The following is a 72089-nucleotide window of genomic DNA, read 5'->3' as shown; positions in this document are numbered from 1 at the left end:
CCAAATATTTCACATAACAAATTCAGGGAAAAAAGAAGAAAAATGTTTTCTATCTCATTGTTTTGTATATTGGTCTATACAAAATTTTGTTAATCTTGGGCACTTTTTTTTTGTTGACCGAAATTTCAAATTGAAAATGCTTTGCAAAATATTTGATTTTTCATTCCAAAGTTTGGTAGAGAAACATCTATCTACCATCTTACCTCCCATCAATTCAGTTCCCAAGTTCCAATGACCCTTTAAAGAATATATTTCGTTCATAAATATAATAAATCAAGACATAACATGATTTCAATAATCCTAGGGCAAATGAACCACTTGAGAAGAAGCAATGTAATTTATCCAGGTTGAGTTTACAAATAGTTTTTATAAAATTTAACTTAATTTAGAAAAATAAATCCCCAATAATCAAAGACCAGAGAATACAATACAAGCATAATACCAAGCAAAAGAAAAGAAAAATAAAACTAACATCCAAACATGATCGAATGCCTTACTTTGATAAAGAGTGACAGTGTAGTTGACAGGAGATATTGAAAAATATTAGAAATGGTAGAGAATAGAGATTATTGGAGGAGAACGAATATAGGAGCATATTTTTAATCTTGATACGTTGATTTAGGGATGATAAATAAACCCTTATATTTTCCAAATTTAAAAGAATAAGAGAAATTATTTACCTTAGCAGAGTGAGTGATTGCAAGAGAGAAGTGTGGCGTTGAACTAGAGAGACCTCTTAGATGAATGCTAGGTCAAGAAAAGTGACCATGAGACTATTGAAAAGTCAGACAAAAAAATTTCATGTTTAGCGAGCATTTTCCAAAAAAGTGCGCCTCTTTTTTTAATTTCCAATCAGTTATAATACTTTTCAATTTTTTTCACTTTGGCACTTTTTTTCACTTGATTTATTAAAATATTTATTTATTAAGCTTATAATTATGTGTGTGTGGAAAGAGTTATTTTTTGTAGTCCCATATACTAATGATATCTGTACTTAAAGCTAGAGATCCATTTCAAGGGGGATGCATAGGATTCTTAGCTAGTGTGGTGGATACTACTCAGGTCGTGCCAGTGGAACCAGGATAAACCAGATTGGTGTGTGAGTTTCTGGATATGTTTCCAAAGGATCTGCTAGGGTTACCTCCAAACAGGGAGATTGATTTTATGATTGAGTTTGCACTAGGGATGGAACTAGTGTCTAGGGCGCCATACAGAATGGCTCCAGCTGAGTTGAAGGAACTAAAGGATCAGTTACATGAATTACTAGACTTTGGTTTTATTAGGCCCAATTTCTCGCCATGCGGCACACCAGTTCTCTTCGTGAAGAAGAAAGATGGTTCTCTGAGGATGTGTATCGATTATAGGGAACTTAACAAGTTAACTATCAAGAACATGTATCATCTGCCAATGATTGATAATCGGTTTGATTAGTTACAGGGTAAGATGGTATTATCCGAGATAGATCCTCAATCTGGTTATCACCAGCTGAGGATCAAGAAGAAAGATATACCGAAGACAGCTTTTCGCACCAGGTATGGGAATTAGTGCAAGGTTTCTCAGAGTCTTCTGTTTAAGTCTTAGGTGACTTAGGCTCATGCCCGAGTACGGATGACTCAGGCTTCCGTTCACATCTCGAGGATTAGGACTTTTCTAGTACTCCTCGAGAGCACGCTCTCCTTGGGAGAATATGATAAATCCAATCTCACGTTACTTGGATATTTTTGGCACTGAGTATTTCAGCGGCCAGTTAGCTATGGGGTCTCTTGACACTAGAGACGCTTCACTCGTTGACTAGCTTAGCTTCCTAGGTCATCGACTTCCCGATGCTATATTTTCTTAAGGCTTACCGGGGACTTGGTCAGTGCTCCTCAGACACAATGTCCATGGGAGGTAACCCAAGTCCATGCCTAAGAACCAAGTACTAGGGACTTGGTCTTCTGTTCGCATTTCAAGATCAAGGGACTTGGTCAGTGCTCCTCGGGCATAATGTCTGCGAGATGTGACCTAAGTCTATTCTCGCACTACTAGGATTCTTAGTCCTCAGTCTTTAGACGCAAATCCTACTCCACTTTGAACAAGCCTACTTTCTTAGGACACAGACTCAAGACTTAGTTTCCTAGGTTTTTCTACTCTCGGGATATTGTCATAAGGCTTACTCTGCTTTTGACAAGCTTAGTTTCCTAGGTCAGCCCTCCATGAGGCGTGGTACTCTGCGAGGCTGCCCTAACTCCATGCCCCCCAAGTGATCGAAGAATAGTCTACATTCACTTATCCAGGCCAACGAGTGGGCACTCTACGAGTAGCACATACAGAAAAAAGGTAACCAACAATTATAAGCAGAATCTAAAAAAAAAATTACCGTGTTTTGTCTACACAGTTTTCATTAACTATGCTCGGAGGCTACAAGGGGAATACAAAAATTAATAAATTCACTGCTCATATCACTGGTAATACTGGTGAAGATGCTCGACATTCTAGGCGTGGGGTATCAATTCCCCACTCAGCCAGGCTAATTTGTATGTCCTCGGACATACAACACTCTCAACTTTCTATGAGCCCTCCCAGTTAAGTCCCAGCACTTCCCCACCTGGGTCTCGTATGGCTAAGAAGACTATTCGCAATACCAGATCTCTAATCCCAAACTTTCTATCCTTCACTTTAGAGTTGAAATATCTGGCTACTTTCTGCTGGTAGGATGCTACTCGAAGCTGAGAAGATTCACGGAGCTCCTCTACAACGTTCAGGGATTCTCAGAGCAAAGCGTTATTTGTGGTCGGATCATACGTATCACGTTGGTGCGTGGAGATTGCTACCTCAACCGATAGCATGGACTCATACCTATAGGCCATGGAGAATGGCGAGTGGCCAGTGGAGGTCCTGGTAGTGGTGAAGTAACTCCACAATGCCTTGGGCAGCTTCTCGGGCCAAGTGCCTTTCACATGTTCAAGCCTTTTCTTCAAGGTGATTTTGAGCATTTTGTTGACTGCTTCCACTTGAACGTTTTCCTGCATATGGGCCACAGAGGAAAATCTCTTCACAATCCCATGCCCCTGACAGAAGTTTGTGAACACCTCGGTGTCAAACTGCAAGTCATTTTCGAAGACTATTTTCCTCGGGAGCCTGTAGCTGCAAACAATGTTCTTGATGGCGAAGTTTAGTGACTTCTTAGAAGTGATTGTAGTGAGTGGCTCGGGCTCAACCCACTTTGTGAAGTATTCAACCGCCGCTATAGCATACTTAATTCCTCATTTTCTCGTGGGCAATGACCCGATAAGGTCAATCCCCCAAACAACAAAGGGCCAAGGACTAGTCATCTGGGTGAGCTCATTTGGAGGAGCTTGAGGTATATTGGCGAAGTGTTGGCACTTGTCACACTTATTGACATAGTCCATCATATCTCTGCTCATGGTGGGCCAAAAGTATCCCTATCTCAAGATCTTCTTGGCGAGGCTCTACCCCCCGGCGTGGTCCCCGCAAAATCCCTCATGCACTTCTCGGACTATCAGACTGGCTTCTTTCCTGGACACACATTAGAGCAAGGGCAAAAAATATCCTCACTTGTACAGTTTTTTGTCAATGACAACATACCATGGCGCCTGGTAAAGAAACTTTTGAGCTGCTTTCTTATCATATGTTAATTCCCCGGACACAAGATATTTCACTATGGGCTCCATCCAACCGTCCTTGGGTTAGACAGATCCTACTTCATTGGGAGATGAGATGCTCAAAGTAGCTAAGTGGTCAATGGGGACTACATTGATTAGTTCAGCATCCTTGGTTGTTGCAAGCTTGGCTAGAGCATCAACATTGTAGTTTTGTTCCCTTGGCACTTGTAGAATGGTGCATTTTTTGAAGCTGTGTAGCATTTATTGGGTCTTTTCCAAGTTAGCGGCCATTCTTGTCCCCTAGGCTTGGTACTCCTCGAGTACCTGATTAACTACAAGCTGGGAGTCATTAAAAATCTTGAGGCTCACGGCCTTGAGCTCAAGTGCTGCTCGGAGCCCAGCAATGAGTGCCTCATACTTTGCTTTGTTGTTTAAAGCATTAAACCCAAATCTCATAGCACTATGAACTCTGTGCCCCTCGGGGGATACAAAAATGGGGCCTCATCTGACACCATTTTCATTCGACGATCCATCTATATATAGCTTCCACGTGGGCCCAATCACCAGGGCATCCCCAAGTCTCTCGTAGTTTCCCATGCACCCAGCGATGAAATTTTCCAGTACTTGACCCTTTACGGCAGTCCTCTGGTGATAAGTGATGTCAAACTGACTAAGCTCAACCGACCACTTCAGGAGTCTCCCAGATGACTTTGACTTTTGGATGACCTTCCATAAGGGACTTGATGGGATGTGCCTTGAAATAGGGCCTTAGCTTCCGAGAAGCTACCATTAGGCAAAAGGTTAACTTCTCCATGAGCGAGTATCTGGACTCCGCTCCGAGGAGTCTCTTGCTCACATAGTACATGGGGTGTTGGATGCGGTCTTTGTCGCATACTAAGGTGGCACTAATGGCATTCTCTGAGACAACCATGTAAAGTAGGAGGGACTCTCTGTCAACAGGATTCGACAAGAAATGTGGGTTTTCCATGTGTGCCTTTAGCTATTGGAACACCTATTCTCACTCCTCCGTCCATTCAAACCTCTGACCTCCTTGGAGTTACAGGTCAGATTCTTAGTGCTGGAACCCCTTATAATGTTTTGATTGATTCTGGTGCTACACATTCTTTTGTTGCTAGTAGTATTATTAATAGACTGTGTAGACCATGTGATTATTATGCTGTGGGGTTTGGAACTTTATTACCCACTGGGGAATTAGTGGTATCCAGGAGATGGGTCAAATCTTTGCCAGTGACAGTGGAGGGAAGAGAGTTGTAAGCGGATTTGATAGAGTTAGTCATGACTGACTTCACCATGATTCAGGGTATGGACTGGTCACTGAAGTATGGGGCAACCATTGATTGTAGAAGGAAGATGGTCACCTTTGAGCCTAAAGGTGAGGATCCTTTTGTGTTTGTTGGTACTGTGCATGGACCTCGCATACCTATGATTTCTGTATTAAGGGCTAGAGATCTATTGCAAGGAGGTTGCATTGGATTCTTAGCCAGTGTGGTTGACACCACTCATGTCATGCCAGTGAGACCAAAAGAGACTAGACTGGTTTGTGAATTCCTAGATGTGTTTCCAAAAGATTTACCAGGGTTGCCACCACACAAAGAAATTGAGTTCGTGATAGAACTGGCACCATGGACGGAGCCAGTGTCTAGAGCACCTTATAGAATGGCCTCAACTGAGTTAAAAGAATTGAAAGTACAATTGCAAGAGCTGTTGGATGTGGGTTTTATCACACCTAGTTTCTCACCTTGGGGAACGCCAGTTCTGTTTGTGAAAAAGAAGGATGGTTCTCTGAGGATGTGCATTGATTACAGAGAACTGAATAAGTAATCAATCAAGAATAAGTATCCTTTGCCAAGGATAGATGACTTTTTTGATTAGTTGCAAGGTAAAAAGGTATTCTCAAAGATAGACCTTCGTTCTAGTTATCACCAGTTGAGGGTCAAGGAGGGAGACGTACCAAAGGTTGCTTTTCGCACTGGGTATGGGCATTATGAGTTCTTAGTCATGTCTTTTGGATTGACTAATGCCCCAGCTACTTTTATGGATCTAATGAACAGAGTGTTCAAGGATTATTTGGACAAGTTTGTGATCGTCTTCATCGATGATATCCTGGTTTATTCTCAGACAGAATCCGAGCATGAACAACATCTTAGGTTGGTTCTATAGAGACTGAGGGAGCATAGATTGTTTGAAAAGTTCAAGAAATGTGATTCTGGTTATCTCAGGTATCTTTTCGTGGGCATATTATCAATAAGGAAGGGATTAAGGTAGATCTAGTGAAGATTGAGGCAGTCAGAGAATGGCCAAGGCCAAAGAATGCTTCTGAGGTTAGAAGTTTCCTTGGATTGGCATGTTATTATAGGCGTTTCGTGGACGGGTTCTCAAAGATTTCTACTTCATTGACTGAGCTAACACGTAAGAATAAAAAATTTGTGTGGTCAGATAAGTGTGAGAACAGCTTCTAGGAACTGAAGCAAAAATTGATTACAGCTCCAGTTCTGAGCCTTCCAACAGATCAGGAGAAGTTTTTGATTTATTACGATGCTTCTCATCAAGGTTTAGGCTGTGTTTTGGTGCAGTCAGGGAAAGTAATTGCTTATGCCTCACGTCAGCTGAAGGAGTATGAAAAGAGATATCCCACTCATGATTTAGAGTTGGCGGCTGTGGTCTTTGCTTTAAAGGTATGGAGGCATTACCTTTATGGGGAGAAGTGTGAGATTTATACAGACCACAAGAGCCTGAAATACTTCTTCACACAGAAGGATTTGAATATGAGGCAAAGGCGTTGGTTGGAGTTAGTAAAAGATGATGATTGTGAGATTTTGTATCATCCAAGAAAAGCCAACGTGGTAGCTGATGCTTTAAGCCAGAAGGGTCCGGGGCAGATTTATGGTGCGAGGTTGATAGCCAGAGAATTAGCAGATAATATGACCAGAGATGGTATAGAGTTGTTGGTGGGTCAATTGGCCAATATTACGCTACAATCTACACCGTTGGAGATAATCAAGGAGGGTCAGTTGGGTGATCCACAGCTGATCAAGATCAGAGAGGATGTTTTGGATGGAGCATCCAGAGATTATTCAGTGTCTGAGATGGGCTTGTTGAGATACAAGGGGTAGATATGTGTTCTGTTAGACACTGCTTTGAGGCGAGAGATTCTGGATGAATCTCATACTACACCTTACTCTTTCCATCCAAGCACCACAAAGATGTATCAGGATGTGAGATTGTTGTATTGGTGGCCGGGGATGAAGAGGGATGTAGTGGAACATGTCGCTAAGTGCTTGACATGTCAACATGGTAAGGTTAAACATCAGAGGCCGGCAGGGTTATTGCAGCCTCTGGATATCCCAGAGTGGAAATGGGAGGACATCACGATGGATTTCGTGGTGGGGTTACCCAGGACTGTTGGTCAGCATGATTCTATTTGGGTGATATTGGGTCCCTATACCAAGTCAGCTCACTTCTTGCCAGTGAGGACTACATATACAGTTGATCAGTATGCAGATATCTATGTAAGAGAGATCGTGCGCCTCCATGGAGCACTGAGGTCAATCGTGTCAGATCGGGACCCCACTTTTACTGCCAAGTTCTGGTGGAGTTTACAGAAGGCCATGGGAACACAGTTGAAGTTCAGTACTGCTTATCATCCTCAGATAGATGGGCAATTTGAGAGGACGATCCGGATATTAGAAGATATGCTGGGAGCATGTGTGCTGGACTTTGGTGGATCTTGAAGTAAGTATCTACCATTGATAGAGTTTTCCTACAACAACAATTATCAATCTACCATTGGAGTTACACCTTATGAGATGTTGTATGGTAGGAAGTGCAGATCTCCCATTCATTGGGATGAGACAAGTGAAAGGAGATACTTGGGTCGTGAGGCAGTTTAGAGGACCAGTGAGGCCATTGAGAATATTAGAGCTCAGATGCTCGCTTCTCATAGTAGACAAAAAAGTTATACAGATCCCAAGCGAAGAAACGTAGAGTTCCAAGTGGGAGACTACGTCTTTCTGAGAGTCTCGCTATGGAAAGGGGTGAGAAGGTTTGGGAAGAAGGGCAAGCTGAGCCCTAGATTTGTAGGTCCATTTGAGATCCTGGAGAGGATTGGTCAAGTGGCTTACAGGTTGGCCTTGCCTTCGGCATTGTCAGCAGTGCATAACATGTTTCACGTTTCAGCTCTTCGGAAGTATGTATCTGATGTGACTCATGTTTTGAGTTATGAAGATTTGGAGCTTGAGGCGAATCTTTCCTTTGAGGAACAGCCAGTCCAGATACTTGACAGAAAGGACAAGGTCCTCAAAAATAAGACGATACCTTTGGTTAAGGTATTGTGGAGGAATAGCAAGGTCAAGGATGTGACCTGGGAGCTGGAGTCACATATGTGGAGTCAGTGAGCAGTTCAGGTAAATTTTGAGGATGAAATTTCTGTAAGGAGGGGATAGTTGTAATGCCCCAAAATCCCTAATGCAGTTTAATGGTTGGTTTAGTAGGCCGGGAGGGCCATAATTGTTTTATTAGGCCATTAAATTATTATATGCATGTTTATGTGAATTATATTATAATATGATGTTAAATGCATGCATGTGGGTCCACATATTATTATAAAGGCATTTTGGTAATTTGGCCCGTTGAGGGCATATTTGTATATTTTGGTGCATGTTTGTAATTTATGGATAAGATCCCATTATTATGTGGATATGTTTGAGCTATTTGGCATGAGACGATCTTAGGATGCAAGTTAACGGTTTTGTCATAACGGGGTCAATTATTGGGATATTGGATAATGAGAATGCTTATTTGAGGACATATTGTGAGTTAGTGAGATCAGGAGGAAATGCTGGGAGTTTTGACTATTTTGTCCCCAGGGGCATTTTTGGGACCCCGAGCATTAGGATTTACTTGAGACTACTAAAGCTTGAAGTAACCTGTCAAAAGGAAATCTACGTCTAAACACCTTTTCTCTGGCATCCATTATCCTTTTGACCATTCGTTGCAATTTCGAAGGAAACATGGGTTTTAGGAGTCGGAATCAAGCAAGGATCGAGGCATAGTGATCCTAGGAAGGATTAGAATCTTCTTAACCGAAGGATTTAGCGAGAAATAACTTGATCAAAGGTAATCTAAGCTTTAAGTTGTGAATTTTAGATTTTCTAAGCCCTGGTTTGGATTTTGTGTATTAATGAATTTTTGGTTTGTTTGAGCCTCGGGATTTGATGATTTTGGATCATTAGGATGTTTGGGAACTTTGATTTTTGGATTTGGAGATGTTTGGGTAGGTTTTTGGAAGGATTTAGAAGTGGAAAATCGGAGTTATGGCTGAGTTTCCAGGTGGGGCCGCGACCCTGTTCTTGGGCACCGCAGCTCGAGCTTGCTGTAGGTGGGTGGTGGAGCTAAAGGGCCTACGGGCCACGGCTCTGGGGAAGGAGGGCTGCAGTGCTTGGTTCAGTTGCCTGAGGCTGGCGCCTCTGTCTTGACTGGGGGCCGCGACTCAAAGAGGTGGGGCCGCATCGCTTAAGGGTATTTGTGGCCAAAGTGGTGTTTTGATCATGGGAACTCAAACCTTAGGCCTCGGGATCGTTCCTACTACACGGTTTAGTAGGATTCAATGTCCCGAAGGCTAGGTCTTTGTTTGGGAACCTTTTATTACTCATTTTATTGATGGAATTCCATATTTGGTTGTGACTAGGTGACCGCTAAGGAACTAAAAGACATATCGTTCTCAAGGGTCATTCTTTTGCTAATTCTCGATCGAACCAGAGGTAAGAAAACTGCATCCCATATGTGACATGCATGGTTATTCTTGAGGCATGTTGAATGTTTAAATGTGGACATTGATTACATATTGAATGCTTAGCAAATCTTGCTTACTTGTGCATGGCACTGACTAAATAGTCAGAATTGGCAATGGTGTTAGTATTAACTGTGAAGCTATGACTCATTAGTCAAGTTCGGCAGTAGTACAGAGCATTAGTCACATGGTATTGACTCATAAGTCAAGAATGGTCTTTGTGTGTTTAACGCAAGCCAATAAAGATTAGATCTAATAGACATCTACATTGAATGACTCAAATAAGTATTACTGCCGGACCGACCTCAAGTTCGATGAAAACTAAAAGCGCTTGTCTAGCCAAAGGCTAGTCATTTAGAGCTAGGGCCAGCGAGCCCCAGTGACTATTTAGTCACATGGCTATGGGTGCCGAGCCCCGTAGTGACCACCCATCAGTCACTCATCTGATTAGAGCCAGGGCCAGAAGGCCCAGGTGACTGCATCATCACATGGCTATGGGTGCTGAGCCCTGTAGTGACTCACTCATCAGTCACTCATTTGTTTAAGCTAGTGACTTACTCATCACTCACTCTTCTGGTTTACGTAGTGACTTGCTCATCAGTCACTCATTATGGTTTACCAGAACCTCAAGTGTTAAATCACTCATCTAATTAGAGCTTTAAGCTTCTTCATGGTTAACGTAACCACAAAGTAATATTCACTCATCTGTTCAGGGCTATAAGCTCTGTATGATTATAACGATAATTATTTGATAATATTTATATGCAGTATTGAGTTTTCTTGTTGGGCTTTGGCTCATGGGTGCTATTTGGTGCAGGTAAAGGGAAAGAAAAGCTCACCCAACCTTGAGTGGAGAGCTTAGGTGGTGATGTGTAGATATACGGCCGCTTGACCACCACGGCGAAGGAGTTCTCAGGGGAACTAGGGGGTTTACCCTATTTTTGCCGCTTAGATCGGCGGGTTGTAAATTTTATACTATAATGACCATTTTGTATCGTAAATAACTTGTAAATGTATTTATGGGCCCATGAACAGTTTAAGTTTTAAATAAAATATATCCTTTCCTTTTGATTGGTTTTACACCTTAACCTATTAATAACACCTAGACAAACGTTTTTAACCCAGGAACTCGATTACCGAGTTAATCACGGTTCAAAGTTCACAGTAACGGACTTGGAGTATCCAAGGCGTTACAAAGGCGGACGCGGAGAAGATGAAAAATGAGCAGGTCTGTCAAGCGGAGAGGGTCGAATCTGATGAACTGGACACCCTTCTCGAGGGGAGGCAGCCTAACACTATAGCTCCCAGGGCTAGTATTTTGGGGCAAGGTAAAACGCCTCCAATTTTAACTTATGCCCCTCATTTTGAGGCCTTAGTTAGGAATAGGAAAAAGTACCGGGATTATTTGACCAGAACTGTTAGCAATGTGGAGCTTCCTTGCCCCATTGCCATAGACACGCTGACACTCATGTACTAATCCTGGTTCCTTCAATTTGGTAGCTTTTTGGATTTGGATGATTGGGGAATCGAATTCATTCTTTTGCATTAGGGGAGTTGAGTCGTGCCCATTCCATGGATGACGGTTCATCCCAGATGGCTTTAGACTTAAGTGTTTCTTTTATTGTTGTCTGTTGTCCCCATTCCTTTACTTTACTGATCAATTTTCTTTTTCTTTCTATCTCGAGTCATCCGAATATGTCCAATCCAGTGGCCAAAATGAAGGAAATGATCGAGGCCAAGGCAGCTGCGGCCAAGGCTTCAGCAAAGAGAGCCGCCAAGGGTCCAACCCAAAATAAGATAATAGAGCTGATACTCAGAGACTCAGAGCCAGTCCTGGAGGCTTTTGAGAGAGATCCAAATGCGAGCTCTGTTTTGATGGTGCTCATCGAACCAATCTCGCCCTAATCTACTCCTCCCCGTGTTATAAACTTGGAGCAGGAGCTTTCTGAAGGAGGAGGGGTGGACAAGAGGAAAGTGAACTCGGTCACCACAAAGTCTCCGAAGCAGGCCAAAAAGGCCAGGACCAAGGATCCTGCCCTGGTTGAGAAGCATTCCTCTAGGGAATGCCTCATCGTCTCGCAGGAGGTTTCGAAGGCTCCCATCAACCCAGCCCTTCCCGAGGAAGGGGACTTGATCCTCCGGGAAGAGAGGATGAAGATGGTGTCCTAGGCTTGGGACGAAGTTCAGGACCAACGGAACGAGGTTGCCCGGGCTCTGCTCATCCGGCAGAAGGTGGAGTTTGTCGATCGTCTGGAGGCCTTCAATGCTCCCCAACAGATCATGGATCGACTGTTAGACGAGATCGAGTTTTGGCCTAAGTTGGGGCAGGACACGACCCTGCTTGCTGCGGACTTGCTAGCCCATGTGTAGACTACCATGCCCACCCTTCTGCTCAAGTGGTACGCCACCTTGGCTAGCCAGGATGCCCTATTCGTCTCCTAGGTCATTCGTCATCTGGCCACTACGGTAAGCCATATGTCTTTTTTGTCTTTTCTTTCGTCATCATTATTTCTTGTGAATTTTCTAACTTTGATTTGTTCTAGGATGCCCTGTTGGCTCATAGGAACGCGAAGCTGGTGGTCGAGATGGCAGAGAAGCTGGAGACGGCCCAGATGGAAATGGAGGGGGTCGTTCATCAGTAGGAAGCTGTCAGGGAGGCCCTTGCCAATGAGGCTGCCTGTGTAAAGGTTGAGCATGAGTAAGGTGCCCAGGTTTGGGCTCAGCACGAGGAAGCCTTTTCCAGGAAAGACACTGAACATAAGAAGTTTGTGGAAGACTTGGAGGTGGAGCTATCTCGTGTTCGTGGTTCGGATGCTTTGACCAAAGCCCTTCTGAGGCTATTGAGGCCCAACTTCGCCAGGAGCGGGAATAGGTGGAAAACCTTGGGTCTCGAAACCAGGCTTTGGAGGCCATGGTCAAACTAGAGATGAAGAGGAGTGCGGAGGCTCGCCAGGAGAAGGAGCAACCTGACGAAATGTTGGAGATCACTTTCAACGAGGCCATTTACATTGCCTGGATCCAAGACAAAAACATGAATCTCCTCCTCTATCCAGATCCAGCTGCAAAGAGGGCTGAGTTCGAAGCCAGGGAGAAAAGTTATGCGACGCTCCTAGTTGGGGACCAACAGGATGAGAATGCTCTAGACGTCCTGGATCAAAATGAAGCCCAGGCCTGAGCCTTTGTATTTTAGTTAGGGCTTCCTTTCTCCTTTCTATTTTTGTAACCGTAACATTTTTATGGAGGCAGATGCGTCGAAGAGAATTTTTTATTTGTCCGCACTGTTATATTGGTTTCATTTTCTCCACAATGATTCCCATTTTACATTCATTTATTTTTCCTCAAAATTCATTAAGTGTTTTATCACTCTGCATGAATCTAGGTTGAATACTGAGTCCTAGTTCCAATGGTCAGGACAATTAGGGGAACTATTATAGAAGGTACTTAACCTGCTCGGAGACCCACGTTCGGGTCTTAACGGCCTGGACCATCTTGGACTTAACCAAAATAACCTAACTGATTTATCCTGACTCTATGGTTCAGGTTCCAGCGGCCTGGGCCGTTATGGATTTTTTAGATATGACTTAATTAATTAACTCATTCCGAACCCGAGGATCAGGTTCCAACGGCCTGGACCGTTAAGGAGTTATCAACTGTCTTATGATTTATTTGTCTTAATTTTGGTGCTCAAGTTCCAATGGTCTGGATCATCAAAGATTAGTTGATTAGCCTATTTCAAACCCGAGGTTTAGGTTCCAACAACATGGGTTGTTTATAAGACTTACTTTAACCAATGTAAACCTAAGATTCACATTCCAATGGTTCTAGGCCATTATAAGGAAAACATGAATAGGGATTTGGTTATCCGGGACCACGTTAGGTCTGGACCAATTTTTAGGAGTTGGGTTTTGAACCCCTAGACCATATAGGTCCGGGTTAGGATTGGGCTTTGAGCCCTACATCCTATTTGTTGGGAGATAGATTTTGAACCCCCCCAGACCATGTGGGTCGGGTTAGGAGTAGGCTTTGTGCCTTGCATCCTATTGAGTTTTGAAACCCCAGTCTATATGAATCCAGATCTCCACTAAGCTCCGAGCTTTGTATCCTTTTTTGTTTTTAATCTTGGACCTGTATAGATGGCCTTACCCCCCCCCCCCCCAAGTGACCAAAGAGTGTAGTCTTAGGTGACTTGTAAAAATTAAAGAAGGACGCGAACTTTTTCTTTCCTTACAACATTTCTTATGGTGTTTTGTGCACACCATTTCCATTAAAAAAGAAATTTCCTTGGGGCGTACATTGCTAGAAATAAAAAACGTTAGAAAAAAAGCAAAATTAGATCCTCCCTACTACTGATGGTACTAGCGGAGGTGTTCTACGTTCTAGGCCCTTGGGACCTCCGTTTCGTCTAGTCGCCTTAAGTGATACGTTCCCGGACATACTTCATTTTGGATTTCATAAGGTCCTTTCCAATTTGGTCCCACAACCCCCACTCCTAGATCTTGAGATGCAAGGAAGACTCTTCTAAGGACTAGATCGCCGGTTTAGAACCTTCGACTCTTAACTTTAGAGTTAAAGTATCTGGAAATCTTACCTTGATTCCTCCTGGATCTCTTCGATGAGATCTAAGGATTCCTCGAGTAAGGTGTGGTTCTAGACGGGATCATATGTGTCTTGTCTGTGAGACGAGACCGCAATTTCTACTGGGATGAAAGTTTCACATACGTACACCATTGAATAAGGAGTATGTCTGGTTGACGTTATTTCTGTGGTCCGGTAGGCCCATAGAACGCGCGGCAACTCTTCCGGCCACTTGCTCTTGCAAGCTTGTAGCTTTTTCTTTAATGTTCCCTAAAAAATCTTGTTCACAGCCTCTGTTTTCCCATTTTCTTGAGGCCTTGCGATCGCAGAGAAGCTGTTAATGATGCCATGTCTTTCACAGAAGTCAGTGAAGTGGACGCTATCAAATTGCTTCTTGTTATCGGACATGATTTTGTGAGGGAGGCCATATCGGCAAACAATGTTGTTGATGACAAAGTCCAGGGCCTTTTTGGAGGTGATGGTGCTCATAAGTTCCACCTCAACCCACTTGGTATAGTAGTTGATGGCCACGATAGCGTATTTTACTCTACTCTTCCTGGTTGAGAGGGACCCTACCAAATCGATTCCCCAAATTGCAAAAGGTCAGGGACTGGTCATCAAGGTTATCTCTGTTGGAAGGGCTCGCAGGATCTTCGTATACCTTAGGCATTGTTCACACTTGTGGACATAATCTATACAATCCTTCTTCATTGTTGGCCAGAAATATCCTTGCCTGAGGATCTTCTTGGACAAGCTGAGTCTGGTCGTGTGATCTCCACAAAAGCCTTCATGACTTCATGCATGATTGCGCTCATTTTGGTCCTGTATACGCATCTGAGATAGGGAATGGACAACCCCCTGCGATAGAGTTGGCCATCCATCATGACGTATCTGAGAGCCTAGTACAGAAGTTTTATGGCGGCAGCCCTATCCGCGGGCAATTCCCTAGTGGTTAGATGTTGGATGAGAGGGCCCATCCAGGGTGTAGAATAATCGATGAAGTTGATGATTGTGGGCACTTGAATACTGGGTGTGGGTAGATGGTCGATCAGGACTACTCCAGATATTTTCACTTCGACATCCGTGGCCAATTTTGCCAATGTGTTTGCAAACACATTCTGTTCCTTGAGGATTTGGCAGATGCAGTATTTCTTGAAATATTGGAGTAACTCTTGGCTTCGCGTCATGTGGGAGGCCATCTTCTCGCCCTTTGTTTGGTACTTCCTCAAAATCTTCTTGAACACTAAGTTGGGAGTCGCTATGGACTTCAATATTTGTTGCCCCTACTTCACGGGCCAAGCGTAGTTTGGCCAGCATGGCCTCGTGCTTAGCCTTGTTGTTTGACGCTTCAAACTGGAAGTGTAGGGAACTTTGCAACTGGTGACCTTGAGAGGATATCAAGATGATCCCGGCCCCAGCCCCATTTTCATTGGAGGCTCCATCTACAAAGATCTTCCACAAGGGCATTATTGGGTCGATGGGTTCTTCATCTTCGGTTATCCCAGTGCATTCTAAGATGAACTCGCCCAGGGCCTATCCCTTGATAGAAATCCTGGGGACATACACAATATCCAACTAGCTAAGCTCCATGGCCCACTTCAAAAGTACATTGATTTATTCTATTTATTTTATTTTTATATGATTTAGGTTTCTGTAGTACTTGTCGTAGGGGATGGTTTGTCAGCACCTTGATGGTGTGGGCCTGAAGTAAGGTCTTAGATTCCTGGAGGCGGTCAGTAACCAAAATATCAACTTCTCGATCAAGGGGTATCTGGACTCCGTGCCCAGCTACCTTTTTCTTACGTAATAGACCGGGAGCTAGACATTTCCCTCTTCTCACACTAAAGTGGCGCTGATGGTGTGTTCTGACACTGCCAAATACAGGTACAATGGCTCCCCATCCACTGGTTTCAACATGATTGGTGCTTGGGCTGGATATTCCTTCAAATTTTGGAAGGCCTCTTTGCATTCGGTCATCCATTCGAACCTCTAGTTTCCGCGAAGTACGTTGAAGAATGGGATGCACTTGTCAAGACGAAGCAGCTTAAAGCTGCTATTCTTCCCATCAAGCTTTGAATGTCTTTGTGCTTCTGTGGCGATGTCATCTCGATCAATACCTTGATCTTGTCCGGGTTGGCTTTTATTCCTCTTGAGCTTACTATGAAGCCTAGAAACTTCCCTGATGCCACGCCAAAAGTGCACTTTTTGGGGTTCAGCTACATCCCATACTTCTGGGTGATGGCAAATGCTTCTACCAAGTCATCCATGTGTTGAGCCGAGTTCTTGGATTTGACCAACGTGTCATCTATATAGACCCCCATGTTCCTCCCCAGTTGGTTCCGGAACATCCTGTTGACCAGTCTCTGATAGGTGGCCCTAACATTTTTAGGCCTGAAGGGCATGACGATGTAGCAGTATACACCCTTGTCCATCTGGAAGCTAGTGTGTTCCTAGTCATCTACATGCATTGAGATCTGGTTGTAGCCGGAGTAGGCGTCCATGAAGCTCGGCAACTTGTACCCCGATGTAGCATCTACCATCTCGTCTATTCAAGGCAGAGGGAAGCACTATTTCGGCCAGGCCTTGTTAAGATTCATGAAGTCGATGCAAGTCCTCCACGTTCCATTTGGCTTTGGTACCAACACCGAATTGGCCATCCAAATGGGATATAGGGCCTCCCGGATGAAGTTGATCAGGACAACTTTTTGATTTCTAACTTGAGGGCCTCCCCTCTTTCCGCGCCTAGGGGCCTTCGCTTCTGCCGGATGGGAGTTTTGTTTTCGTCAATGTTCAGGGCATGACATATGATGTTGCGGTCGATCCTGGTCATATCTTAATGAGACCAAGCAAGGACATCCTGGTTCTTTTTCACCCAGGGTATTATGGTTGCCCTGACCTCTGGGTTTAAATTTATCTCGACTCGGATCACTTTTGTCGGGTCGATGTCATCGACGCATACCTCCTCAACCTCCTCTATGGGTTCTAATACCTTATCCGCTTCCATTCATGGATCCAGTTCATCGTCTTCCCGGACCACTCTCCATGCTGGCGGCGGAAATGGAATTGGATCCACGTCTTCCTCTTCAATAGGTTCTTCGCAGACCATGAAGATTGGTCAGGCAGAAACGTGATAGCACTTTCGGGCGGTGTTCTGGTCTCCCTTTACAGTTCCTACACCTCCCTTATCACATGGGAACTTCATGCAAAGGTGGCGAATAGAGGTGATGGCACCGAAGTAAACTAAAGCGGGACATTCGAAGATCATATTGTACGCAGTGGGGCAGTTTACCACTATGAAAGTGCAATAATTGAAAGAGCCCTGAACCTCGTTCCCCAATGTCACGAGTAGCTGAATCGTGCCCATCGAGAGCAATGAATCCCCACTGAATCTGTAGATCTGTGTTGGGCAGGAAGCTAGATCTACCTCTGTTAGGCCAATCGCTGTGAATGTCGGCTTAAATAGGACATTGACAGAGCTCCTATCATCTACCAACACTCGGTATACCCTTTTTTTGGTGATTTGGGTATCAATGACCAAGGGATCGTGATGCGGGAAATGAACTTTCCAAACATCCTCTTCCATGAACGTGATGGGCAGGTTCATCAGCTTCGGGCGCTGGGCCAGAGTTTGGACCAAGGCGCACACCTCATGGTCGTGATCGAGCTCGCTAAGGTACCTTTTCTGATCATTCTGGGACAGTCCTCCTAGGTGTAGGCCTTCTGAAATGGTGGCCACATGGCCATCCACCCGAGGAGGTGCGGTTTCGAGAGGATATGGCATCCCGGGCTCAGGAGCCATAAGGCCTCCGAGTGATTGCACTAGGAGTTTGATACGGCCCCTGAGCACCCAGGGCCAAAGGTTGTCCAGGAGCTATTGGCAGTTTCAAAACTCCCATTGGCATCCTGGCCCATTGGTGGAGATGTCCCAGTTTAATCAGGTTCTTAATCTCATCCTTCAGCTAACAACATTCCCCGGTCGTGTGCCCTACGTCCTTGTGGTAGGCACACCATTTGCTGGTGTCCCTCGAATTTTTCCCCCTTTGAACATAGGGCTTGGTTTCCGATAATGGACTACATTGCCCATTGCAAGGTAGATGTTTTCCTAGGTTTCCACCAAGTTGGTCTACTCCGTGTATTGGGGCTCATACCCCCTATTTCCCTTCTTCGAGGGCTCATATCAGTTCTGACTTTTGCTCGATCTTTCCCCCGGGAAGGGTTTATGCTTGCCTCAGCTGCTTTGACCTGAGGCAGTTGGGCACCACCGGAAGCGGCACTGTACCCGATGGGTGCCACTCTGTACCTTGAGAATGGGGATGATGAAGCCGGAGCATTACCGTCAAAGTGGGCCCATAGACCGTTGGGTTCATGAATGGCAACCCAAGGGTTCTAGCGGATCCGGACGCCGGTGGAGGTGTCAGATATATATTTAGTCGAATACTACGATCTGTATATGGGAAAGGTTTGTCCTGTAGACTACGTTGTTGGCTCCCACCCAAAGGCTTGGATTCGAGCGTCTTCCCAGTTGATGAAACCTTGTGCCCTCCTGATGAATTCTTCAAGGGTGGCCACCTTGCTGCATTGCATGTCGTCCCAGAGAGGGGACCCAGCTCTAATTTCGGTCTGGAGAGCTACCAGACATTGTCCGTCATCCACTTTAGTATTTTAGGCTTACTCCGCTAAGCATTGGATGTAAGCCCTAAGGGACTCCGTGGGATGTTGTTTGATGTTGGCTAGCGCTGACTTCCATGTCCAGCTTTATGGAGACCATGAACTGTTTATGGAAAGCTAACTGCAATCCGGACAGAGACTAGATCAATCCCATCTTAAGTCTCTTCCACCACTCTTTTGCGGGGGTCCAACTAGAGTGATTGAGAAACATAGCCACTTGATGTTGTCAGTGACGTGAGCTACAGTCATTAGGCAATTATAGCGGGACAATTGATCTCTGGGGTCAGTGTTCCTAGTATAAGCGGGTATATCTGACATCTTGAAACCTATGGGTAGAACAACGTCTAGGATGTGCTTGGTGCATGGTTCTTTTTCTTCTTCTTTAAAATCAGAACCTCCGCCTTCTTGCTTCCAGACCAGGCAATCCGTGACCTTTTTAAGAGCGACCAGTTGTTCCATGAATTTTCTGGCCATTCCATCGTCTAGGGGGACTCTTTCGTTCCTCCTGTCATTAAGGTTGTTCCTCAAGTCGCCTCCTTGGGGGCAAATCTTTTCTTTGCGGGCCCGCTCCTTTCAGGCATTGAGGACGTCACACAAGTCCACTCGGGAAGTGTTGTCTCCTGAACTGATTGGTTCCGGCACTTCTCCGCATTTCACCCTCTGTGATCCTTGTTCACGGAGGCGCTGGGATAAAAGCGTCATCCCTGATCATCCTGCTTGGGGACATTTCAGGGCTTAGTACCTTGCGGGCATTTCCCTTGCAGATCGTTGGGATGATCCCGTCCTAGGACAGGATTCATCCGTTCTTTCCTAGGGAATTGCCCTAGGTTAGCCCTGGTTTTCGGAACGGGATGAGCTTTCTTTTGGGGGTTTATTTTTTCAACAGGATCCATTTTGGCCTTCCCTTTTTCCTGAGCAGGGTTTGACGGGTCAGCTCTAGGATGATCTCCTTCAAATTTTCAAGAAAATATGTGTAATTTAGGGTACCGAAAATAGGATGTAAAATAATATTTGCGCGTGTATTGATACTGAAAGTTTGGAACCCTATTTCGACATCCTAAATTATTCATATTTTCTTGAAATTTTGCAAAAGATTCACTGTGACTACAATGAACACCGTCACATAAAAAAATTGGGACCATAACTTATACACATGTGTAAAAATATACGATTCACCATTATAGTGCATAAAAAAATGAACCATTATAGCCGTGCTCAATTAGAATGTAATACAATTATACTTGTTTTTACATGTAATTTGCATAGTGATGTCGATATATACATTTATATAATTATACTTCGAAAATAAATATTTACTATTATTCTAATATCGTACAATAGAGTGAGAGATAATCAACTAAAGTTGTTGACTACAATGAGCAAAAGAAGTGAAATTCATGTTTGATTATTAATTTGAGGGAAGAAGATTTACAACAAAATGCAAATATCAAAGTTGTAACGCCCCGATTTCTTGAGACACATTACTTATAAAAGTCTGTTTTAAATCGATAGACATTTATGATAAAAAAAAACTTATTTATTGAAATAAAACTAGTCATGAGATCTCATTATTTAAAATAAAATGTTTGACAGTTAACTAAAAACCATAATAATAAACAATTTCAAGTCTAAAAAAAAACTAAAACGTTCCAATCCGAAAATATTTTAAAACTCTAAAACATCGCCCACCGCTAACATGTAAGATCCATGCCTCAAGCCCGCACCACTCACTGCTTTGTCTTGCCTTTTCCTGCACACAGAGTACCCGTGAGCTAATGCCTAGTAAGAAGAGCTATGTAGGACATAACCCCCCTCCAACCAGATAACATAAGCATAAATAATAATTTCACAATTAACCACATGCGATATAAACACAATCCCACAATAAACATCCAATGTGTGTTATACTCACACACATACATTAGTCTCATATCGCACATTGTATTCACATCCGATAATCAACTCACATTTATGTTGATCAGACATGAAATGTAATTTGTCTTGCCTTGTGCTATACCAATACTTGGCATTCCCACAGGGCATTTCATTACCATGAATTATACCCACCCATGATAATACGTACAAGTGTTGTGCTCACACAAGAAGTAGTCACACAAAACACGCCTATATTCTATTATTCAAGCATGTTAAACTGTCTAGTCATTCTAGCAGTATTCTCCTGCTAACACCACTATCATAAAATAACCAATCATAGAACATAAGTACATAAAATAACAAACCATAAAATAAGGTTGTATGCTTAAACATACACCACGTACACAGATGTCCCATCTTCTTACCTCTGTTGATGTGAATTGCCTTGTTCTCTCTAGAACCCCTCGCTGAGTTTTCTTGTTGAGGACAAAACCCTAGACACTCAACAATACATCAACATATTCAAAATACATTCAAGCACACAAATCAAAATTTCATAAGAAACCTATTTTGAAAACTCTACGCCAAAACATACAATGCAAAACAAATTTCACTTTGCATGACACACTAACTCTATTTATTCTTCATTAAAACTCATACCATTGACTTGCATACCCACACATAAACATATTTCAAGTAACACATGTATTCGTACAAACACTCTTTATGCGAAAATTTACTAAATACCCTTTTAGCCTAAAATTAGTCATTTATGTCAAATAATTTAAATCAAATAATTATGCATGTGACCATAATCAATCCAAATAGCCCCTAAGCTTATTTTATCTTTATAAACTCATAATAGTGCTAAACATTTATTTTAATTGCTTATTTCCAATAATTAACACTTTTAATTGCTTATTTCCAATAATTAACACTTTAATTACTCATAATTCACAAAATAATTAAATATTCCATAAAATTACAAAAGTCAATATCTAACGTGCTTCTAAATCACTTATACAGGTTATAAAACATAATAATTTATTTTAGAAACATGCACCAATTATTATAATTGTGAGGAAAAATAGTTTTTGCCTCAATGGAAATAGGTAAGAATATTACAACTCTAGGCAATATATTACAAATAAATATAAATTAATTAAATAAGGTTACAACTCTATAACTGAAAGTACAAATAAACAAAAAGAAGAAGAAGAGGAGGAGAAGAATAGAATAGTGAAAAATACAACTCTAAGCAAATGATTACAAGTAAAGTAAATGTATTTGAAACAAAAGAGAAGATTACAACTCTAAACAAAAGTTACAAGCAAATAGAACAAGAGAATAAGAAGAAAAGCAATAGAATTAGATGTAAGAACAGAAACACAAGTAAACTCTCACCTACACAACCTAAGTGAAGAGGGTTGGGGATCACCAACTTGAACAAGGTTTAAAACCTTTGTCCAAAAGCTTATCTCCCCCTAACTCAAGCACTAAGGGATCTCTCTCAGATTAAAGGAAATGCTTTCTGGAATTATCAAGCCTCAAGGTGTTTCTAGCCAAGTGCTCTAATGGATAAAAATGTTGTGTCTTTCAAGTGAGCTATAGGCTCCTATTTATACAGTTTAGAGACACCCTTTGAATTTCAAATTCCATTAACCCCCATGGTTGTTACCAATGATTAATTGGATTGTTATGGAATTAAAAATGAGATTTGGGAGTTATTTGGGTTTTTGGAACCGTTCAACACTTTTGGAAAAAAAAAACTGAAAAAAAATGGCATGAAATGCACCTGTGGTCACGCCCAGGAACATCAGTGGCCGCGGCCACTGCTTTCTGTCCCCTAGGCCGTGGCCACAGCCCAATTTCAGTACTTGAAAATGTGTTGTTTTTCCAAACGGTTTCAAACCCTCCCAAATTATTTTGTAACCCCCAAAACACATTATTGGGGTTAAAATCATATCTCTAACATCCATTTCACATGTAACTTTTATGAAATTCATATCAATATTGTGTAACACCAAATTTACACAATAAAGGGTAATATTTTCAAGTTACAAATTTGTAACACCAAATATGTTACATATTTGGATATATCTCATATATCTAAATATTGTAACTCTCTATTATATGTTACAATATGTGACACTCTTTGTCACATTTATTTAATCTTAAACATTATATTATAATATAATATAATATTACATTATATTATAAAAGAATATAACATTCCCCCACTAGATTAAATAATTATCTATTGTAACACTTATTTAATCAATCATTATATTTTAAAATATAACATATCCCCCACTTGATTAAATAAGAACTCTCTCTTATAGAAGTCATTGCATTAGTGCATAAAGCAAAGTGTTTTTCAACTTGAACCTTATTATAGTGTAATTATCACAAAATTTGTCGAAAATTTGGTTGCACTGGGCATTGAACCATCTTTTCATGATAACAAATCGGTGATAACACACACACCTTTGCGATGTTCACTTGAGACCTCTATGTCTCGCTTTGCACCATTAATGGCCATGTGCACTTTCCATTCATGGACGTTCTTGAGAATACTCCCAATTCTCATGAGAGGCGGTACCACCCCTAGGTCCATATAGGTAGAATTCTTACAGTATTTTGTTACCAAAAATACTTGTCTTCACAAGACTGAATTCTATTAAAAAACCTTCTGGTTTTAACCCTCAACTTGGTAACTCACAAGTACTCAATATCTTAGATGGGACTTGTTTTGAGTACAACTAATATTCACTTGATTGACTTGTTGTTACCTATTGAACCTAACACTAGTTAAATAACTAGTGTTAAGATAGGTTACCATCAATCGTGAATCTCTTTAGGGAGTTTAAGTCCCATCCCTCGAGATGATGCAGCCACTAAATCCCACGTTAGTGGCTTAGTGAAAGGATCCACCAGATTTTCACTTTTTCTCACATAGGATATCAAGATGACTCCTCTTTGAATCAATTCTCTTACATATTCATGTCTTAGACTAATATGTCTAGACTTCCGATTATACACTCCGCTGTATACTCTAGCCAATGTCGCTTGGCTATCACAATCTATCGATATAGTAGATACATTCTCTTTGATTAGGGGAATCTCTATCAACAGATCCCTTAACCATTCAGCCTCTTTGCCAATAGCAGCAAGAGCTATAAACTCTGCTTCCATAGTGGAATGAGATATACAAGTTTGTTTCTTGGAACCCCAAGAAATTGCACATCCACCAAGTGTAAATACCCAACCAGTTGTTGACAAGTTGTCCCCAAGATTGGATATCCAACTTGCATCTGTATATCCTTCTAAGAATGAAGGAAATTTGGAGTAGTGAAGGCTTAGTCCTTTGGTTTTCTTGAGATAACCTAGGACTCTTCCAATAGCCTTCCAGTGATCCACACTTGGATTACTTGTAAACCTACTAAGTTTACTTACCGCAAATGCTATATTAGGTCTAGTACATTGGGCGGCGTACTTTAGACTCCCTATAGCACTAGCATACTCCAATTGAGCCACCGCTCTTCCTTCATTCTTCTCTAGTTTTACACTATGATCGAATGGAGTATTGGCATCTTTAACCTTGAGATGGTTAAATTTGTTCAATACTTTCTCAACATAGTGGGCTTGCCCTAACGCAAAACCCCTACTATGTTTCTTTACTTTGATACCAAGTATGGTATCAACTTCTCTGAGATCTTTCATCTTGAAGGTTGATGATAGAAACCTCTTCGTTTGTTCTATCCCTTTCATGCTATTACTTAGAATAAACATGTCATCCACATATAAGCAAACAATGATCGCATATCCCTTACAAGTTTTGGAATACAAACACTTGTTTCCATTGTTATGTCTAAACCCATTAGACATGATGGCTTGATCAAATTTCTCATGCCATTACGTAGGACCTTGTTTCAATCCATATAAGGATTTTACAAGTCTACATACTTTATGATCATATTTTGGTAGGACAAACCCTTCGGGCTGTTCCATATAGACCTCCTCATTGAGGTCACCATTAAGGAATGCCATTTTGACATCCATTTGATAAACATACAAGTTGTGTATAGAAGCTAAAGTGAACAAAATTCTTATAGAAGTTGTTCTTGCAACAGGCGCATAGGTATCGAAATAATCGATACCCTCTTTTTGCCTAAACCCTTTAGCTACTAATCTAGCTTTAAAGGTTTGGATAGTGTCGTCAGTGTGGTATTTTCTCCTAAATACCCACTTACACCCAATTGGCTTAGACCCCAGTGGGAGATCTACCAATTCCCAAGCGTTGTTGGAAAGAATGGAATCCATCTCATCATTGATGGCTTCTTTCCAAAATGCACTATCTCTCGATTGCATAGCTTCTCTATAAGTATTAGGATCATCCTCAAAGAGAAGTACAATAGGAATTTTCCTAATGAATTCCTCTCTATTTCCTTCTACCATGTAGAATGTGAGAATCTATCTCATCCACTACTAGACTTTTATGATTTTTAAGCCTTTGAATTCTTCTAGGTTCAAAGGGTTGATTTACATCCTTTTGAGAATTCTCCTCTTGAGAATCAACTTTGGATGTAGAAGCTTGAGAATTTTTCTCATATAACAAATTCTCCTTTAGAGATGTTGACGCTTGAGAATTGTTGTCACATAACATATTCTCAAAAAATTCAACTTCTCTAGATTCAATCACAATATTAGACTCTAAGTCTAATAGCCTATAAGCTTTACTATTGTTGGCATAACCAACAAAAGCACACTTTATGGCTCTTGAACCTAACTTTGTTCTATTAGGTTCATTTTTCTTGCAATATGCAAGACACCCCTACACTTTGAAGTACCCTATGTTGGGTTTTCTTCCTTTCCATAACTCATATGGAGATATCTCATTTTTCTTCATCGGTATTCGATTAAAAATGTTACAAGCAGTTAAAAGCGCTTCACCCCATAAGTTGAAGTTCAACTTAGAAAACATCAACATAGAATTTATCATCTCTAGATAAATCTTATTTTTCCTTTCGGCAACACCATTGTGTTGTGGTGTATAAGGTGCAGTGCACTCATGAATTATACAATTTTCTTCACAAAATGTATTGAATTCATTAGAGAAGTACTCTCCTCCTCTATCACTTCTTAGCACCTTAATCTTTTTATTTAGTTGATTTTCAACTTCTAATTTATACAATTTAAAAGCATCAAAAGTTTCATCTTTATGCTTTAAAAGAAAGACATAGGTATATCTACTAAAATAATCTATAAATGTAAGAAAATACATTTTACCACCTCTAGTTAAAACACCATTTAATTCACAAAGATCACTATGGATTAAACCTAGTAAATTAGATGATCTTTCTACACTAGGAAATAGTTTCTTAATCATTTTTGTCTTAACACATGTTTCACATTTACCATAGTATTTTAATATTGCATGCAATCATACCACATTTTACTACTATTTTCATGGTTGAAAAACCTATATGCGATAGTCTAAGATGCCACAAAAATAGAGAATCATACTCAACAATATAGGTGGAATTAGCATTTTTATTGATAACATTGAAAGTTACATCATTGGTGCACAATTTAACCATACCCTCACAAGAGTACCCATTTCCCAAAAATACATTTGATTTGGTAAGTATAAGTTTACTGGACTCAAAAACAGCTTTAATGCCGGGCTTGCCAAGCAAATCATCACTTACCAAGTTTCTACTAATTTCGAGAACATAAAGTACATTCACTAATGTAACTTTCTTGCCGGAGGTGAAAAAAACTTCAATGGTACCTTTGCCAAGTACCTTGGATTTTCCCTCATTGCCCATTTGAATCTCATGGTTGCCCTTCGACTCTTCAAAGGTCTTGAACAATGATTTTTCATAGGTGACATGGATGGTGGCGCATGTATCATACCACCACCCTTTCACCTTGCCTTGGACCGCATTCACCTCACTAAGGGTAGCAACTATGTTTTCCTCTTGAGTTGAATTCACCTTAGGTCCTTGTTGGTATTTTCTATGCCTACACTCTCTAGCATAGTGACCATTTTTCCCACACACAAAGCAAGGACCTTTCTCGTCCTTAAACTTGTTTGGGTTGGTTTTTGGACCCAAAGGTTTCTCGTTACCCTTTTTCCCTTTGTTTTGGGATGTTTTGATTGTGACACCGCATTTGCTTTGGAAGTCTCTCCATTAGACCCCTCCACAAGTTTATCTCTACATATCGATTCCTCTTCGATTCGAATATGCTTTTGGATTTCCTCCAAAGAATAATCATCATTTTTATGAAGGATTCTTTTCCTATAGCTCTTCCAAGTTGGTGGTAATTTAGCCACTATAGCACCAACTTGAAAGGCCTCGGGAAGCTCGATCTTTAACACTTTCAATTTGTTAACAATTATTTGCAATTCATGAATTTGAGGAAGAATAGGTTTATCACCAAAAAATTTGAAATCAAAGTATTGAGATATCAAAAACTTTTTGGTACCTTCCTCTTCCGCCTTGAACTTTGTCTCAAGTGCATCTCATATCTCCTTGGCCGATTTGGTCTCGATGTAGAGGTCATAGAGCCTATCAGAAAGGGCGTTGAGGATATGACCCCTACAAAGGAGATTGTCCTCCTCCCTCTTCCTTCTTTTCTCCACCTCCTCGGGAGTGTCCTTGTCGGATGTCGTTGGGAGAGGTTCTAGAGTGGATTCTAGAATGTAGGCGATTTTGAGAGTGGTCAAAAGGAATCTCACCTTGTATTGCCACCTAGTGAATTAGACTCATCAAACCTATCCAACCTCACTAGGTCTTGATTCATTATTTTGATGGTCTCACCTTCTATTGTAACAAACAAGGAATAAGCTTTTGAATCTTAGGAAAAATAGTTCTTGCCTCAATGGAAATAGGTAAGAATATTACAACTCTAGGCAATATATTACAAATAAATATAGATTGATTAAATAAGGTTACAACTCTATAACTGAAAGTACAAATAAACAAAAAGAAGAAGAAGAAGAGGAGAAGAATAGAATAGTGAAAAATACAACTCTAAGCAAAAGATTACAAGTAAAGTAAAAGTGTTTGAAACAAAAGAGAAGATTACAACTCTAAACAAAAGTTACAAGCAAATAGAACAAGAGAATAAGAAGAAAAGCAATAGAATAAAATGTAAGAACAGAAACACAAGTAAACTCTCACTTACACAACCTAAGTGAAGAGAGTTGGGGATCACCAACTTGAACAAGGTTTAAAACCTTTGTCCAAAAGCTTATTGCCCCCTAACTCAAGCACTAAGGGATCTCTCTCAGATTAAAGGAAATGCTTTCTAGAATTATCAAGCCTCAAGGTGTTTCTAGCCAAGTGCTCTAATGGATAGAAATGTTGTGTCTTTCAAGTGAGCTATAGGCTCCTATTTATAGAGTTTAGAGACACCCTTTGAATTTCAAATTCCACCAACCCCCATGGCTGTTACCAATGATTAATTTAGAGAGAGAGAAGCGTAGAGTTGTTCTCAAACAAACTACCCAGAATTGTTTCCTAACAAATAATACACCATCAAAAATTATTTCAAGCATTTTAAAGCAGTCCAAGTATTTTTCATAATTGTTCATTGAAAAACACAAAATAATTTACAATAATTCAAGAAAATTTTAAAAAAAATCTAAAAGCACACCAATCATCCCTAAAAATCATATATAATCCAAAACAGAAAAAAAAAATTGAGAAAAAGACCTTCACAGCTATCCAAATCGGGCTTCGCCGGAGTTGGTGTCTTTTCCAGCGCCAGCGACTCTAGAGCTTTGGTTTTGGCCCTTTCCAACCCTCCTTTAGCTTGGAAATGAATCCTCACATTTCCAGCAACTCAAACCATGCAATCTCAACCCAACACTATGCTTGAAACCCCCTGGTTTAAGATCTTCTTCTCCAACTCTGGTGTACTGCCAAAAATGGAGCTCAAACTTAGTTTTCTTGCTCTAGACCGTTTCAGCCCATTTCTTCACGTCCAAACTGATTCTTGGGGTCCCCTAAGCTTGTACACAAGCTTCCACGAACCCATAAACAATTACAACCTCCTCAAATTTGAAATCCACCCAAGAACACCACTTTGAGGCTCCAAAAATGGTGGATTTCGAAACCTAGCTTCCTAACCCCTTTGGCACATATAAATACTCTCCTTAGATCATAGGAAAGACGTTCAAAACATCCAAAACTACCCAAAAATTCTCTAGAGCTCACAAACATGAAATCTCCATTTTCTCTCACTAGTTAGTTTCGAGAACAACTCTATGCTTCTCTCTCTCTCCTCCCACGATTTTTCCTCATTCAAAACACTCTCTAATCATGCTTTAACAAGAAAATAAATGAAGAAATCATCTGCTTAGTATGTGGAGCTATTCCTTCTCCTTAATTCTAGGTTATCACTTATTTTAAAATAAATAAATAAATAAAAGCTAAAATATTGTAACGATCTAAATTTAGAATTTAATCCGTTTATTTAGATTTTAATCACAATTTAAGGTCCCTTGATTGCCAATCCCATCATAAAGGCATTATGGTATTTTTGCAATTTTCACAAAGTTATTATTATTTAATGTAGTTAAATAATAATAATGCATTAAACCATATAATAAAATAAAATATGCCAAATCATATAAGATAAAATAAATTCATGGATATTATTATTATGCCCATAATAGTAATAATATTAAATTAAATAATTAATAACTTAACCCAAGTTATTAATTATTTATTCGGTATTATACTTATGCCATAAATTCAACTATCATTCCAAATATTCAAACATATAATCTCTATTGTAATTGAAATCCATATCTAAACTATAAATGTGCAAATTAACAAAATACTCTTACGGGAAAACAGACATTACAAAAGCCAGGACAAGACAAAAAAAACATTAATTGCAAACATTCGAGAGTATCTAATAATAATCATCAACACTAAAACTTTCTTCCATAAATTCTTATGAGCCAGTTTGGTTTTTTCGATGTGATGAAATGTCCACCAATCGCTCCAACAACAAAGCCACTTCCATATCCAATTATCACAGATTTCCAACTAAAACCACTCTTATTAGATTCGTGTTCTTGGTCAGTAGTGGGCTTCTCATCATTGCTTGTTCCGCATTTCTTTGACAAAGGAAAGCCACATAAGCCTACATTTCCTTCAAAAGAAGAATTTTGAAATGTAGTAATTTGCCCACCTTGTGGGATTGGCCCTGTGAGTTGGTTTTCTGAAAGGTTAAGATACGCAAGAAATGTGAGACTCGCCAATTCTCCAGGAAGAATTCCAGACAGCTTGTTGTTGGAGAGATCCAATGATTCAAGTTGTTTAAGATTCCCCAAGGAAGGCATGATGTGGCCTTCGAAATTGTTACTTGAAAGATTGAGCACAATCAATGATGGAAGATCTCCTATACTTCTTGGAATTTCACCGTGAAAATAGTTGTTTGAGAGATCAATAGATGTGAAGATTGTCAAGATCTTCATAAATTTCATTTCTGACCCTTTATTCATCACAGTCACTGAGTTTTGGTAGTAGTCCTCCTTTCTCTCCATGTACAATAGCTTTGACTTGTTTGAGATAGGAATTTCTGTATTAATGGCGCTCCAATTTTTGAAGTAGTCTGATGGTAAACTTCCATTGAAATTGTTGAACGAGAGGTCGACAATTCTCAACTTGGCAAAGCCTACAACTTTATTGCTATGCCATATTGGACCAGAAAAGTTGTTGGAACGCAACACAAGAACTTGTAACTCTGGAAGATTTTGGAGCCAAAATGGGAATTTGTCACTTAATTGATTGTGTCCAAGATTAATAACTTCTAATGCTTTACATTTGATCAACAACTTTGGAACTTTTCCGTGGAACTGGTTGTGACTGAGGTCCAATGTCATCAACTTGTTTCCATCTAGAAAGGTCTGAGGTATTTTTCCATGAAAATTGTTTCCTTTCAAGCTCAACATGGACAGCTCTGTGCTGAAGCTACCCAAGCATGGTGGAATAGTTCCGTTTAAGAGGTTATTGGACACATCAAGGACAACGAGCTCATGTAAGTTACAAAACAGATGAGAAATTGTTCCAGTCATTTTGTTTTCTGAAATAAAGAAGTATTTTATGGACACTGGTGGCACCACGAGTGAATCTTGCAGCATGTTGAAACTTATATCCAGAATTGTTAATTTATTCCATGGAAGAATAAACTGGGGTGTTTCCCAACGAGTGAGATGGTTGTGAGAAAAATTCAGATGATTAAGATTCTCATCATCCATGTTGATGAACCAGTTGGGAATCTTGCCTTCAATTTGGTTGTTGGATATATCTAAGAATTTTAATTCATTTTGGCTTTTCAAGAAATAAGGAAATTTACTACTCATGTTACATGAAGCCAAGCCTAAAGAAAATAGTTTGGGAAGAGAGGAATTTGAGTATATGTATGTTACAGACAAACTATTTTGTGAAAGAAAAAGACTACGAAGATTTGTTAGCTTTGAGAACATGTTTAGCTTAATTGTACCACTGAAGTTGTTTGAATCAAGGGAAAGAGAAACCAAGCTCTCCAACTTGGTCACAGACTTTGGAATTGGTCCATTTAACTTGTTTTGACTTAAAGAGAGAGAAGTCAATTGGGATGAAGAGACATTATGGATGGTTAAAGGACCTGTTAATTGATTGTCATCTAGCAGTACCTCACTCAAAGAAGGCATTGTGAACAAAGATGATGGAATGGCTCCACTCAGTGTGTTATGTGAGATACCTAAGGACTCAAGTTTGGTTAAGTTTGTCAATCCTAGTGGCAACTCACCATTCAAACCATTATAGTGAAGATACAAAGTTGTTAATCTAGTAAGGTTTACAACTGATGATGGAATTTGACCATTGATTCCATTTCCCACAACATCTAAAAACTCAAGTTGTCTAAGATTCCCTAGTGTTGAGGGTAGTTCACCTGTAAATCCACCATGATCAAGATAAATGTACTTGAGCTTTGCAAGATTCCCCATTGTACTTGGAAGCTTACCACTGAAACTGCAGTAGGACAAGGACAAGTCTTCAAGTTGGGAAAGATTTCCAAATGTGGATGGAAGTTGACCAGTGAGGTTGGTGAACTGGAAGTCCAAATTGGTCAGTTGGGAAAGATTTCCAATAGAGGATGGAATAGTCCCTTCAAAATTGCAAAAAGCAGCATTTAAAATTGTCAAAGATTTGAGATTGCCAATGGAGTCTGGTATTGGTCCAGAAAATTTGGTGGAGTAGAGATTCAAAGACTTCAGATTGCTGCTGGAATGGAATGTTGGGAGAAAACCTCCAAGGTTATAGTTGTTTCTCAAATCGATGACTTGTATATTAGGCAACAGAAAAATATTGTTTGGGAAGTAACCCTGCAAATCACAGTCTATAAGAGAGAGAGATGTCAAGGAGGACAAATTTGACAAAGATTGAGGAAGAAGAGATGAGAGATTCACTTGATCAAGGTAAAGCTGTTGTAATTGTGAAAAGTTTTGATGAAATGTTTCTATTTGAAGAAACAAAGGATTACTTCCATCAATATAATCAAAGTTAGTAGAGAGATCAAAAGAAACCAAATTGTTCAGCCAAGTAATTTCATTTGGAACTTTCCCTGAAAAATGAGAGTAAGAGAGGTTGAGATGGGTTAACCTTGAAAGCTGGGAAAACCTTGAAGGAATCTTGGAAGAATTGAAGTTGTTGTAGGCAAGGTTGAGTCTTTGAAGTTGATGCAAATTGAAGAGGCTACTATTGGAACTCAAAGGGCCTTGAAGCCAACTGCTGCTCAAATCAAGCCTTACAACTTGTCCAGTTTTCATGTTGCATTTAACTCCATCCCACTTACAACACTCCTTTCCCTTCCAAAACTTCATTTTTGGATATGAATAAGTATCATAAACTGAATCAGGCTCTGTCAGTGCAAACTCATGCTTTAGTTTCAGCAAAGTAGAGCTTTCCCCAGGGAGACATGTTATTTTTGAAGAAGCTAAAGATGAGTTCAGAGCTTGTGTAACAATAGAGCCACAAATGAGTAAGATGAGGCATAACATGAAGAAATAGCTCTCAAAAATCATTGCCTTTCTCATTTTGTTTTTGGGAAAGAGATGATGATATCTTCAAATGAGAGCACGTTTATGTAAGATGTATGGAGAAGAAATGTGTGAATATAGACTTTGTTTGAGTTAACGAAGAGGGAAGACTCGTGACTAAAGCTTTTTTTTTTTTTTTTAAAAATACTAAGTGAAAGACTTTAATGTATCTTTCAGTCAGTGATAGTCCACCAAAGTCGAATGTATTCAAAACTAGACGACGCTTTTTGTCTCATCATAATTGTTATATTTCATTACTTTGAGGTCAAATTACTCGGCAAGAAATGTCCAATTATTGATTATATCTAGAAATGCAAGTTGGGTTGGAGAAAAAAAAAACATTAAAAAATCAATATTGGCTTTGCCTTGTAAAATGGATCTCAAATAGTGAGCTAGTGGGTTTGGTTCAAAGCCGAAAGATTGCAAGTCCACTTGTAAGATTGTATGCCTTTAGGGTAAGAAATTAAGTGTTGCTGTCAAGTCTAAGAGCACTCACACTGAATAAGGGAAATATGTAAAATATATCAAAGAAGTGCTGAAACACTGCAACATAGGGTGATGTATTTTAACTTTTTTTTTACCTCTAATTATAGTGCTTCTTTACATCTAGCGAGTACTATTTCTCCTTCAAAAAATTATTTTACTAATTAATCAATCCTCTCTCCTCTTTCTCTCTCTCTCTCTAGATAAAAGCAAGGTGTAATATGCACCTTTGTTTACTTTTATTTATATAATTTATTAATTATTTTTATTAAATTTATATTAATGTTATATAAATTTTAAATAAATATCTTATTTTAATTAAATAATTTATTTATTTTTGTTTAAGTTTATATTTGTTGTAGTTTTTGAATTTGAGAGTAATAACAAGATATTATATATTATATGTTTAATATTAAATATTATACGTGGATTTTAAATTTAAGTTTCTTGCTAATTTTAAAAAAAAAAAATTGTTAATAATTCATAGTAGATTATATTATATGTTTAATATAGTATTATTCTAATAAGTGAGTTTAAGTTTAATTAAATTTTATTTAAGTTACAAAACGTATAATTTTATTATTTTTAAATAATTATCATTGTAAAATATCTCAAAAATATTATATTTTAATTTGTTAAATTATTTATTATTTTTAAATAATTATCATTGTAAAATATCTCAAAAATATCATATTTAAATTTGTTTAATTATTTATTATTTTTAAATAATTATCATTATAAAATATCTCAAAAATATCCTATTTTAATTTTTTAATTATTTATTTTATTTTATTTAAGTTTAAGTGTTTACAAACTACCGTTAAATATAAAAATATTCTCTTAAATATAAGAATATTCCGTTAAAGTTAACATTAAAAAAAAATAAAAAAACCGTTAAAACCAAGAATTTCTGTTATCTACACACTTATTATATAGAAGAGATATATATCTTCAGTATAATAAATGTGTAGATAAATGAAATTTTTTTTTTTAACAATTTTTTATTTTTATTTTAAAAATTAAAATAAGATATTTTTGAGATATTTAAAAAAAAATCTTCCATAAATATATATATATAGGACAATTCTTTTATAGGGCTTCACTTCAAGCCCTATCGGTAGGACTTTCAGTGTTTCTCGACCTGTGAACAGTTTTCGGCGCGACTTTTTTTTATGACCGTGTATATTGTAGCTATTTAGAGCATCCTGCAAATTTTCAGAAAATTCTGAATAGTTTACAGTACCAAAAACTAGGTTCGAACATGTTGTTTTCCACGCGCATAAAAAAAATTAGTCACATGTGCAACAACATGTTTGAACCTAGTTTTCGGTACTGTAAACTATTCGAAATTTTCTGAAAATTTGCAGGATGCTCTAAATAGCTACAATATACATGGTTATAAAAAAAATCGCACCGAAAACTGTTCACGGATTGTAAATACTAAGAGTCTACCGATAGGGCTTAAAGTAAAGTCTCTATATGAGAATTCTCCATATATATATATATATATAAATATATATATATACATATGTCTTAGTAAGTGTTAACTATTAGTCCGGTCATTATTCCATTACTTTTTCTATATAAATTGGCATAATTGCTTCTATTGCTGCGTATGTGATAATAATTTTTTATTTGTAATTTTTTTTAGATTAATTATCTTATAAATTGAAATTATAACATAATTATATGATATTAAATATTATAAATATTAAAAGATATAAGAATATTATTAATAATTATAGAAAATATTTAAAATGAATAAAAAATATTTAAAAATATAATATTTAAATGATATAGAGAAATGTAATAGAAAAATTGATGGATAATATAATGTAAAAATTAGAGGTAAAATAGAAAAATATGTGTTTTGGTTAGGTATTTTAATAAATAGAATAGAGCACTAATTGTGAATGTTTTAAGGAGAGCACTTCTTATTTAAGTATTTGTTTTGAGTAGTTGAGTTGTTTTGGAAAGTGTAGATAGACTTAGGATAGAGGTGATATTAAACTCTTATTTACAAAAGGGTTCACTTTATCTTTAAAATACATGTGGGGTCATACAAATTATTAACTTTAACTCCTTAAAATTTGAACAAAACATATAAAGAGTTTTAGATTCTCATTCTCACTCTTACTTTACCCCATGCCAAACAAACTCAAAGGTAAGTGTGTTGTTTCGATTCATCATTTCTATTATTAGTGGAAGCAAATTGTCAATAACAATGATATATACAAATAAATGTGGATTCAATCAATCAAATTAAATAGCAAAAAAAAAAAATTGACAACTTGATCAATTTCTTAAACTTTTATTTGTACTACTCGTATACTTTAGAGGCAAAGGAAGATTCTGCTACATTTTTCTTGCTTCTCCACTAAAATAATGTAATAAAGAAATTTCAAAGTGGATGCAAGGTATCTTTGTAACACTCACACTTATTTTAGTTAAAATCATATTTGAAGTGTTACGTTTTAAAACTATATCATAATTTATTACTGCGGAAGTCTGGACATTTTTTTTTTTTAACTTGAAAACTTATTTCATATTATTTACATTAAACATAAAGTGTGTCTCAAACATATTATATATAAGTATTAAATAACCCAATTTATTTTCAAAACATAACTTCACACTTTATTACAAACATTTCACTGATAACTGAAATAACCCACAAAAGGTCGATATGTTCATATGTACAAATCAGGGTCAGGACCATGCTTCAGTTCTCCTCATGTCATTCACACATTTCTTTCTCTACCTGCAACACAAGACAACTGTGAGCTTAAAGCTCAGTAAGCATAGTAATGCATGCAATGCTAATGATTATCCAATATCAATGGACATACACAACTTCTTTTTAAATTTTGGGCCCCTTAATATTGTGCACACTGTTTGAATTGGTCAATGCCTGCAGGGCTTGTTACACATACAATATAAAATCTCATGGGTTCTCCTCCGGCTAGCCATCACCACAGTAGGGCACATTATAAACCTTATTCCATCGTTTCCCCGTCGGGCTCAAGAGTTAAGGCGGCCACACACTGTGGTGTCAATACATATAACAATAACTCATATGGAGGAGAAATAAAAACGGAAACATGGCAAACAATATAATTGGTTCACTAAAACCTAGCCCAAATTATTGGGCAGCCACTACAAGCCTACTATAAGCCTCCGTTTACACTTATTAACACTTTCATTTGCCTTTTCAAAATAGTGGCACTGAACTTAAACTTCTTATTACAACTTTCTTTTATGTTGCACAAAACTTACAAAGGCATCATATGATTAATCATCATAATATCATGCATGGTCTTATATCATATAATAATTTACCATATCACTATTATGCCATGCATACAAATTTATGATGAAGTGTCAATGTATGTTAATACCACTTACTCACAAATATTCATATAATGCATACTTTCACATAACATGTAATTCTTGTGTTGCAGTTGAGTACTTTACTTACCTTCTGTCCAAAATATAATTCACCGTGTAACAAGTGGTGTCTTAGGTATTGATGTGCTTATCCTGACAATGGCATGGATTTCTCATCATAATGATGGCAGTAATACATTGAACTCTCATTTAAAAAAATACCCATAAAACATCATATCAAATTTCATACCCAAAACATGCCTAAAATGCCTTAAACCACCTAGATCGAGCATTAGATTTATCTTAGACATTTGGAGAAATTTTGACAAAGTTTCCCCTTAATTTGAGCTATCCTCAAATATCAAAATTAACCAATAATCAAAATCAAATAACCTGCCATAACCATATATATCCCAAATACCAACATAATTCATCATAAAGTTATCATATACCGATTTTGATAAAATTCAAATTTCCTAGATCATCACCTAAATTAAATGAGTCTCCACATCTATTCAAACATTTATAAACATATATACTCTATTATAAACTCAATCAAATAATCAAAAATCATCTTGTACTCCAAGAACCCCAAAAACCTCATAAAACACAAAATTTCACTTACCGAGCAACTTTTCGGCGAAAACAATCTCTTCAAGCTTTTCTAAACCTCAAACCACTTGGAAACCCCAAGAAATATCTTAAAAAGGATAAAACACCATATATAAGCTTTTAGAAAAATTCAAAACTTCCAAGTACAATAACTTACCATAAAAAGGCTAGAACTAAGCTTAATCTACTTCTTTGGCTTTGCTTTCACTTGGATCTCCTTAGAATTTCTTCAAACCAGCCAAGAAATGGTTTTTCGTTTTCTTTTCTCTCTGTTTTTCAGAGTAATGGTCGTGCAAAGTGATAAGGTTGATGAAAATTCCTTATTTTCAATGATTTAGCCTTATTGTATCAAAATTTGACACCTTTCATCTCATCATTTCACCTTTTGACTTATGAAAACCTTATCACTTCAATAATTTCGACTTAATCATCTGCTAGGCCTATTATCCTTATGTGTAAAACACTCACACCAAACCTTAGGTCCATATGACTTCATACCCAATAGTTATGCTTACCCGATCGAGCGTAGCGCACTTATGCTAAGCTCGTTTTGACTTTGCATCAATACCACTGATTATGTATACCTCCCATCAAGAATTGATATAATGGTTCTAAAACCATTTTTACATCATTAATGAGACCTTAATCATACCTCGATTACATTTGGTAAATCCATAAATACTCAATTTTACACCGAAATACTAGTAATCGACATTGTATTATTTTTCACTACTTAACCTATTTTGTCTTCTATATCTCACTTTCATCGCTTAATTCCATGCCTTGTCCATATTTTTCATACTTTCTTATATCTTGAGCACATCAAACACCCATAAAAGACAACTCAAATGCCACAAGGTTAATAATATTGAGCATACATATAGACATCACATACACAACTTTTATACTTATACATGAAAACACTTATAAGAATATGCATATGCTCAAATTATACATATTGTATGATATGTAATGCAATGTAATCATGTGATTATTGGCTATATTATATCAAAATAATGTGGGTGCTACAATCCTCTACACCTTATAAAAATTTCGTCCTCGAAATTTCTCTTACCCAAATAGCTCTGGGTATTTAGATCTCATTTCATCTTCCCGTTCCCATGTCATTTCCTCAATGTTTGAACTTCTCCACAAGACCTTAACCAGTGAAATCTTCTTATTTCTCAACTCTTTCTCTTTTCTGTCAAGAATTTTCACTGGTTTTTCTTCATATGTTAGGTCTTGTTCAACTTCTATTGGCTCGTAGTTTAGCACATGTGAAGGATTTGGCACGTATTTTCTCAATAATGAGACATGAAAAACATCGTGGACATTTGACAGTGATGGCGGTAATGCCAGTCTATAGGCTACCTTTCCCACCTTTTCTAATACTTCAAAAGGTCCAATAAATCTTGGGCTTAACTTCCCTTTCTTTCCAAACCTCATTGCTCCTTTCATAGGGGCAATTTTTAGAAATACCTTGTCCCCAATGTTGAACTCCACATCTCTTCGCTTTCGATCAGCGTAACTCTTTTGCCTACTCTGAGCAGTTAACATTCTTTTTCTTATCTTCTCTACTGCTTCAGTTGTCCTTCTGACCAGATCTGGACCAAGATACTTTCTTTCTCCCATTTCATCCCAATGAATTGGTGATCTGCATTTTCTGCCATATAATATTTCATACGGTGCTACACCAATCGTTGCATGAAAGCTATTGTTATAAGAAAACTCTATCAGACACAAATACTTCTCCCATGATCCTTGAAAATCTAGGACACAAGCTCGAAGCATATCTTCAAGAGTTTGAATGGTCCTTTCAGATTGTCCATCAGATTGGGGGTGATATGCCGTAGTAAACTTCAATTTTGTGCCCAATGCTCTCTGCAAACTTTCCCAAAACAATGAAGTAAATCGAGCATCTCGGTCTGAAATTATAGATACTGGCACTCCATGAAGTCTAACAATCTCTTGAACATATAATTCAGCCCACTGATCCATAGTATAAGTCATGCGTACCGGAAGAAAGTGTGCTGATTTGGTATATCGGTCTACTATAACCCAAATAGCATCATGCTGTTTAGAAGTCTTTGGCAATCCAACTACAAAATCCATAGTAATCTCTTCCCATTTCCACTCTGGTATCCGTATTGGTTGTAGTAAACCAGCAGGTTTCTGATGTTCAGCTTTCACTTGTTGACAAGTTAAACACTTGGCTACAAACTCGACCACATCCTTTCTCATGTTGGGCCACCAGTAGTGTCTTTTCAAGTCATTAAACATCTTGGTCGTCCCCGGATGCACTGAATACAAGGTATTGTGAGCTTCGGTAAGGATTTCTCTCTTCAACTCCTCATTATTAGGGACACAAAATCTTTCCTTGAACTTTAGCATCCCATTACATGACACACTAAACTCATTGACCTTCCCACTTTCCAATTCACCTTTTTGTTCCACCAAGTAAGGATCCTCACATTGACCTTGTTTGATTCTCTCTAACAAGGTAGACTGAATAGTCATTACTGATAATCTTCCTGTGATTACCTCAATCTCCGCTCTGCACATGTCCTCCTGAAGTGGTCTTGTCAATTTCCTCAAAAATGACACATTACCATGAGATTTTCTACTCAGTGCGTCTGCAACTACATTTGCTTTTCCAAGATGATAAAGTATTTGACAATCATAATCTTTCACTAGCTCCAACCATCTCCTTTGTCTCATATTTAATTCCTTCTGAGTGAAGAAATACTTGAGACTTTTATGATCGGTATATATTTCGCATTTCTCACCATACAGATAATGTCTCCAAATCTTTAGTGCAAAAATAATTGCTGCCAACTCCAGATCATGTGTTGGATACTTCTGTTCATAGTCCTTCAATTGTCTAGAAGCATAAGCTATGACTTTTCCATTCTGCATCAACACACACCCTAAACCTTGCTTTGAAGCATCACTATAAATCACAAGTCCTCCTGATCCAGATGGAATAGTAAGTATTGGTGCAGAAACCAATCTTTGCTTCAAATCTTGAAAACTTTTCTCACAAGCTTCAGTCCATTCAAACTTATGATTCTTCCTCGTGAGTTGTGTCAATGGCATTGCTATCTTGAAAAATCCTTCAACAAATCTTCGGTAATAGCCTAATAATCCCAGAAAACTCCTTACTTCTGAAACATTTGTTGGTCTATTCCACTTACTAACAACTTCAATCTTTGATGGATCCATCGAAATACCATCTTTTGAGACTATATGGCCCAAAAATGCCACCTTCTCTAGCCAAAATTCACATTTCTTAAATTTGGCATAGCGTTGTTTTTCTTTTAATTTCTCCAACGTCAACCTCAAATGTTCCTCATGTTCTTCTTGGGATCGAGAATACACCAAGATATCATCAATAAACACTATTACAAACTTATCAAGGTAGTCCTTAAACACCCTGTTCATCAAGTCCATGAATGCAGCTGGAGCATTAGTTAATCCAAATGGCATCACAAGGAACTCATAATGGCCATACCGAGTTCGAAATGCGGTCTTTGGTACATCCTCTTCTCTAATCTTTAATTGATGATACCCAGATCTCAAATCAATCTTTGAAAACACTCCTCTTCCTTGTAATTGATCAAAAAGATCATCAATTCTAGGAAGTGGATACTTATTCTTGACTGTCAACTTATTCAATTCTCTATAATCAATACACATTCGCATTGTCCCATCCTTTTTCTTCACAAATAGCACCGGAGCTCCCCATGGTGAAAAACTAGGCCTGATAAACTTTTTATCCAGGAGTTCTTGCAACTGTATCTTTAATTCCTTTAGTTCTGCTGGTGCCATTCTATAAGGTGCCTTGGACACAGGGGCTATACCAGGAAGTAGCTCGATCACAAATTCAATTTCTCTATCTGGAGGCAATCCCGGTAAATCTTCTGGAAATACTTCTAAGAAATCTCTAACTACCGGTACATCTTCCGGTTTTAACTTTTGCTCCTTATACGTGTCAACCACACTGGCGAGATAACCCACACATCCACTTTCCAACAGTCGCCTGGCCTTCATAACAGAAATTAATGGAATGCAACTTTTTGATGTCGCTCCAGTAAACATGAACTCATCTTCCTCCGAAGGCTTAAATATCACTGTTTTCCTTCTACAATCAATAGTGGCATTATACTTTGAAAGCCAATCCATACCCAAAATCACTTCATAATCATGCATCTCTAACATTATTATATCAGCATATAATTCCCTACCATCAATGCCTATAGGAACCCCCCTCAACCAATGAGTAGAATACAAAATCTCTCCAAATGGTAACATTGTACTAAAAACTTCTGACAATTTTTCACACGATCTACCCAACATTTTTACATATGTCAATGATGCAAATGAATGCGTGGCACCTGAATCTATTAATGCATGAGTGAGAATACCAGATGCAAAAATATCACCTAACACAACAGAGTTGTTGGTATCAGCATCAGCCTGAGTAATCGTGAACACCCTAGCATTTGTCCTTTGAGGTTCATCCTTCATTTGTTGGTTCTTCATCAATGGACAATCTTTGATAAAATGATCCCCCTTGCCACATTTGAAGCAGCTCTTAGTTAGAAGCCTGCACTCCCCGAAATGATTCTTTCCACAAGTTTGACATCGTGGCATTTGTTGGAATCCAGATTGCCTGTTTTTCTGACCTCCTTTAAATTTCTTATTATGTCCTTGTCTAAATTGGAAATTCTAGGCCCCTCTTTTGTTGTCATTGTGAAAGCGACTTTGTTCTTTGTTGAATGGAGTGTCTCTACGAGGCATGCTAGTAGCAACTTTAGCTTTTGTTATCTTTTCTTCTCTGTGTTCAGCTCTCAAAGCTTTCTCCACAGCCTGAGCATAAGAAAGAGGCCCTGTACGTCCCATATCCACATCTCTAGCCAATTCTGGTTGCAGACCCTCCAGGAAGCGATTCACTCTACTAGTTTCAGTGTTAACCAAGTCTGGTGCAAACTTGGTTAACCGGTCAAATGTCCTTGCGTACTCAGCCACTGAAAGATTCCCTTGTTGTAATCTAGTGAACTCACTTACTTTAGCAGTCAACACAGCTTCATTATAAAACTTTTCATTGAAGACCAGTTCAAATTCTGCCCAAGTCATCTGATTCACTTCTCTAGTCTGCTTAACCACTTCCCACCAGATCTTAGCATCCTTTTTCAGTGTATGTGCAGCACAAGAAACATTTTCCCTGTCACTTAGTTGCATGAACTCAAAGATGTCTTCTAAAGAACTCTTCCAGTCTTGTGCGTCAAGTGGGTCAGTGCTACCTTCAGATACTGGTGGGCGTTGTTTTCGGAACCGTTCATATAGTGGTTCCATGGGGTGCACTACAGGTGGAGCTTGTGGAGGTGGAGCTTGTGGAGGTGTTGGAGTTTCAGTAGGTGGTGTTGGTGCTTGCCTTTGTCGTTGTTCTGCTAACAACTTCTCAATTTGTTCAGCCTGTCTATTCACTACCGCTCAAAGTTGAGCCATTTCTTGTTCATATTTATTACTGCAAGAGCCTTCAGTAGCCCCCATTCCATGTTCACGATCCATCTGTGTTATTATATATCTTTTAAGACAAAATGTCCATAGCTTATGTCATTTAGCCAATAATGCACATGAGGCATGCAACAAGCACATAATAAATGCACACATAAAACTTACAGGTGAACTGAGCATTATCCTTTCCTCAATGTGTACATATGAACGGTCTACAAGAACATTTTAACCATAGCGCTCTGACACCAACTTGTAACACCCTCACTTATTTTAGTTAAAACCATATTTGAGGTGTTACGTTTTAAAACTATATCATAATTTATTACTGCGGAAGTCTGGACATTTTTTTTTTGTAACTTGAAAACTTATTTCACATTATTTACATTAAACATAAAGTGTGTCTCAAACATATTATACATAAGTATTAAATAACCCAATTTATTTTCAAAACATAACTTCACACTTTATTACAAACATTTCACTAATAACTGAAATAACCCACAAAAGGTCGATATGTTCATATGTACAAATCAGAGTCAGGACCATGCTTCAGTTCTCCTCATGTCATTCACACATTTCTTTCTCTACCTACAACACAAGACAACTGTGAGCCTAAAACTCAGTAAGCAAAGTAATGCATGCAATGCTAATGATTACCCAATATCAATGGACATACACAACTTCTTTTTAAATTTTGGGCCCCTTAATAATGTGCACACTGTTTGAATTGGTCAATGCTTGCAGGGCTTGTTACACATACAATATAAAATCTCATGGGTTCTCCTCCGGCTAGCCATCACCACAGTAGGGCACATTATAAACCTTATTCCATCGTTTCCCCGTCGGGCTCAAGAGTTAAGGCGGCCACACACTGTGGTGTCAATACATATAACAATAACTCATATGGAGGAGAAATAAAAACGGAAACATGGCAAACAATATAATTGGTTCACTAAAACCTAGCCCAAATTATTGGGCAGCCACTATAAGCCTACTATAGGCCTCCGTTTACACTTATTAACACTTTCATTTGTCTTTTCAAAACAGTGGCACTGAACTTAAACTTCTTATTACAACTTTCTTTTATGTTGCACAAAACTTACAAAGGCATCATATGATTAATCATCATAATATCATGCATGGTCTTATATCATATAATAATTTACCATATCACTATTATGCCATGCATACAAATTTATGATGAAGTGTCAATGTATGTTAATACCACTTACTCACAAATATTCATATAATGCATACTTTCACATAACATGTAATTCTTGTGTTGCAGTTGAGTACTTTACTTACCTTCTGTCCAAAATATAATTCACCGTATAACAAGTGGTGTCTTAGGTATTGATGTGCTTATCCTGACAATGGCATGGATTTCTCATCATAATGATGGTAGTAATACATTGAACTCTCATTTAAAAAAAATACCCATAAAACATCATATCAAATTTCATACCCAAAACATGCCTAAAATGTCTTAAACCACCTAGATCGAGCATTAGACTTATCTTAGACATTTGGAGAAATTTTGACAGAGTTTCCCCTTAATTTGAGCTATCCTCAAATATCAAAATCAACCAATAATCAACATCAAATAACCTGCCATAACCATATATATCCCAAATACCAACATAATTCATCATAAAGTTATCATATACCGATTTTGATAAAATTCCAATTTCCTAGATCATCACCTAAATTAAATGAGTCTCCACATCTATTCAAACATTTATAAACATATATACTCTCTTATAAACTCAATCAAATAATAAAAAATCATCTTGTACTCCAAGAACCCCAAAAACCTCATAAAACACAAAATTTCACTTACCGAGCAAATTTTCGGGGAAAACAATCTCTTCAATCTTTTCTAAACCTCAAACCACTTGGAAACCCCAAGAAATATCTTAAAAAGGATAAAACACCATATATAAGCTTTCAGAAAAATTCAAAAAACATGGTTTAACTTCCAAGTACAAGAACTTACCATAAAAAGGCTAGAACTAAGCTTAATCTACTTCTTTGGCTTTGCTTTCACTTGGATCTCCTTAGAATTTCTTCAAACCAGCCACGAAATGGTTCTTCATTTTCTTTTCTCTCTGTTTTTCAGAGTAATGGTCGTGCAAAGTGATAAGGTTGATGAAAATTCCTTATTTTCAATGATTTAGCCTTATTGTATCAAAATTTTACACCTTTCATCTCATCATTTCACCTTTTGACTTATGAAAACTTTATCACTTCAATAATTTCGACTTAATCATCTGCTAGGCCTATTATCCTTATGTGTAAAACACTCATACCAAACCTTAGGTCCATATGACTTCATACCCAATAGTTATGCTTACCCGATCGAGCGTAGCGCACTTATGCTAAGCTCGTTTTGACTTTGCATCAATACCACTGATTATGTATACCTCCCATCAAGAATTGATATAATGGTTCTAAAACCATTTTTACATCATCAATGAGACCTTAATCATGCCTCGATTACACTGAAATACTAGTAATCGACATTGTACTATTTTTCACTACTTAACCTATTTTGCCTTCTATATCTCACTTTCATCACTTAATTCCATGCCTTGTCCATATTTTTCATACTTTCTTATATCTTGATCACATCAAACACCCATAAAAGACAACTCAAATGCCACAAGGTTAATAATATTGAGCATACATATAGACATCACATACACAACTTTTATACTTATACATGAAAACACTTATAAGAATATGCATATGCTCAAATTATACATATTGTATGATATGTAATGCAATGCAATCATGTGATATTGGCTATATTATATCAAAATAATGTGGGTGCTACAATCTTGATAATAGCTGATCACTTGTCAAATCTACCTATTTTAAATAGTATTTTATAAAATAAAAACAAAGTAAATTATATTTTTAGTGTACTTATTTTATACTTCTTTCTAAAAATTTATATTTTTTAAAAATTGTTATGTTAGTAATTATATTATTATTTTATTAAATAATGGGATATTTTAAATTTAAATTTATTAAGTGATAATATATTTTTGTTATCACACTATGTTAAAATATTGAAAATGAGAATTAGACCAAATTAAGGACTTGGGTGAAAATGGATTTGGAAAATTTACATCGTTTACTGAATTAAGGACTTCGGTGAAAATGATTAAATTATTCACAATAATAATGTGTACAATTGCATTTACAATTGTAATACTTTTTTTAAACCGTATATAAATTTATTTTTTCTTATATTCTCTCCTTTCTCTATCTATCCACGGTTCAATAATGTTTTCACTTTTTTTTTTTTAACGTTTCTTTATTTCTCTCTCTTCTTCTTAATTTTAAAAAACTTTTCTGGCTACACCGCTAGTTGGTTGGGGTTAAAAGTGGTACTATCGTGGCCTACTTTTCAAAGTTATCTTTTTTATATGTGAGAATCATATGTTTTTCTGTCATTACTGAATAAGATGACCAGAATAAAAAGCAACATTTTAGTTTCTTTTTCATATTTTGTTTACAAAAAAATAACTAAACTTTAAACTTAAACAAAATTTAATATACCAAAATTTGTATTCTTATTTTATATTTAAAAGATATCATATGATATTCTAAATTACTTTAAAGCTATTTTAGAAACATTTCAGGTAACTTTTTTGAATGGGAAAATACAAGTTTGGCCCCTGTATTTTTCCTAAATATGTGATCGGCCCATGTGTTTTGTTAAATGACAATTCAGACCCTCTGTTTTTATGAAATGGATCAAAATAGTACTTTATACCCAATTTTGATAAAAACATATCAAATATAATGTCTCATTCTCAGCTCCTTTACCATTTTATTCGCTTCTCTGAACTCATCGCATAACTAATGACCAGAGAATTAATCTTATAATTGAAAATATTTTGACAAAAATCAGGTCTAGGGTACTATTTTGATCCATTGTGTAAAACTCAGGGTCCAAAATGTCATTTAACAAAACACATGGGTTGATCGCGTATTCAGAAAAAATACAATGGCAAAAATGATATTTTCCCTTTTTAAAAGAGATTTTTAGGATATTGTTTGTTAACTTTTAAATAGAACATAAGAATACTCTTTTTTTTTGGGTAACTCACTAAGTTTGTTGGTTGCTTTAAATGTGTGGCATACTCAAAAATTTAGTCATATATTAAAGGGAAAATACAAGTTTGGCCCCTGTGTTTTGCCCGAATACTCGATCGACCCCCGTCTTTTGTTAAATGACAAATCAAACCCCGTATTTTGTAAAACGGAACAAAATAATACCATGAGCCCAGTCAACCAATTTTTAAATATGACTAAAATACCCTCAATTTTTTTTAATTAATGAGTTAAAAAAACAAATAAAAATAAGAAAATATATTTTAATAATAAAATTGTTTTATTTAAAAACTATATTCATTAAATCTTAAAAATAATTAAAACAAACTATCCCGAAAAAATTAAAAAAAACATCAATCTTTTCTTCTTCTTCTTCTTCTTCTAGATCTAATTCGGGCAGAGCATCAGAACTTTGGACGGAGACAGAGAGGAGGAAAGAGCTAGGGGTGGAGCTTCAGGCGAAGCTTGGGACAGAGCTTCAGGCGGAGGTTCTCTCTGCGACAATCTCACGGGAGTGGAGTTTCAGGCAGAGCTTCGGGTAGAGCTTCTCTCAACAACGATCTCACATGGGTGGAGCTTTAGGCCGAGCTTGGGGCAGAGCTTTAGGTGGAGCTTCTCTCGGCGACAACGGGGAAAGGGTTGGGTTGGGCAAAGGGCAAGGTGATGGGTTGGAGAGGAGGTTGGATAATGGAAAAGTTGGGTTTCGTTCTTAGTGGTCGAAGCTAGAGGCTACAAGATCTGAGTTTGTGAGTGTTCAAAATCTTTTTTTTTTCTTTTTCTTTTGGTTGAACAGATTGTTGTTGCATCTGAGTTTTTTAATCTCATTTGGTTTATGAATCTGAGCAGAGTTCATTGGTTTTGAAGTTTATTTTTGGTGTTTTATGATTTGGATTTTGAAAAGAAAATGAAGAAGCATTGGTGTTATTGAAAGGAAGAACAAAGAACATGAATAAGATATGGGTTTTGAACAGAAACAAAGAACATGAACATCTTCACCTCAGCTTGCTCAAATAGATTTGAGTTTTATTTTTATTTTTAATTATTTGGGTAAAATCAGATCTGAGGTATGAGATTTTGCATCTTTTGGTTGTGATTTGGTGGTGATGAAGAAGAGATGACCACTGATAGATCTGGGTTTTTTTAATCTAAAATTTTGTTTGTGTTTTGTGTTGTTATTTGGTTCTGATAATGAGAAGATGAACATATTTATAATTTTGGTTTTGTTTGATTTAGTTTTTGTTTTTTACTTTGTTTAATTTTTTTTAGTTTTTTTTAGATAAATAGGTTTTTTTTTAATTAAATTAAAAATATTTACGTTTTTTATATTATTTCATTTAGGGCAAATACTATTTTGGACCCTATGTTTTGCAATAGTTACTGATCAGACATTTGTTTTGTTAAATAACAATTCAAACCATGTATTTTACAAAATGGAACAAAATAGTACCATATACCCAACTTTGGTAAAAAAAAAATTCAAATATAATATTTTATTTTCAGCTCATCTACCATTTTCCTTGCTTCTTTGAACTCATCGCATTACTAACGGCTGATAATTGATCTTATAATTGAATTTTTTTAACCAAAATTAGGTATAAGGTACTCTTTTGTTCCATTTTGCAAAACGTGGGGTCCGAAGTGTCATTTAACAAAAACAGGGGTCAATCGGTAACTTTTGCAAAATACAGGGTCCAAAATGGTATTTACCCTTTAATTTATTTTATTTTAAATTAAATTTATATTTATTTGAAAATATATTTTTAATTCATTAATTAATAAAACTCAAGGACATTTTAGTCATATTTAAAAATTATTTGACCAAAATTGGGTCCAGGGTATCGTTTTGTTCCATTTTACAAAACACAGGGCCTCATTTGTCATTTAACAAAACACAGGAGCCGATCGAGTATTCAAGCATAACACATGAGCCAAATTGGTATTTTCCTTATATTAAAAGGTAACCAATTGGTATCTTAAATGATTTTAAAAGCAAAAAAAATGCACATTTTAAAAGTAACTACGCAGTATATTAAATAGTATCATTTTCTAATAAGCTATTTATGATAACTTGGAATTATAGGAGTAACTTTTTATACTATATGATAACTAATTAGTTTCTAAAATAGACTTTAACGCAAAAATATCTTAAATAATAAGACATGTAAATTACATGAGTGACTAAAATGGTCTATTAAAAGTTACTGTGTAGTATACTAAATTAATTTTTATTCATAAACTATATGGTAACTTATTATATTATATGACAACTCATTAGTTTTTGAAATAAGCTTGAAAGTTACCAAAATGTATCTTAAATAATAAGATATCATAGTATAACATAAAAAAAAACTAATTTGCATATTAAGATGTCTACAAATGAGTTTTAGAGGTGACCAAAATGTATTGAAATAATATGATCCAAAAATAAAGTTTTTAATAATAAAAAAAAAAAGTGACCAATTGGTATCTTATTGGTATTGTATGCAACCAAAATGTAACTTTTTACAACTTACAAAAAACAAAAAAATTCGGGAAGTGAGATTTCCCAATTTTTTTCAAAATCCGATATGCTATGCTGTCGTGACACCGATATTTGTATAAATAATTTAGTCGAAATTATTTTTGTAAATACTTTAATTTCTAGGTATTTATTTAAGAGAGATATTTAATTGTAAATACTATTATTCTAGGTAATTTCAAATCTGATATGCTATACTATTAATAATAGTATTTTTGTAAATACTATTAATAAAATTAAAACTATACTAATTTATTTAAATTTTGTAAGGTGTTCCTGCTATAAGTTAGTTAGACAAACTAACGAATCAATAAACCCAGCAATTTCTCACACGGATCTGCACAACTTACACACTCCAAATTGCATGACTTACGATCATAAAGGATAGATTGCTAAATTTATTAACTCGAAGGTTAATCTAAAAACTTATAACAGTAGTTGCCTTCAGATGTGATCTATATTGCATATTATCTCTACTTCATAAATCTCTTGTTATCCCAAAATTTGAAAATGATGATGTGGCAATAGAAATGACTAGTGGCATGGAATAGTTGGATGATCTGGCTTAGCAGCAGCCCAGTACATCAGTGAAGAGTTTTGACTGCTTGAGAGGTGTCATGTCCAAGCCAAGTGCACCCGAGGAGAGTACTTGGGCTAGGGTGTGTCCGGTCGGACTTTGGTCCGAGGAGCACTCCAAAGGCATGGTCGGACTTTGGTCCGAGGAGAGCCCAAGGGTGTGGTCGGACCTTGGTCCGAGGAGAGCCCAAGGTGTGGTCGGACTTTGATCCGAGGAGAGCCCAAGGGTGTGGTCGGACCTTGGTCCGAGGAAAGCCCAAGGTGTGGTCGGACCTTGGTCCGAGGAGAGCCCAAGGTGTGGTCAGACTTTGGTCCGAGGAGAGCCCAAGAGTGTGGTCGGACCTTAGTCCAAGGAGAGCCCAAGGTGTGGTCGGACTTTGGTCCGAGGAGCAGTCTAAGGGCGTGGTCGGACGCATGTCCGAGGAGAGATAAAGGACTGGTCCTTATGCATATGTCCAGTAAGTGCATGGTTGTCCAAATCTCTAAGTGGATTAGGCTATTACCAACTGATTGGGGCTGAACCACTATAAAAATTGCGTGTGTTCTTTATTTTCTTTATTAAACTGGCTGTGTCGTTTGAATTCTCTTGAAGGTTTGTCGTTTTTGACGTTCTCACGTCGTTGGCTAAAAACGCAGTCAACATCTCTGAAGGAAGGATTTAGAATAACATTTTTGTTAATATACACTCTGGTATTTTATTGCATCGTAATTCTCTGACTTACACAAGGAGGGATGATGGTCTTATATAGCCACATACTCCAACATACAAACTTAACCAAACTTAACCCATCCTAGTCAAAACCAACCATAGTTGGGATAGGATAAGGGATAAGATTCCCTAGACAAGATAAGGGATAGGATTCCCCGACAAAGACAAAAGCATAGATAAGGGATAAGATTCCCCGACAAAAGTAAAAGGCTAAACAACAAAAACTTATGGCTAAAATACACAATAATTATTTAAATATTGTCTCATGGCTGGTTTCATAGTCAGAGTCATATGTTGGGTCTTCATGAAGTGGGTTCCATCTTGTCGGTTCGTCATCCTGATCACTGCCAGCTGGAGGACAGGCGTCGTATTCTGTGTACATCACGTTCCATTCTTCTCCTGTGTAATGGAAGAGATAGGGGTCTTGCATATTCGTAGTGTCAGCATGTGGGTTTTGTGAATCTTCGAAGTAATCATTTTTTTGCAAAACTACCCCTTCAGTATCGGTCAATTTGTACAGTGACAGATATTTTTGCTCTAATGTTTCTTCGAGTTTGGTGGCTTGATCTGTTTCATTTTTTGAGATATGGAAAGCTTCAAGGGCCCTTGTTATTTTGTGAGTATAGTCAGAAGGGAATGTCACCCAAGGAACATCTTCTTCTAGCTTCGGCCATAATTCAGGAGGTATAATCTGGTTTTGACCTACTGAGGGTATAATTGTAAATTTGAGTCTGTGTGATTGAGACCACATTATTATGTGGATATATTTGGGTTACTCGACGCAAGGCGATCCTGGTGAGCAAGTTAGCGGAAAAGTCACAACGGGGTAAAATACCCGGCTCGAGGTGAGCTTAGGGGTATTTTAGTAATTTAGTACATTGCAAGGATTTATCAGGTAATGGGAGATTAAATGATTATTATTTTGGAGATAATTGGGGATTTAGAGGAACACTCAGAGAATTACGGGAATTGGCAATTGACAGGATTGCCCTTGGAGGGCTTTGGAGAGATTGAATTGGCCTAGGGGCATTTAGGTCATTTGTGCCTAATTAGAGATTAACTAGAGGTTTCTTCAGGTGAGGGGTAACAAAAACAGAGTTATTTTCTCTCTCCCATAACTCTCTTTCTCCCTCTTCTTGGTGGTTTGAGAATCTTGAGAAAATTGAAGGGCAAAACTTAGGAAATTGAAAGATTGAGCTTGGGAAACTTGGGGATTAGCTCAAGGGTGCTATCATCTCAGAGGTAAAGGTTTAATTTCGAATTCTTCATGATACTTCTATGATTTTATTGAAAGCTTTGGTGTTTGCATGGGTGTGAGTTGGGAGAGTGAATTTTGGGATTCTTGATGAGTTTTAGCCAAGTAATTAGCAAGGTTTTGATGCTGGAAGGGAGTTATACTGATTATGGGGATTGAATTAAAGATTTGAGTGTGATTGAGTTGTTTTTAGTTGGGTTCGGCTAAAGGAAAAACACTGAATTCTGGGTTCGAAGGGGTTGGGTTGCAGCCCTGTTCTTGGTGTGCCGCCACCCTCTAGAACAAAAGGGAGCCATGGAGGGCTCTGTCGCGAGGGCGCGCCGCGGTGCCTCTTAGGTTGGGCCTTGGCGTGTGTCTGGTGTTTTGGGGAGGCTGAGCTCTGTTTGAGGTGGGCTGCGGCACAAGAGCATGGGGTCATGACTCTTAAGGGGTTTTTGAACCCCGAGAAGGTTTTGAGTGCAAGAACTCAACCTTATGGACTCGGGATCGATTCTACTACCGTTTTTGGTGGAATTCGATGTCCTGAAGGCTAGGATTCGGTCCGGAAGACTTTATTAACTCGTTGTTGGTGGAATTCTTTATCATGGTTGTGCATAGGTCAACGCTAAGGGCTCAGATCAGGGATCATACTCAAGAGTCATTCATTGGTAGCTTGCACTTGGACCGAAGGTAAGAAAACTACACCCAGAGTATGATATACATGATTGGGGCTCGGCCCGAATGCTGAGTATAATCTTGATTTGGGCGTTAGGCCTGTGAATGAGCATGATTATGATTATGCCTATGTATGTTTGATTAAATGTGTTATAATACATTATATCTGTATAAATGTATGATAGATGGAATATGTGATTGTCTATTGTGACTAGGGAGCTCGGTTTATAAACCAAGGAATTGTTTTGATATCTAGTTAGAGATCGACTTATTAGTCGAGGGCATATATGATTTGAGGGACTCGACTTATAAGTTGAGGGTTTCCAAAGCTCGGCTTACAAGTCGAGTGTCTTAAAGCTTCGACTTATAAGTCGGAGGCATGTGAGGCTCGACTTACAAGTCGAGGACCTGTAGGACTCATCTTATGAGCTGAGATTGGAATTACACACGTGGAGTGCAGGCCACCATGGCTGGGCCACCTTGGGGGTGCGCCAAGCACTGACTGGCTTGGATGCTAAACAAATTCAAAGGGAGTGTGACACGCACTTGTGGAACTCCATGGTTGCTGATTTTTTTAATGTTCACAATAGATTCAGTTATTACTGTTAGTTTGATATATATTATTCCGTAAATTGTTAAACATGTTTTCTTGCTGAGTCTTTTGGCTCACGGGTGCTTCGTGGTGCAGGTAAAGGTAAAGAAAAGCTTGGCTAGCCATGAATTGGAGAGCGATAGCAGTGACATGTACATATGCAGTCCGCTCGATCGCCATGACCGAGATGCTCGAGGAAGCTAGGGTTGAACCCAACTTTTGCCACCTAGGTCGGCTTATTATGTAACTTTGGTGTTGTAACCAACTTTTAAACTTGTGTTTTTGGGATCCCATGTAAAGAACAAGTTTTTAGTTTAATGTAAATATTTATGACTTGACCAAATTTTTAATACCTAAACCTTTAGTGGCTTAATCACTTGTTTAGTCCAAATGACTTGTTTAGCAAGTCCAGCATTGATTTTAAATACACTTGGTAATGGACCCTAATTAGCAGGGTATTACAATGTACTTCATAAAGTTGCAAATGCATATCATCCACAGGCTAATGGCCGAGCTGAGTTAGCCAATAGGGAGATAAAACACATTTTGGAAAAGACGGTAAATCCCAACCACAAAGATTGTTCTACACGTATTCTAGACGCTCTTTAGGCATACTGCACTGCTTTCAAATCCCCTCTTGGGATGTCTCCTTATTAGCTTGTCTTTGGAAAAGCATGTCATTTACTTGTCGAGCTCGAGCATAAAGCTTATTAGGCTATCAAGGCTCTCAACTTTTATCTTAATGTTGCAGGTATCAATCGCAAACTCCAATTGTCTGAAATTAAGGAGTGAGAAACAATGCATATGACAATTCCAGGATCTATAAAGCGAAGTTGAAAATTTCTCACGATAAACAGATCCTGCAAAAACACTTTGAGCCAAATCAAAAAGTGCATCTGTATGATTCTCATTTGCACTTGCACCCCGGTAAATTAAGATCGCGATGGACTGGTCCATTTGTAGTGAAGTAAGTATTTCCCAACGGTTTTGTTGAGATCGAGGACCCAACCGATGGGAGAATTTTTCGAGTCAATGGCCAAAGGCTGAAGCATTACATTGAGAGTGTGAGTCGCATTGAAGAGGTCCTTCTTAAGGACCAAGTTTATACACTCTCAAATTCTGAATGGTTTGTTTGTTTTTATTTTACTTTTTTTTGTATGTTTTTTCATTCTTGTATTTTGTTTGTTTTGGGCTATTGTTTTCAGGTTATTTCAGCTCTCGCTTCATGGACATTGTCACCATCTAGGTGTTCTCTTTCCCTATCCTTTTCATTGAATATTCATTTTGACATTGAGGACACTGTCTGGTTTTTGGTCGGGGATGGTGAGCATTCATTTGAAAAATCTTATTGTCTTATTGAATTCTTAAGTCAATTTTTCTCAAAATTATCTGAGCATGAGTACAACTTGTTGGTTTGAGTCATTTTTTACTATGTTTAGCTATTAACATGTGATTTTCATAGTTCTTTTGTGAACTTTCCAAACATGTGGTAAAATAGTTGTTAATACAAATAGTTGAGAAAAATTTTAAGTTTAAAGTTTTTCATTTCTTGGTGAGTTGTGAGAGTTGAGAAAACATTTTTTTGAACTTTTATTGATCATTTGAGTTAGTAAAGTCATATTTTTAGAATTTGAAACATGACATTTACTAGAGAGATAATTTTCACATAAGAATGAGCATTTGTAATAATTTTAAAATTTTTGTTCTGTTTATTTTATTTTTTTGTAATTTCCTTTTATTTTCGTGTTGCCTCTTGTCAAAAAGAAGAAAAGAAAAAAAAAAAAAAAAAAAGCAAAGTACCAAAAAAAAAACAAAAGAACAATAATGGAAAAATACTTTGTTTTGTGTTGCTTGGTTTGACTTGATTATTTAACTTGATAATTTTCTTTTCCGCTTGAATTGATAGGAACTAACAATAAGCTGGTTGAGGTTGTGATTAGTACTCGAAAAAGTAATTTTATTAGTCTTAAAGTTTAAAGTAAATTAAGTTTAAATTAATAATTTCATGGATTTATTGTAATATATTTTATCATTGAAAATATTAATTTTAATTTAATTTATGTTAGATTTTCAGGAATTAGAATGTATTTCAGCATACATAATAAAAAAAAGAAAGAAAGATTTGAATTCTGAAAAAAAAAATAAAGAAAATAATATTTTTGAAGTAAAGTAACCAAGGCCCGTTTGGCCCAAGCCCAGCAATCAGGCCGATGCATATATAATCTACAATTTTCTTTTCCCATGGCAATTTTCCGACAATTGATTTCAATTTTCTAATGAGAATGGCTATTAATGTAGTTATTATGAGATATTTTTATCTATTTTTAATCAGTTATGAACATCAATTATTGCCACAGTTTATTTTGTTACCGTTTTGTTCTATTTTGTTCATAACAATTCTATCTTTGTGGTTCTATTTGTTCTTCGCCATTTGTTTTTCTATATTATTTTTTCTACATTTCTAGAAAAGTTTAATTGCCAGTGAATTTTTTAATTTTTTTTTTAAATAAATAGTGATAACTCAGTTGAATCTATACTATTTAGTCTCCTGACAGTTAGTTTTTTTTTTTAAAGTGAGATATTTAGTTAGTTATTTTTTAGATAAATATCTTTAATTTTTTATAATATTATTTTTAACATTTCAACTTTTCAAAGAGTGTGAGTTTTGAAAATTTAAACCTTTTCAAATTTTAAGTTAGTTATTTCGGTTTGTGTAGATTGTTCTTATCAAGTTTTGTTAGTAGTTCCAATTTTTTAAAATTTTTATAAGTTTGCAAGTTAACGATTAATTTTAAAGCATATTTTGATTATTATTATTATTATTATTATTATTAAAATTTATTAGAGTTATTTTATTAAAAAGTTATTACAGTTATTAGTTATTTGAATTATTGTCTTCCTATGAGATTTCAAATAGGATTCAGTGATGCGCAAGAGTTGCACTTGAGAGATAAGTTTTATTTTTTTGTTCATTATAATTGTTACTTTTTTGGAAAAATACTATTTTGGCCCTTGTATTTTTCTTGAATACACATCGATCCATGTGTTTTGTTAAATGACAATTTGGATCATGTGTTTTACAAAATGGATCAAAATAGTACCCTAGACTCGATTTTGATCAAAATATTTTCAATTATAAAATTAATTCTACAGTCATTAGTGATGTGATGAGTTCAAATAAACGAAGAAAGTGGTTGAGGAGCTGAGAATGAAATATTATATTTGAATTTTTTTTGATCGAAATTGGGTATAAGGTACTATTTTAATCAATTTCATAAAACACAGGTACAAATTTTCATTTAACAAAACACATGGGTCATACTGGTATTTTCCCTTTTCCCATACTTTTTACACTTATTGTGACAATTATTATCTTTGTCCATAAAGTTTATTTTTATCTTCTTTCATTTCATTTTTATTTATTAGTGTCTATTTTTTTTTAATTTGCAGTCAAAACAAGCAATAATGATGGGTTGCTTTCTACTTCAAATTTGTAACACTTCTTGTAGATGATGTCATTGTAACTGATCTTCTTATAACTTGCTTTTTTCGAAGAGTTGGAGTTGGAGTTTTTTACACCTACAGTCATAGAAGCTTTTCGTTGTAGTATTTTTAGCTTCTCTTCTTTGGGTGTCTTAAGGATACTAAGTATTTTTATAATCTTTGTCAGTATTCTATTTTATCTCGAAGAGATATTCTCATTCGAGATATTATACATTTGTTATATGTATTTCCAAGTGTTGTTTTTTGGATTAGTCATTAAGCATGTATCACTTTGGTTAGAATATGTGAGAGACTAATGTATTATGATTTTTATATGGGAAAATATAATTTTGGCCCTTGTGTTTTGCCCGAATACTTGATTGGCTCCTATGTTTTGTTAAATGACAAAACAGACCCTCTGTTTTGCAAAATAGAACAATATGATACCCTGAGCCGGATTTTGGTCAAACAATTTTTCAATATGACTAAAATGCCCTCAGTTTTTTTCTAGTTTTTATAATTCCTTTAATGAATTTTCTTTTTTCTAATACATAAAAATAATTTATAAAATGTTGACTCGGTTTTTTGCCAACAGTGTATTAAGAAATAATAAGGTAGATTAGTGCTTAATAATAAACCGTAATGAAAAAATAAATAATTTCACTCAAGAACACAGAACTTTTACGTGGTTCAGTAGTTAAAATCCACCTAGTCCACAAGTCTATATTATTGTTGTTTCTCTCTCTATTTTGGCAGAGTTTTGGTGTTACAGAATAATGGTTCCTTTCCCTGTCCAATATTCCCAGTATTAATAAGGGAATTCCATAGACAGGTTTGGGTAACTGCGTGAGTCAATCACACATTTACATATTTATTACATTTAATACATATATTTTCCATTTATAATGGGATGTGATTTTATCATAAAGTAAATGTTCTTCTAATATCTGGGATATTAAATATGACAGTCTGGTCATAAATAAACGTATAAAAGGACTCAAGTCTCTGGGGATCTGCGGGTATGCAATATATCAGAATTACCACGAGCTAAATATCTCCTCCAAGCTTGTGCTTAGACAACTATTTTAATATCCTGAGATCGTGCTTCACAGCCTTCGTATCCCTTGCTCGGGTTAGACCCAAGACGCCTAACGCCAAGGGTGACCACATGAAACTCGAGTTGTCCACGTACATAACAATCAGATATCACTCCCATGCTACGTTTCCGTATATTTATTTGCCAGTTGTACCTGAGCTGAGTGAATCAACTCGGGCTGAAATTAGGGTACAACATTTTCCCCCTAAGCTCTTGCTCGTGTATGACGTTGGCACTTTCTGGCATACACAGTAGAGGCTTTTAGACTTCTATTGCATAAAACCACGCCTGCCCACTACTTGAGTGCTGGACACGTGGCATACTGCAATTGGCGTCTGTTCGGGTTTCGAGAACTACAATAATTGTCTTGTCACCTTTTTGCTGCTGTGTGGTCTATTTAACCTTCGCCCTTGGATCTTGAACTAACCCAATTGGATGGCCCAAATTAATCTACCCAATTTACATATAAAAGGGATGACCAAAGTTCAAACTTCACCACCTTTCATTGAAATTTTTCCTTTCTGCACTTCCAAGCCTCTCTTCTTTCCTAGAAATCCCAAAAATCGTTCACCGTACCCAGTCACTCAGAAGCTTTCCAGGAGCTTCCCATCCCCGAGTCTACTTCTTATCGTCGAAGAACACACTGTAAGTATCTCATTCTTTGATTTTCTTCTTTTTTCAATGGAATTTATGTTCTTCACCACGTTCATCCGTAACGTTCACTGTAGTTATTGTTAGGCTACTTCTAAATGTCTTAGGGAATGGGTTTTGACTTAGGTTCAACTGGAGAATCCAAAAATATTTTAGAAATAAGACGTTCATAAAACTGGGGAATTTCTGGGTAAATCTCGGCAATCCTAATGGTGCATTAATTTAAAGAATACCCATTTGGGGGTAAAGGAAATGAAGGGTTTTTAGGTATAGAACCAGATAGCTTAGAGGTTACGTTTCTTGGATGGTTTCGCACTAAACCGCCTCCCAAGGAAAGTAGTGGTCTGGCATTCTGACACACGGATCCCTAAATATCAGGGGTCTGTTAGGAAACTGAGGCGCGTAGTTTAGAATATCGTGTGGCATCACGCGATGGGGCTGAGGCTAACCTCAGTTCGTATAACAATAGTAAATTGTTTCCTTCTTCATACTCTCGCGACACAGTTTTAGATCATCTTAGGTTGCCTACTAACTAGGTCGTTCTATCATTAGGCGATCTGATGGCTCCTCAAAAGAAGAACGCCCCCAAGAAGAATGCCCCAAGCTCGTCCTCTCAATAGAAGAACAAGGGGAAGCAGATCGCCCCAGAATCTCCCATCCCGCACTTCGGTCCGGTGGTGGAGAATGAGCTCGTGGTCGACCCCAACACATACTTCGAAGTCGAGCTGATTATTTCAAAGATCACAACCCAAAGGAGGGTGAATAAAATCATGCTGAGCCACAACAAAGAGGTTGAAACTGGAACCCTCCTTGTCCGACCTACATTCAAAGGGGAATGGAGCTATTCGCCTCTCCAAGACGACTTCGCGGCTTGGAGTGATGAGCACCTGAAGGTTGGGGCCTTCCTCCCCCTCGACCAATACTTTGCATATTTTTTAAATTACGTGAAGCTAGCTCCATTTCAACTCCCCCCAAATTCATATAGACTTTTGGTGGGGCTGAAATATTTGTTCCTAAAACACAAGTGGGAGGTCCCCACTCCAGTGGATATTCTTTATTTCTTCTACCTCATGGCAAGGCCCGACCAGAGGGGACGCGGTGATGGATTCTATTACCTCATGCGATTCCCTAACTCGACCTCCGTCATCGAGCTTCCCAGTCATCCAAACGACTACAAGGATTTGTTCTTTATGTCGAATGGATTCCGAAACTATAAACAACGATATTTCAACCGACCTCGTAAGTCTTCCATCTTGGCGAATTCAGCTTGTGAATTTTTATTCCTTAAGATATATATTTTTATTTTCCATGTCTTAACTGAATTTGTTTTTTGTGTTGCCATATTTGCGAGGACGAAAAAATCCGTGACCCTCGGGGGTCAGTACGAGAAGTTGTCTGGGCTTCCCCCCAGCGAAAAGGACTACCACCAGGTCGTGAATGACATCACGATGCTAGCTTGCCAGCTAATTGGTGAAGACAAAACACTGTCCCTAAGGACCTAGGCTCCCCTTCCAGTGATCCCCGAGCTCCCATCCTCTCAGGAGGCCTTGCCAGCCATAGAGGACGAGTGCCTCTCTTGCGAAAAAGGCAGGCTCCCGAGGTTGTCTAAGAACTCGACCTAGAGCGAGTTGCATCAGGGGCAACAGCCAACCCCTCCGGCCAAGGTAATCCATACCCCTTTAGGGACTTAGATAGGGTTGTTGCCGATTTTAGGTTAGTTCATTTTAATCCAAACCAACTCGTCCATCACCATCCTTATAACCCAGATCGAAATATAACCCTACTCCAATGCGTAGACCACCTAGTAGTGCGCCATGACAACAATTATCCTAAGGGCACAGTCGTGGTGGATAACACTTTAAACTTTAGATCTGCCATCTTTGAAGAGTATGGGACCAACCGTAGGACCTGGCCTTCTCTGCTCCAGGGTGTATTTTCCCTTGGATCTAGACAGTATGTAGAGGAATCCAGCCCCGAGGAAGGACCCGGACCTGAGCCCTTTAGGATCCCAGAAATATTAATTGTAGATTCCCCCTCTCCTTCATTAGCTCCAAGGTCGAAGGTCGTGATAATAGACTCCTCCCCCAGTCCGGAGGGTATGATCTTTGTTGATTTTCTTTCTTTATATATATTTTTGACAACTTCATTTGTGAACTAACTCATTTTTGTTCTTTTCAGGCGAAGAAATGGAACAACCCGGAGCTCCTGACCTCCAAACTGCTTTCCAAGCAAGGAAGACCGGCTCGGGCACCGTGGTGAAGAGGCCCAGGATTACAAAGAGGACCCCTCCTGCCGCGGGAAACACCTCCGAATCCCCTACTAAGGGGAAAGACACGAGCTCGGCTCAAGAAATAGCTCTAGTGACTTCTATTACTGCTAGGAGGGTTCCCCCTCCTCCTCCACCTCGATTCGTACCTCCTAAGGCCTAAGTGATACAAACTGAGCCTCCAGCCCCCATCATCTCAGCTCCCACCGTCCGAATACCAGTAGATCCCCAGGATCTGGAGAAAATCCCTGAAGCATTTCGGGGTATCATTTATGAGACGGCGAGCCATATGTTGGGGTACACCTATAGGGCTAGCTCGAGGGATCTGAGGACCATCGAGGAGCGCAGCTCGGAGAATGTCATGGAATCAGCTATGGGAATGAACCTCACTGTAAGTTATCCTTCCTTACTTGGTGACAAATTTCTTTTTATTGTGACCAAGGGTATATCTCTGACTTGTTTTATTATTTTGCAGTCTGCTCTAGCCTAGTATCGCAGCATAGCCCATGCTAGGGCTAGAAATGATGAGCTTTGGGCTGAACTAAACACTGCCAACACTGCTCTGACTACTGCTCAAGAAGCCGATCAAGTCGCCAAAGCTGCTTTGGCGGCTGCTCAAGGCCGAGGCCACAGCCAAAGAAGAAAATGTGGCGTCCTCATCAGCCATGGAGGAGATGTTGTACCATTACTGGGCCTTTAACTAGGATGGGAACTTCTCCTTTATAGAACCCGGGTTGTGGGATCCGTACCTTGCAAAATTCAAGGCTCGGCTCTTGCAAGAACCGTCAGAGACCGGGGAGGCTTCTGTAGTAGCTGAGGGGGATGGAGAGGAGGTCACATCTTTGGAGCGGGCTGATGGAGCTCATTGGTACCTTTTTTGTATTTTTTGTAATCGCTTAACAATTTTTTTTTATTAAACAATTGGCTTCGGGCTCCGTTCGAGGTTTTTTCTCCTCGGGATAATTTCAATATATATCTAACTTTTTATCTATTTATATTTCCTTTACCATCTCTCATGTTTATGAATCCTTGGACTTGTACATTCGAGATTTTAGGAATCGATTTTTAGACCGGGACAAATATTTTCGAGCTTGGTTATATCCAAGTTTTGTGTGTTGATTTGTATCATACCTGTTAAAAATCAGGCCTTGGACTCGGATAAATCCGAGCTTTTTAATAATTTAAACTTAGTTCGTGTTAGGTTTTTTGATAACTCAAGCTTTAACAAGGCTTTGATATTAAACAAATTTCCCAACTTTCCAAGTTTTTTTAACCTAGTTACGTCCAGGGTTTTAAATGATTTAAAATTAGTTTGCGCCAGGTTTATTGAAATACTCGAGCTCTTAAAAAGCCGCCGAATAATCAATTTCTCCAAGCTTCTAAGTTTCGGACCTGGTTGTTTCCAGGGATTTTAATGATTTAAACTTAGTTCGCGCTAGGTTTATGGAAAACTCGAGCTCTTAAGAAGCCATCGAATCATCAATTTTCCTAAGCTTATAAGTTTGTTAATCTTATCAAGCAAGCTTAATTTTACCAACATCGGGTTATATGCCCCCCAAGTAACCAGAATGTTTAAACTTTCTTGGTTGCTTTTGCAAACAATAGAACACGAACTAATACAATCTTATCAAAGAAAAATTATTTAATAATCCATCTATTATTTAATCAAATGGCTTTTATAAATAATCCTTATTTTGATGGTGGTACTACTAATAATACTTTTTCAAATGTAGGGCGTTCCAGGTCTATGGGACTACTTCCCCATTTAGCCGAGCTATTTCGAAAGTTCCTTCACGCAAAACCTCAACGACTTGATATGGACCTTCCCAGTTCGGACCTAATACACCATCCTTAGGATCCTTATTCGCCAAAAAAGACCCTTCGGAGAACCAGGTCGCCCAGTCCAAATCTACGCCTCTTAACTTTTGAATTAAAGTAGGGAGTGATTTTTTGTTGATAATGGGCGAGTTGCAACTGTGATTCTTCTCGTGTTTCTTCGATCAGGTTGAGAGATGCATTAAGTAGTTCATCGTTCTGTTCTTGGTTGAATGTCCTTTGCTTGTGAGTGGCTACCATGGCTTCGACGGGGAGCACGACCTCACTTCCAAAAAGTAAGGAAAAATGAGTATGTCTCGTGGAGGTTCTGTGAGACGTTTGGTAGGCCCAAAGTACTTGCGGGAGCTGCTTGGGCCATAATCCTTTGGCTTCATCTAACCTCTTCTTCAGGCTCACTGTAAGGGTTTCATTCACAACCTCGACCTGCTCGTTGGCCTGCAGATATGCTATTAAGGAGAAACTCTTAGTGATGCGATATTTTTCACAGAAATCAGTGAAGAGATCGATGTCGAACTGTGTCCCATTGTCTGACATGATCTTTTTAGGAAGCCCAAACTGGCATATAAATCTCTTCATTACGAAGTCCATGAATCTTTTTGAAGTGATGGTTGCCAGAGGTTCGGCTTCCACCCACTTTTTGAAATAGTCGATTGCCACCACCGCATAGCAAACTCCTCCCTTTCCCATAGGTAGGGAACCTATTAGGTTGATTCCTCATACCGCATATGGCCATGGGGAAGAAATCATCATTAGCTCGACAGGAGCAGCTCAGGCCATTATGGTGAAACGTTGGCATTTGTCGCACTTCTGAACATACGAGATTGAGTCTTTTGTTAAAGTGAGCCAAAAATAGCCCTGCCTCAGTATCTTCACTGCTAGGTTTTACCCCCAGCATGATCTCCACAAAAGCCTTCGTGTATTTCTTGTAAAATAGTTTTGGCTTCCTCGGCCAGAGCACGTCGTAGAAGAGGTAATGAATGACCATGTTAGTACAAGGTCACATCCACTATTACATACCATGGAGCTTGATAAAGTATTTTTCTTGCATCCTTTCTTTCTTCAGGTAGCCTTCCCGTTGTGAGGTACTCCATTATGGGTGTCATCCAGGTCGGTCTCGTGTCAATCATGTCGACCTCTGTCATTTCTTCTGCCACACTTAGCCTTTCCAAGAATTCCACGGGCACTACATTCAATGTCTCAGCTTCTTTGGTGGTGCCAAGCTACGCCAAAGCGTCAGCATTAGAGTCCTGCTCGCGGGGTATCTGTTCAACAGTACCGTACTCAAACACTGACAGTTCTCCCTTCACCTTAGCTAAGTAGGCTGCCATCTTGGTACCTCGAGCTGAGAATCACTGTAGCATTGGATGGCTTTCACTTTGAGCTCCCTTGCCACTCTTAGCCCAGCTAGTAAAGCCTCATATTCGGCTTTGTTGTTGGACGCTTCAAAACCAAATCTCAGAGTTGTACGAAATAGATGCCCTTTTGGGGAGATTAAAATGATCCCAGCTCCCGATCCGTTCTCATTCGATGATCCATCCACGAAGATTTTCCATAACTCCTGCACCGGTTCCTTCAAGAGCTCCTCATGAAATCCGGTGCATTCAACCATAAAATCAGCAAGGGCCTGTGTAGCGTCCGAAATTTGCTAATAAGGCTTAGGGCCTTTGATTAGCGTGCCTGGAGGGAAATAATTGATTTATTATGTTAATAGGTTAATTTAATGATTATGTGATTAGAAATGCATGTTTAGGGAATTATGCATGTGGGACCCATTTGGCTGTTAGGGGCATGTTTGTAATTTTAGCCTGCCAAGGGCCATAAATGCAATATTTGTGTATATTGTGATCTTTACCACGTATGAGTGGTGATATATTTGTGATGCACGATCCAAAACATTCCTAGGGAGCATATTAGCTAGAAAGTCACAACGGGGTCGAATACCTGGCTTGGGGAAAGCCTAGGGGTATTTTTGGTATATAATGTGTGTTCGGGAATTATTGAGTAATGGATAGTAATTTATCAATGATTTAGTTATTTCGGGATTTAACGGTGATTTATAGGAATACTCGGGGACTTAACAGGAATTGGCAAATGACTGAATTGCCCTTGGTGACACCTGAGGATTTAAGATAAGCTTAAGGGGCAGATTGGTCTTTTTGGCAAGTGGGTATACACCTAGGCTGGAGAAAACACTGGAACAAAAAGAAAAGAAAGAAAGAAATAGAAGGATAATACTCAGTTTTCTTTGGCTTCTCTCTCTCTCCACCGAATTTTTCTCTCCCATGGAGTGTTGAAGCTTTGGAGGAAACCTTGAAGAATTAGGCTGGGGAATTGGAGGATTGGGAAGCTTAAAGCTCAGGGAATCAGTTTAGGAACTGACTTAAGTGTAGAGGTAAGTTTCTTAAATGAATTAAGCTATTGAATTCTGCTAGTTTTCTTATGAACTCAAGCTTGCATGAGGTTTGATCTGAATTATAGTGTTAGTAAGGATTAAGGAGTTATTCTTAGGTGGATGTGATGCCTAGGTTGTGTAAATAAGGAATCCAAGCTTTATTATGAGTTTAAATGATGTTTGAATTATGAAAATTGGGGTTTAGGCTCGAAGAAAACGCAGGAAAAATGGTGGTTTTCTGGGTTTGGAGGCTCGAGTCGCGACCCTGTTCTTCAGGCGTCGCGGCCCATGTGTGTCAGAAAGGTTGGAAGCCTCTGTCTGCCAGATGCGCCACAACCCAAGGATGGGAATGTCACGGTCTGTGTCTCTCATGAGGGAGGCTTTATGTCTCTGACTTGGGGCATGCCGCGACCCTTAAGGGGCCAAGCCGCGACTCAAACACTAAATATTGGTTGTTGAAGGATTTTGGCTCGGGAACCCAAAAGTTAAGGCTCAGAATCCAAGGTCCCAAGGCTAGAATTATATCCCAAAGTTATTTATTGGATTAGAGCTTGATGGATGGCTATTGTTGATGCGTTGTGACTAGGTTTTCAGCGAGGCTCGGGTTAGAGGACTGTGCTCGGGATTTCGGTGCTCAGGAAGCTTGGGACACAAGTAAGAAAACTCTTGTACCCATAGAGCAGGACGTGGCCCTACTGTGTGTATTGCAGGGCATGACCCTTTGTGATTAAATTTTAGGGCGTAACCCTATTGATTGTGTTTGGTATATATACATATATTTGTTGACATTATGTTATGTATTGCATTTTTGTGAATGAACCAGCGAAGGCCAAGAACGGCGAAGGCCGAGAACGGTAGGAAGCCGAGTACGACAAGGGGCTGGGAACAACGTTAAGCATGTGGAGTACAAAGTCGAGTACGGCAAGGGCCGGGAACGGCGCTAGCACGTGGAGTGCAAAGCCGAGTACGGCAAGGGGCCGAGAGCAACGTTGAGTACGCGGAGAGCAAGCTGTTAGGGTGAGACCCCTCTCAGATGTTGGAGTCATCCTCATGGTGAAGACCGCGAACCCAGGGCCTGGTAAAGCGCCTGGGATATCATGGCCGCTATGTGTTTAGCCTGTTGGCTATTTTTTATATGCTGATTGATAGATATGCATATGTTAATTGTTTTGTGTTGAGTTTTCTTGTTGGGCTTCGGCTCACGGGTGCTCTATGGTGCAGGTAAGGGCAAAGGAAAGGTCAACCAACCATGAGTACAGAGAGCATGGAGCGATGGTACATGTTCGGCCTACCTGGCTGCCACGGCCAGGGGTATTTTTGGGAAATGTTATGTATTAACCTGAATTTTGTCACCTAGTCGACCCTAAATATATTTTAAGTTGTAAATATTTTTTAAACAGTATTTTGGGATCTCAATTGTAAAACTTTCTGAGGTTTCAATGATTAACCAAATGTTTTATATTTAATGACTGGTAACGAGTTTTATCATAGTTTAGCTACACTTTTAACCTAAAACCTCGATTAGTGAGTGGTTAGCATGTTTTAAACTCACTTAGTAATGGCTCTAAGGAAGTAGGGCGTTACAACTTGGTATCAGAGCGAGCCAAGGTTTATGGTTTCTGGAGATTGACCGAACATGTACGCTCGCTGCCAGTGACAAGCTCGACTCAGGGTTGGTTGGTAATTATTGAATTATATGTTTAATTGCTTGTTAAAGTGCCCTGTTTGCATGAGTATATGTATAGAGCATGATGAATGAGTTGACATATGCATGATGTTAGGGCATGGCCCCTTGATTATTGTTTGTTGCCTGTGTTATGTGAATTTACTGGTTATGTTTGGTTGATGTGAATTGGGAGGTGGTTTTGGATGTTGTTATCATGCCTGATGAGCGGCGTCATTGATTGTAGGCATATTGTTGAAATGTCTCAGCGATCAATCAGACTCCGCAGCAATAGGGCCGAGGATGACAACCAGGGTCAGAACCCTCCACCTGCCCCATCGAATTGGCAACAGTATTTTGCTGAAATGGAAGATAGACTTCACCGAACAAAAGAAGAGCTTTGACAGTTGAGGCAACATGCCCCTCCTCAGGGCATTAGGTTGCAAGTTCCACAGGTTGTGGCACCAATGCCAGCCCAGCCTGTTGTGGAGAATAGGTGGGAACCTTTGTATGAGAGGTTCAGGAAGCAGCATCCTCCCACCTTCGAAGGTGGACCATACTCACTGTAGGCAGAGCAGTGGATGAATATGATTTCTTCCATCCTGGATTTCATGAGGGTGGAACGGAATGAGAGGGTATCTTGTGCTAGCAACATTTTTAGAGAGGATGATCGCATCTGGTGGGATGTGGTGACTCAGAGAAGGAATGTTGCAGCTATGACCTAGGAAGAGTTCAGTTGCATTTTCAATGAGAAGTATTACAGTGTCGCAGTTTGAGCTGCGAAAGTTGATGAGTTTACCAACCTGACTCAGAACCGGATGACAGTTACTAAGTATGCCTTAAGATTTGACCAGTTGGTGAAGTTTGTGCCGGATTTGGTGCCAACTGATATGGCATGAAAGGATCGATTTGTGCGGGGATTGAATGTTATGATCGCCCGTGATGTTAAGATAACCTTGGATCCGGGGACTACTAAGTATGCTCAGGTAGTAGACAAGGCCCTTACAGCTGAGGGGGTCGAGGATCAGATATGGAGAGAGGGTGCTGCTAGGCGCGATGCTCGGAGGACGGTGCCTCCTTTCACTTGATCTAGTCGGGGTAGTGGCCTCAGTGAGCAGAAGAGAAATGCCCCAGACTCTTTCATTCCTCTTAGCTCGGATAGGAGGACATGGGGTGCTTTCAGTGGTCGTCATGGCCGGGGAGACAACTGGAGGAGTTTCCCAGTGTGTCCTCGGTGCAGAAGATGACATCAGGGAGAGTGCAGGATCAGGGCCTACTTTATTTGTGGGAGTATCAACCATTTGAAGAAGGACTGCCCACAAGCTAGGAAAGAGGAGCCAAAGCAGAGCGACAGTCTCGCTCCTGCCAGAGTATTCACCTTAACCCAGACTGAGGCTGAGGCTAGCCCCTCGGTCGTGATAGTTTAGATTGTTAGTGCTGGTTCTTCTTTTACTGCATTGATTGATTCGGGGGCTACTCATTCATTTGTGTCTGCTAGAGTGATAGAATAGCTGGATTTGGGGCTCATCAGGCCGAGTTTCTCGCCATGGGGTGCTCCAATGTTGTTCGTCAAGAATAAGGATGGATCTTTAAGGATGTGTATTGACTACAGGGAGCTGAACAAGTTGACCATTAAGAACAAGTACCCAATACCTAGGATTGATGACTTGTTTGACCAGCTACAGGGGAAGACAGTGTTCTCTAAGATTGACCTTCGGTTAGGCTACTACCGGTTAAGAATTAAAGAAGAGGACATACCAAAGACCGCTTTCAGCACGAGATATGGCACTATGAATTCTTGGTTATGTCCTTTGGATTAACCAACGCCCCAACAACTTTTATGGATTTGATTAATAGGATCTTCAAGGATTATTTGGACAAGTTTATGATCATGTTCATTGATGACATACTAGTGTACTCCCAATCAAAGACAGAGCGTGAGCAACATTTACGCCTGGTATTACAGCGGTTGAGGGAGCATAGGCTATATGCTAAGTTCAGTAAGTGTGCGTTTTGGCTACCGCAAGTAACGTTTCTGTGTCATATTGTTAGTAAGGAGGGGATTCTGGTTGACCCAAGAAAGATTGAGGCAGAGAGATTGGCCTAGGCCGAGCAGTGTACCAAAAGTTAGAAGCTTCTTGGGGTTGGCAGGGTACTACCGGCGGTTCGTCGAGGGGTTCTCCAGGATAGCCACACCATTGACTGAATTGACGTGAAAGAAGACTAAGTATCTATGGACAGACAGGTGTGAGAACAGTTTCAAGGAATTAAAGCAGCGACTGATCACTGCTCCAGTATTGATTCTGCCGTCAGACAATGAGAAGTTTGTTGTTTATTGTGATGCTTCGAGACAGGGTTTGGGATGTGTACTGATGCAAGCCAAAAAGGTAATAGCCTACGCATTGAGACAGCTGAAGGAGTATAAGGTAGAGTTATCCCATGCATGATCTAGAGTTGGCAGCGGTGGTATTTGCACTTAAGGTTTGGAGACATTATTTATATGGTGAGAAGTGCGAAATATACACCAATTATAAGAGTTTTAAGTACTTCTTTACTCAGAAGTATTTGAATATGCGCCAAAGACGTTGGCTGGAATCGGTAAAGGATTACGATTGTGATATTTTGTACCATCCTGAGAAGGCAAATGTAGTGGCCGACGCACTGAGTCGGAAGGGCCCAGGACAGTTGTTCAGTTCGAGGCAGATATCTGATAAGTTAGCCGAAGAGATGACTAGAGCGGGTATAGAGTTGGTGGTTGGTCGGTTAGCCAACATCACTCTTCAGTTTACACTCCTTGGGAGGATCAAGGAGGCGTAGGGGGAGGATCCCCAGTTGAGAGGGCACAAATAGAGCATCTTAGCCGGAGCGGCTAAGGACTTCTCTATTTCAGAGATGGGACTACTGAAGTACAATGGTCGAATTTGTGTTCCGATGGATTATGATGTCCGGCGAAAGATCTTGGATGAATCTCATACCACTCCATATTCTTTACATCCAGGTACGACGAAGATGTACCAAGATTTGAGAACTCTGTACTGGTGGCCGGGGATGAAGAGGGATGTGGTGGATTATGTGGCCAAGTGCTTAACTTGTCAGCAGGTAAAGGCTGAACATCAGAGGCCAACAGGGTTATTGCAGCCTCTAGGGATTCCAGAGTGGAAATGGGAGGATATCACCATGGACTTCGTGGTTGGTTTACTGAAGACCGTGGGACAACATATACCAAATCCACCCACTTTTTGCCTGTGAGGACGACTTATACTATGGAGCAGTATGTTGAGTTGTATGTGAAGGAAATTGTATGACTTCATGGGGCTCCGAGGTCGATAGTATCCGACAGGGACCCCACCTTCACCTCCAAGTTTTGGGAGAGCCTGTAGAAGGCTATGGGCACGCAGTTGCAGTTTAGTACCACTTATCATCCTTAGACGGATGGACAGTCTGAGAGGATGATTCAGGTACTGGAGGATATGCTACGAGCCTGTGTTATGGATTTTGAGGGATCTTGGAGTAAGTGTCTCCCTTTGATTGAGTTTTCGTACAACAACAGTTATCAGGCGACTATCGGAGTGGCTCCGTATGAGATGCTATATGGGAGGAAGTGCAGATCACCTATCCATTGGGATGAGACGGGTGAGAGGAGTGATGCGTGTCGTATTGCGTACCAAATTTAACAAATATTTTATTTACTCTAAAACCAATTATTTAGTATAACAGCAAATAGAGGTCGAACCCAAGGGAACTATATTCAGTTTATTATTCACAAAAGCTTAACAAAGTTAAATTGGAAAGGGGGGGGGGGGGTTTGAAAAGTAAAAGTAAAAGCAAGAATTAATAAAACAATTGATAGCAAGAAGAGATTAACAACGATTTTAAAGATGGTTAAGAATTATTCTCCACCTCAGACAATCATGCATGAATATCAATAATGAATATTATTCCGATTCCCAATTAAACTATTAACCCTGTAGATAACGCTTAAGCAGTCAATTATCCCAATCTCCCTATCACAATCAATTACGGCTAAGCGCTCAATAATCAATTCTTTTTACCAAACAACAAACCTATTAAGCATATGATTCATTCAATTTAGGAAAAGCATTAACAACAGTGGAGATAGGTTAATCTAGGCAATAAATCAATGAAGCATTTAATTCATTTAACCTAGGTTCTATTCTTCATCACAATCAACAATGCTTTTGACCACATCATCAATTGCAATTTATCACAAACCCTTAGAATCCTAAACTATTAGGTGAATAGAAATTCTAAGATGACAGTAAAATAATGCAAGCCCTAATTAGTTGTACACCCTAACAAGGAATCACAATATTTCATACAATAGACATAGAAGAATAGAAGCAATTTAACATTATGGAAATCAAGAACAATATTCACATCTAAAATCAAACATTCATGTCTGGGTTTTGAATAACCCTTAACCTAAAAGAAACTTAGCCAACAATCATGATTAAAAACATAACCAGAATCAAAGGATAGAAGAGTTTAGAGAAGAAGAAAACTAGTGAAAAAGTTGAATGTGATCGTCCTTCTTCTCCTGCGCTCTCTTTGCGTTTTTCTCTCTAAAATCGTGTATCTAAAAACTCCTCCACGAATATGACCTAATCCCCCTTTTATTTCCCGTCCAAAAATTAAGAAAAATCGAATTTAATTCTGAATTCAAACGCGTGCCGCGGCAGCCATATTTCCTTGCCGCGGCACGAGTCTCCAGATATGCGATATAGGCTTTGCATGCCGCGGTATGCAACTTTCCTTGCCGCGGCACGAGACTCTCTGTTTCTCTTGTAGCGGCAGGGACTTTTCCCTGTAGCGGCAAGGACCTCTCTGACTTGCCTCATAGCGGCAGGGACTTTTCTGACTTGCCTCGTAGTGGCAGGGACTTTTCCCTGTAGCGGCAAGCTCTCAGATTTCTCGTACTTTTGTTCTTTTCTCGATTTTTCTTCCCTTTAACACTTTACTCCAATGGTTAGAATCCTACAAAATCATCATTCAACCAAAAATCATCAAAAATATACAATTATCCCTAAAAAATAATGATTTAGATTAAATGAAACAAATTAACAAAAAGATTCTAACTATCCCCAAACACACTACTTATGAACACAAAATTTGATAAGTAGAACGGTAAACTTTATACAAAAATATACTTATCAAGGAGATACTTAGGTCTTGAGGTTATTCAAAGGAACAATGAGGCGATTGAAAGGATTAGAGCTTGAATGCTCACCTCCTAGAGTCGCCAGAAGAGTACTCTGACTTGAAACGCAGGGTGTAGGGTTTCAAGTCGGTGACCATGTGTTTCTTAGAGTTTCTCCCTTGAGAGGAGCGAAACAATTTAGTGTGTAGGGCAAGCTGAGCCCTAGGTTTGTTGGCCCTTTGAGAGTCTGGAACGGGTTGGAGAGGTAGCTTACAGATTGGCGATGCCTCCAGCCCTATCAGTGGTTCACAATGTGTTTCATGTATCCATGCTCCAGAAGTATGTATTAGATTTCACGCATGTACTGAGTTATGAGAACTTGGAGCTGGACCAGGATTTATCATATGAGGAGAAGTCGGTTCAGATTCTCGATTAAAAGTTTAAAGTCTTGTGGAGCAAGACCATCTACTTAGTGAAA

General features: G+C 38.6%; 1 protein-coding gene across 1 annotated transcript; it reads right to left on the bottom strand.

The window, feature by feature from the left end:
• Positions 1–35694: 35694 nt before the first annotated feature.
• LOC133791944 (uncharacterized) lies at positions 35695–42691 on the bottom strand. The gene is made up of 3 exons (XM_062229853.1): positions 42649–42691; positions 41563–42606; positions 35695–35882 (listed from the first exon to the last, which is right to left on the bottom strand). The coding sequence occupies exons 1-2, from the start codon at positions 42689–42691 to the stop codon at positions 41849–41851; spliced, it is 801 nt and encodes a 266-aa protein (XP_062085837.1). The 3' UTR covers positions 35695–35882; positions 41563–41848.
• Positions 42692–72089: the final 29398 nt, after the last annotated feature.

The sequence above is a fragment of the Humulus lupulus genome, chromosome 7, assembly GCF_963169125.1.
Source record: "Humulus lupulus chromosome 7, drHumLupu1.1, whole genome shotgun sequence".
NCBI lineage: Eukaryota > Viridiplantae > Streptophyta > Magnoliopsida > Rosales > Cannabaceae > Humulus > Humulus lupulus.
This window is presented reverse-complemented; position numbering and strand designations above follow the sequence as displayed.

Bases quoted from the DNA above. Each gene is read 5' to 3' on its own strand.
- LOC133791944 (XM_062229853.1), bottom strand. From the start codon at position 42,691: ATGGATCGTGAACATGGAATGGGGGCTACTGAAGGCTCTTGCA. The intron at 42,607-42,648 runs GTAATAAATATG...TTTGAGCGGTAG, and splicing joins GGCTACTGAAGGCTCTTGCA to TGAATAGACAGGCTGAACAA.